The sequence below is a fragment of the Elaeis guineensis genome, chromosome 11 (genome assembly GCF_000442705.2).
Source record: "Elaeis guineensis isolate ETL-2024a chromosome 11, EG11, whole genome shotgun sequence".
NCBI classification, from domain to species: Eukaryota; Viridiplantae; Streptophyta; class Magnoliopsida; order Arecales; family Arecaceae; genus Elaeis; species Elaeis guineensis.
The window spans coordinates 113,223,337-113,295,425 of record NC_026003.2 but is presented as its reverse complement, the minus strand read 5'-3'; the positions used below and the strand labels follow the sequence as shown (position 1 = coordinate 113,295,425).

The 72,089-nt window shown below is 40.1% G+C and overlaps 2 protein-coding genes, 1 non-coding gene and 1 pseudogene across 4 annotated transcripts; 2 read left to right on the top strand and 2 right to left on the bottom strand.

The window, feature by feature from the left end:
- The first annotated feature begins 17,982 nt into the window (after nucleotides 1–17,982).
- On the top strand, nucleotides 17,983–33,600 carry LOC105054106 (uncharacterized). Its single transcript, XR_002165701.3, has 5 exons — nucleotides 17,983–18,300; nucleotides 21,334–21,539; nucleotides 21,753–21,851; nucleotides 24,465–24,538; nucleotides 33,103–33,600. It is a non-coding gene; the product is annotated as an uncharacterized protein (transcript).
- Nucleotides 28,835–32,361, top strand: LOC114914616 (uncharacterized; annotated as a pseudogene).
- A 1,137-nt stretch (nucleotides 33,601–34,737) lies between the features above and the next one.
- LOC105054105 (ycf20-like protein) lies at nucleotides 34,738–39,473 on the bottom strand. 2 transcript variants are annotated; one of them, XM_010935534.3, is made up of 3 exons: nucleotides 39,323–39,473; nucleotides 39,023–39,220; nucleotides 34,738–35,295 (listed from the first exon to the last, which is right to left on the bottom strand). In XM_010935534.3, exons 2-3 carry the CDS (start codon nucleotides 39,199–39,201, stop codon nucleotides 34,851–34,853), a joined length of 624 nt encoding a protein of 207 aa, XP_010933836.1. In that variant the 5' UTR covers nucleotides 39,202–39,220; nucleotides 39,323–39,473; the 3' UTR covers nucleotides 34,738–34,850. The 2 variants fall into 2 exon arrangements, with proteins under 2 accessions (XP_010933836.1, XP_029123074.1); XM_029267241.2 differs by having other exon boundaries at nucleotides 39,023–39,442.
- A 3,286-nt stretch (nucleotides 39,474–42,759) lies between these two features.
- Nucleotides 42,760–45,423, bottom strand: LOC105054107 (pentatricopeptide repeat-containing protein At1g20230-like). The gene has a single exon (XM_010935536.4). It carries the CDS (start codon nucleotides 45,421–45,423, stop codon nucleotides 42,760–42,762), a length of 2,664 nt encoding a protein of 887 aa, XP_010933838.1.
- Nucleotides 45,424–72,089: the final 26,666 nt, after the last annotated feature.

Below are 72,089 nucleotides of genomic sequence, written 5' to 3'. Positions count from 1 at the left end.
GTGATATATGAAAACCCATTACCATCAAGTCAAAAAAACAAAGAAATGGAAACCAACAGCCTTAAAGACAAAATTTTTGCTTGATGCTTCTATTTTAGGAAATTAATGCTTGACAATTAATATCAAACAAACAAAACATCAAAAAAAAAAGGTATGAGCAACAATACGAAGATAAATCATACAATGCACACATATTTGTTCATGGCACAGTTCTCCTGGTTTGATTGCTTTCACACTTTTGACGATAAGAGTCTCTTAGCACACCTTAACCATATATGATGGTGGATTTACTAAAGTAGTCAAGATAATAGGCCCATATGTAGAAAACCAAATTTACAGTATTCTTTTTTTTAGAACACAGACATCATGAGAATATGGAGCCCTATTATACATTGTGGAACCATATTGGCTAAAAGTTTAAGAAAATATGGCTAAAACTTCTTCCTATGTACTGCATCTTTAAAAGCAAGTCTTTGACAAATTTCATAGCATAAAGACCCAAAACCTCGAGCACATTGGGAAGTATAACTTCAAATATGGTAACATTAATCAGGAAGATATTAGAAAGCATTACAAGGATCGAAATGTACATTGAAAGCATGAAATTTAAAAAGATATTGGTGGCTATTGCATTTGAATTTTGGTGGATATGTTAATTAAGTTTGAGCACTTGATTACCTTTATGTTAAAACCTTACCTTTTTTCTTATTTCAAAAGCAATGCTTAAACTTCTTGTTGTGTTCATTATTATTAAGTTATTTTATAGATGTTGAGAACCTGTATATTTCATGTCATGTCCAGTTTGGTGAGCTATTTCATGTCATGTCCAGTTTGGTGAGCAGCGTGGCAGCTTCCTAGTGAGCATTGCATTAATTATCTCCAACCATGCATGATATATAATTGCTTAGGTTTTGCATGGAATTATAAGTTTCCGTCTTTAGCCAGTTAAGTCTTCCCACGATCTCTTTCCAAGGATGGGATCTTTTGGAACTAAATTCTTCTGCATTGAGAAAGAACGTTCAAGTAGTTCGGATCGCTTTACCCTACAAGATAAGCAATGTAGCCCGACTCAGATGGACCCCCTACCAGCCTACGTACGTACTCTAAAGTTGTGATGTCAAACCAAAAGCCTCTCTATTTAAGGTGCAACTCTTCAAACATCCCTGCCCGAGTTCTCCCTTTCTCTAACCAAAAAAATAAAACACAAAACACACACACACACACACACACACAGAAAGAGAGAGAGAGAGAGAGAGAGAGAGAGCTCCCTTTGGATGAATTCACATACTCTACAGGTTGCACGCCATTGTAATTAGATGAATAATCCCGTATAAATTATGTTTCTAGATCTCAAGAAAACGTAAAATAGTATTTGTGCAGGTGTCATAGATTTTAAGTTTACTGTCAACTGGTAACCTCTCTCTCTCGCGCGCGCCAAAATGACTGCTTAGCAAAAGTGTATATGTGAACCATCTTAGTTGCTGGGGATCCACAGCCACTATCCTAAAATTAAGGGGTCCCTAGTCACTCTCTCCGGCCACAAACCTAAAGTTCCAGAGCTAGCTACCCATCTCCTCGTGTGTGTGTGTGTGTGTGTGTGTGAATTGTCGTAAGCTGTAGGGTATCCAAGGTCCACCACCATAAAGCTCAGGGATCGTTCATCATACCCCATAATGGATGTCCAGGACAATTGTACACACCCACTTCCCTTGAAACCCAAGAGATATGACCCCTCCTCGAATAAAGAAACAATCCCCACATACAGTGTAGGAATCTTGACCAAAAAAAAAAACCATTTACCCTTGCTCTCACCCTCACGGACTCAAAAAGAATTTATCAAAAGAAATCCTTCCAATCCACGGTGGTCCATCACCCAATGTTGGCTGCCCCAAGCTCACTTGGCAGCCCTACACACCCCCACCCCCAAGCTCCACAAAGACTGGTCTTTCCTTTATTTATGACCCTGCGGTACCACACCAAGTGATTATTATGTTCTTTGCTAATCCAATCATATTTGCTCGCATATGTTTGAGAGCCTACCGAAGGAATATTTCTAGGGCTCTTCCTCCCTTGTTTCTATGCCTGCCCTTATAATCACTTCGTGGATGTGGCCTTGGGAAGCCCTCAAGCCTCCCCACCACCGTCTCGTAGGTTGGTAAAGCGCAGAGAGAAATTAAGAGAGAGGGGGCAGCGGGGTCCACCACTTGCTGCTACAAAAACACAAAGGCCTTCCCATTATTCTTCGCATCAAGGGCTATAATTTTGTCTCCTCGAGCTTTTAGATGTGTTCCCCTCCATCATGGCCGTTCGCAGCGAGGTCAATGGCATCAAAAGGTGCTTCTTTTCCTCGAGTTTTCATTGCATTTCTTTGCGGAAAGAGAGCTGGCAAAAAGACGGGCAGCGAGTTAACATCAACTCAACCGAACAAACCATGTGAGTCCAATAGAAAGCGAAATGATGTAGCGACCAACCATCTCCTCTCTACGTGGAAAAAGTCATCATTCTGTGCATGAGTATTTCCCTTTAAAAAAAAAAAAACCCAGAGTTTGTACTTGTTAGAAGTATCTACAGAAAAAGTTATGGATATTTAAAATTAGGTGCTCTCTCTGAAGGAGTAGGACTGGCTTCTGAATGATTTTTTGTGTAGAAAAAAAGAATGCTTTACATGGACCAACCGAAAAATTGCCATGCACAGTTCCAAGATTAAATTGTTCAGGGTTCGGATTCCTGATAACAAATTAGGCTAGATAGCTACTCCCTTCGTATCTAATTAAGTTCTCTTCAAGGTAACATGATTGTTTAAACTTAAGTTTATGCATTAATATTAATGTGGTCCTAATGTAAGTGAATATGTTAGATGACTTTTATTGCTACAACAAGGACTTTGAGCCCCCTTTCTCCCCCATATAATCATGTTTCAGTGCATCATGATTACCATCTTTGTACGTGGAGGTTATTGGACCACCATGCTCATAATGATTACCATAAATGGTTGCGAAAATATTAGAAAACTTGTCTCTTTTCATTCTGCGTAGAAATCCAATTATTCTCAGTAGATTTGAAAGACCCACAAGATAATCTCATGTTATAAGTAGTAATCTACTTTCTTATCCTAGATGATTAACGTTTAAAAAATAAATTTATTAGAAATATTCTAATAGATAATGGAAGCCTAGTATACATGGTCATGCAAGACTGCAGGCGACTCCATCAAATTTATGCTATTTAGTCAAAATATCATGGATTAGCTCCATAGATACAAGTGTAGACCAATGCAATAAGAGTAGCTTTTGGCCAGCTTACAAGCTATATGTCCAACATATATATATTCACTACATTCTTAATGAGTGAGGGCTTGCAATAGCTATATTTGCACATATTGTATTATGTTTCCATCATTTATGTAATTAGTCATGTTAAAGTTAAACCAAGGGTATATAGAGATATTAAGCACAACTTCTAAAAGAATAATATGGAGTGTACGTGCTTTGTCTCAATTTCGATATAAAGATCATTAATCCAACAGCGATGATGTGCTTTTCATTCTGCCTTATTGAAATATTTGAACTATATGTATTCAAGAAGTGGCAGCACCCAATCAACATAATCTAAATAACTACCAAAAAAATATAATCTAGATAAAATCGCAAATATCATAAAACATTTTCTTTGACGGGAAACCCCAAATCTCTCCCTTCTTTTTGTTTCTAATAAGCTTATGACAATGTAAATAGCCTAGAACTGCTCTATAGCCTATTTAGGTAGCACACAGAAGACCAACATGACTATAGTTCGGGATTTAATTAGTTGCATAACTAGTATACTTTATATAAGAAGCATACTTCAACATTGATGATCTAGGGTTAGACTCAATGAGATCAGAAGAACACCATGTCAATATGGGAGCATTAATCACTACGACTTGTATCTGATATGAGTAGAGGTAAGATGACAGCAATCTCATTAATGTTGCATGCGTGCACATGTAACTGAGTTCTTTTTTTTTTTTTTTTAACCTCCGCATCTCATCCTCGTACATGTATAATGAAAGCAGTACGTAGTCATTACATGCCAATCCTAATCCCAATATTTTATTAAGCTGGACTTCCATCATGCCTTTGATGTTGTGAGCGCCACTATGTGCTCTAACCTTTCGGAAGAATAGATTTCAGCATTTACCCACTTATCATTTATTCCAGCTTAATGCTTGTAGATCTTAAAGAGAATGTTTCTCATGTCTTTAAGGAAGCCAATCAAGGTACCAACCGGCCGTCATAAAATGGCACTTTGTCAACACAAACATTAAATGTTGTACTCTCGACGATTAATAAAGCCCACACCTGTGAATTTGATAGCAATAAATAAACAAATAAATGTAAATAGAGAAACAATAGAAGTGTGCACCCCCCCCACCCCTCAGTTTAATTTGATGCAACATATATTAGTTGCACATTTATCCTTTATAACAGACAAAAATTCCTCCTGTAGATAAGAGATTGGAGCTAGCCTCACACAGGAGGTACATGATGCCCTTCCACTCAATACCCCAGCCACACATTCCCCTCAAACCGAGCTAACTGAAGGTCAAACTCAATTGTATGCTTCTGTTTGCAAGCAAACAAAGGGACTTGTCCTATCCACGCATCCACCAAGCCATTAACCCCATCGAGAAACCAGCTTCCCTGGCTATAGAATTCACAAGCTAAGAGACAAATGCGTGGCATCGGAATCTTTCACCATATCTATGAAACTCGTTTCCGAAACTGTTACATGCCCCCTTTTCAACTATGGAGACTGCTTTCGCTTTTGTTAGTATGGTATCACTCTCACAGTTAGAGAAGGTTGGAGAGGTCGCTATCCTGGACGTGGGGTGGCAGTGCACGTCCCACTGCCGTAGAGATTACGAAATGCCCACTACTACTAGTCCTTCACAGATCGACAGTTTCTCTAGATTTGGATCTAAGATTGGCATTGGACGATGGTAACAACGGACACAAGCGTTTGGCTGGGGGCGTGGATCCAAAGAGGTAAGTTTGGGGTCCATTGGGTGCGAGTTGCCCGGCCGACTAGTGCACATATGGGATCGTTAGGCGGATGGTGATGGTCTGAGTGGCCCGGGACCATGCACGCAGAGTGGGGGTACACATTGTTTGGGCAATTAATTCCAAGGATCTGGTGGTCCAATGGGGACTTGATTGCTAGGACCACAACTTGTAGGTTTGTAGCTTAGATGGTAATGTTAGGAGTGTGAGGACCAAAGTTTGTCTGGCATGGGTTTAGGGTTGGATCTAGTGACAAGTCAATTATTCAGTGGATCTGAATTGAAATTTGGATGTTGCAAGTCGGTCGGGATATTGTTAGATTTTTCTTTTCTTTTCTTTTCTTTTTGGCTAGGTCGTGAGCAATCTATTTGCTAGGATTATAAGTCTAGCTTTGTTAAAATCACGACCGACTTGCTTTGACCCTTCAGTAGATCTCAAGCATGGGAATGGTAAGTCTCAAGTAATTTACCGACTTATATTGTGGGTGCCAAATGGTCCCATTAGTAAAATCATCGGACCATAATATCCAGTAATCCACTTATATTTGGGATCTTATTAAGCCAAAGATCAATCGGGCAGATATCTATGTTATGTTCCAAGACTGCTTGCAGCTAGGTCGGGAATTACCTCCCTTTTTTCTTATAAAATGTTTACCAACTCATATGGGACGCAGATTGGTTTTTCTCTTGTAAACCAAGCCTGTTTTTTTAAAATGACAAATGCTGCATTTAGAAGAAGTCTGTCTACTTAATTAAGATCAAAACCATATACGTTGAGAAATAGCTCTCAATATTTTCTTCACTCCTTTTAAACCCAGGCTTTGAAACCTAAATCCAACTCAGATTCCACACTTTTCATCCAAAAAAAAAAAGTGCTTGTGGAACGATGCCAACCTCCATGATGGATTAAATCCTAGTTGTTGACGGTTGACTGTAGCGTGTTTGCTGTCCAATCCTCTACTACGTATGTCATAAGTTCTTGCTTTCCAATCATCTAAGGTATGCTATATGGATACCTCAACTCCTGCAGCTAGTCACCTTTCGTTCTAAAGCAATAAGTTATATTTTTCAAACAGGTATTTTGAAATATCATTTAAGACTTGTTTATTACCTCGTATCCCTTTGCTTACAAACAAAGATTCCGGGCTTTAAAGTCTTGGAATATTATTGTTATCCCCAAGATTTCGTCTCGTTTCTATCTAAAAAAGAGTAATAGTAACAAATAGGAGATTGCGGAAATCCCACCTGGATTCTCTTTACTTAATTTGGTCTGCTGTCATTTGTTAAGGGGAGACATGATTCCTTAAACACCATTAATTACCCAATCACGTGTGACCCACCACCAGAAAAGCGACAAAAGCCGATGGATCACAATCATAACCCCACCTCGAAAACATTAAAGAAATCGATATAAACACTCCCTTCATCAGTAATTCCACTGCCGAAGAAGAGACGTTATCTTATCTGAGAGATGTTACGTCAAGGAGAGTATGCTTATCAACTTCCATCCTAACCTGAGATTAAATACCGCCACCAAGGAGAAAAATCCGAGATTATTAAAATACGCCGAAACAGGCAGAGAATGTCGGCCCATGGGAACCGGCCCGCCCGAAAAAAGCGCACGACATCGAACCGAGAGCCGGAGGCCCGCCACGTGTCGTGTCGGGCGTCGATGACGCGGAGGCCATCCATTGGCGGTCCCCGCGTGGGCCCGGTGACGGGCACCCGACTGACACGTGCCGGTGGCCTGCCGGCCCGCCGGGGGGCACGGCGGCCGGGCCGGGTCGGCGCTTTCGGCCGGGCCGGGGGTCGGGGACTGCGCCGAGGTGGAGGGGGAGATTATTGCGGTCCGGTGGATGATGTTATGGTAACGTAAGCAGCAAGCCATTAAAGTGGAAAGGTGTGGTCGGATCCGCCTCTCCGTCTGTCTCTCTGTCTCCTTGCTTGCTTTTCTTCTTTTTTTAATCCCTCCTTTTTTGTCCTTTTGCTTTGCAGCTTTTCTTTTTTAATTGTTCCAACAATCTACACTGCACTAGAGGTACTGTTCTGAGGCATCAAGGCTTTTTTTTTTTTTTTTTAATTATCTTGTTTTTCTTTAGCAGTATTATATGTACATATATACCTGTCATGTGTCATCACCGCTTTTTTTTTTTTGGAGTAATACTTAAGCTTTTTTTTTTTTTGGAGTAATATTTAAATATTGTTATGAGAAAGGATTTAAATAACACATTGTCCTGTTATAATGGCCCACATGGAAACCATTAGCACCGTTATTATCTTAAAAGCGCATTTTAAAAATTTTTAGTGTCAAAACAATCACCGAAACAATGGCTGTTATAATGGTAGTATTATGATACCTAATGATGTATAGTAATAAAATAATGATCTGTTACATAAAATGATATATATTTTTGAGACTTTACGATTTTGAAGGATAAAATAATGTTGCCGTAAGGTTTTAAAAGTGATATCGGTGCTGAATCAAGCTGGAGAGCTGAGAATTGCACTGATATAAATCGCAAGTGAAACCTACAAAAAAAATCCTAAAATTATGAGGTGCCTTCCGATTTAGGACCCTCCGATGCTTAAGTCAGTCAGAGTTTTGAGAACAGATAGTAAAAATGAAGAAGTAGAAAGAAAGAAGTAAGAGTTTGTGAGTGAAGAGAAATAGAATGAACTTTTTAAGTGGAGAAAACTCTAGTTCTTCAGTGAAAATTTTAGCAGAGTCTTATCTCTAAGAGTTCAGACTTGGCTTAGACTTAACTTGACTTTACTTTACTTACCTTTCGGAGAGCACATTGTCTCTTTTTATAGAGGGAGCTTGTTTAGGTTTTAAGGAAGGCTGTTAGGTCGTTAGAGATCTGTTAAGCCATTAAGTTGTTGTAACAAAATAGCCAGCTGTACAGAGATCGTAGGATGGTTGTCCACATGGCAAATAAGCTGGAATATAATTGAAAGGCAGTTACGACTGAGCTGGATGACAGCTATCAGATAACCGTCTGTACTTCTAATGGTACATTGATAATAGACCGATGTGGAATAATTGGTATAAGTAAATATCTGAACTGGATGTCTTACTTTGAGTGTCAGTAATCAGGTCGGTCAGAAACCGACGTGAGTGTCCTACTTACTAATAATTCTGGACTAAGCCGACTTAGCAGATAACACTGAAGAGTCAGATCGGCTAATAACCAATGTGATATAAGAGGACTTTTATCATAGATAACAATCTGTAGCCACGTGTCCAAATGATGATGAGATCGAACTCCTGATGAGGTTGGCCTCTTGATGATGTTGGCCTTCAGCTCTCTGATGAGGTCGGCCTCCTGATGAGGTCAGCTTCCAGATGATCTCAGCCTTTCAATGAAGTCGGCTTTCTAATGACTTCAGTCTTCTAATGAGGTCAGCTTTCTAACGAGATTGGCCTTATAATGAGTTCAGCCTCCTGATGAGGTCGACAATCAAAGCTTACATCGATATATTTGTCAACTTGAGAGCTCCTGAGCATGAGTCCCGAGGATATTGACTGAGGTGGTAAGATCCCACAATATTTATCCCCCACTTTTGAGTTTGAAAAGGTCACTTCGGATGAAAAAAGTAGTTCAAAAAAATTTCTCAACTTGTCCGAGGTGACGAATCTGTGCCATTTGGTTTTTTAAGTGAACAGCTCGAATCCTTTCACTAGAGCTCGAAGTGGGCAGGTAAGATTTTCTGTATATCTGATAGGATTTCAATTTTTGGTGCCTCATTTTCTTCCTTTTCAAAGACATATTGTCTGAGAATTTGATTCGAAACTTGTCAAGTTGATATTTTATGAGGTCCAATCCGGATATCGGATATTTTATTTTTGATCTTGGTCCTTTTAGGACTTTGGTCTAATCGAAACTTTAGATCTTTGTGAGGTCTAATCCAGAGATCGAATATCTCATTTTTGATTTTGGTCCTTTCAGAACTTTGGTCCAATCAGAACTTCGGATCTTTGTGAGGTCCAATCTGAAGATCGAATATCTCATTTTTTATCTTAATTTTTTTGGGACTTAAGCTTGATCTAAAGATCGACTTTTTATCTTGATCCTTTTGGGACTTAAGCTCGATCTAGAGATCAATTTTTCTTCTTAGCTCTTTGGGACTTAAGCTCGATCCGGAGATCGACTTTTCATCTTGGTCCATCCAGATTTAAGCTTGATCCGGAGATCGATTTTTCTTCTTGACCCTTTAAGACTTAAGCTCGATTCGGAGATCGAAATTTTTTTTTTGATCCTTTGGGGCTTAAGCTCAATCCGGAGATTAACTTTTCATGTAAACTATTTGGGGCTTAAGCTCGATTCAATGATCGACTTTTCTTCTTGGCCTTTTGGGGCTTAAGCTCGATTCGGAGATCAACTTTTTATCTTGGCCCTTTGAAACTTAAGCTCAATTCAGAGATCGACTTTTCTTCTTGGCTCTTTAGGACTTAAGCTCGATCTGGAGATCAACTTTTCATCTTAGTCCGTCCAGACTTAAGCTCGATCTGGAAATCAACTTTTTTTCTTAACCTTTTGGGGCTTAAGCTCGATCCGAAAATCAATTTTTCATCTTGATCCGTCCGGACTTAAGCTCGATTCGAAGATCGATTTTTTTCTTGATTATTCGGGACTTAAGCTCGATCCGAAGATCAATTTTTTATTTTGGCCCTTTGGGGCTTAAGCTCGATCAAGAGATCGATTTTTCTTCTTGATCCATCCGGACTTAAGCTCGATCTGTAGATTAATTTTTTAAATGAGGACAGCCTTTTAATGAGCTCGACCTCCTCATGATCTCGATCTCCTGATGAGGTCAATTTTCTGATGGTTTTAACCTCCTGATGAGAACAGCTTTCTGATGAGTTCGACTTTCTTATGAGCCCTTCTGATAAACTCTACTTTTTAGTGAGGTTGGCCTCTTGATGAGGTCGGCCTTTTGATGATCTTAACATCCTGATGAGGATAGCTTTCTGATGAGCTTGGCTTTCTTATGAGGTCTTCTGATGAGCTCTACTTTTTGGTGAGGTCAGCCTCCTGATAAGGTCGGCCTTTTGTTCTGCTTAGTTTTTCAGGTGAATCGCTGCATCCCTTTAAAAAAGTTTTCAATATAAATTGCTAATGTGTATTTGCCGATGACTTCTACTTTGAATCATGTCAAAGATTTTTAGGTGACCATGGCTGTAGCAAGCTGGAAGATAGCTATCAGATAACTATCTGTATTTTGAGATCATATCGATTCTGGATCAATATCCCATACAGAAGGTCAGTAGATAGCTGAACTGATCATAATACCTCATCAAGAGTCAATTCAGATTAACTCAGATCAATGTTTAGTTGAACTGAGTTGAACCAAGTTAGTATTCAATCGATATGATCTAAAAGTGGACTTTGATCAATATAATTATCAGATAATTCTCTCTGATATTATCATGTGCCAGGGATGGCTTTCTAAGAGATCGGTTCTCTCCACTTCAGATCCTGTCTGGGATGACTTCAGATCTCATAGATAATTTTTGGACGACCTCGGATCCTATCAAGATCAGTTTCTATATATATATATATATATATATATATATATATATATATGTTGGTCTGTCTGACCTCACATAATCTGATCTGGGTTTAACTGTTCTATATAGGATTTAGATAATTATATTTATAATGAACTGTTATGGTCAAGGGGTTAGATAGCTCGGATGATTAGGTTAACTCTGCTCCTATGTATATGAGATATTGTCCGTTTTGGCTCATGACCATCTTTGGGCTTCAGTGGACCTTAGGCTTCAGTAAGTCTTGGTCATTTGGAGCTCCATGATTTTACTTTTTGTGGAGAGAGAGAACATTTCAATCCATATTAGTCATACTTTCTCTTAACTTACAACTGATATGGGACTAAAGATGTCATCTCTTTATAACATGAACATTATCTGACCTCGATTGGGTCAATCATGAAGCCGATGTAGCTTAATATAATAAGTAAAATTTAAAATACTAAAAATGATATAACTTTAAGAATTAGATCGATTAATTGAGAATAAACCAATCTTAATAAATTGAATGTGATAGAGATTTAAGAAATACCTTTGTCCGATGTCATTATGGGCAGATTGGGTCACCCATATGTCAGATAAGTTTCATCTAGAGATATTTCATCTCTTTTCCTTTCAAGGGTATGTTATTTTAAAACATCAAATCAGAACTTGAGTTTTCTTAAACAAATATCTCATTTGGACAGACTTTTTTATCCTTGTTTGATCAGATTTCATGACCTCATTCGGATAAAAAATGCTTCAACTTATTGTAGAGATTTGATCTTCTGTGGATAAGAATTAAGATATTGAAGAAAACTTTACTGAAGGCTCATTGTCAGTGCACTGTCTTTTTTGAGAAGAACTTTCATCTGTCCTCTTATTTCCACCAAGATTTGACATTATGTTGATGATCTCAGTAATAGGCGGATTGTGATGGATTGGTTGTTGATTGTATTGAGATAGAGTTTCTTGAGGAATATTGAAGTGGAGGTGAAACTACTTCTAACATGCCTCCAGAGAAAGACGGTGAAGGCATAGAGTTGTTTTGTACTTTCTAATTCATTATTTTTCCACAAAGCTTTTGTGGGACTAAGAAAGTCGTCTGTGCCTTTTCAGAGAAGAACTCTTAGCCGCCCTCCAATTTTCACCATGATCTCTTGTTACTGTTCTGTGGTATATTGGAGCTGTACCACAGAAGTGAAAGCTTGAACTTGCTGAACTAGGAAGTTGAATTGCTGAGGATAACAGTCATTGATGGTTGAGTGACTTCCTGAGCATCTCTAGAAGAGGATGAGGCAGGTAGAGGATGAATTGGAGCTTTCTTATTCATCATTTTTTACAAAAAATTATCAGATTTTCTTCTAGTACCAATCTATTGCTGCAAGGCTCTGAGGTGAGGTCGGTGCTAAATTGAACTAGAGAGTTACATCGACGTGAATCACGAGCAAAATCTACAAAAAAAATTTCAAAATCATGGGGTGTCTTTCGATTTAGGAGCCTCCAATGTTTAAGTCAGTCGGAGCCTTGAGAACAGATAGTAAAAATGGAGAAGTAGAAAGCAAGAAGTGAGAGTTTGTAAGTAGAGAAAAGTAGAATGAACTCTTTAAGTAGAGAGAACTCTAGTTCCTCAGTGAAAATTTTGGTAGAGTCTTGTCTCTATGAGCAGACTTAACTTGGACTTGACTTGACCTTACTTTACTTACCTTTCAAGAGCACATTGTCTCTTTTTACAAAGAGAGCTTGCTTAGGCCTTAAGGAAAGGCTATTAGGCTATTGAAGATTTGTTAGGTTGTTAGGCCATTAGAGATTTATTAGACCATTAGAGATCTGTTAGGCTGTTGGGTTGTTGTAATATAATAGCCAGTTGTACAGAGATTGTGGGGCAGCTACCCACACAGTAAATAAGTTGGAATATAATTGAAAGGTAGTTACGACTGAGCTGGATGACAGCTGTCAGATAATCGTCCGTGCTTCTGATGGCACATTGGTAATAGACTGATGTGGAATAACTAGTATAAATAAATATCTGAATTGGGTGCTATGCCTTAAGTGTGGGTAATCAGGTTGGTCAGAAACTGACGTGAGTGTCTTTTTTACTAGTAGCTCTGGACTAAGCCAACTTAGTGGATAATAATGAAGAGTCAAGTCGGCTAGTGGCTGATGTGACCTGAGAGAATTTTATCATAGATAACAATCAGTAGCCGCATGTGCAGATGATGATGGGATCGAACTTATAATGCTATCAGCCTTCAAATGAGGTCTCGTTAGAGATATGTTAGGCTATTGGAGATCTCCAACGGCCAAACAGCCTTTCCTTAAGGCCTAAGCAAGTTTCCTCTATAAAAAAAGATAAGGTGCTCTTCGGAAGGTAAGTAAAGTAAAGTCAAGTTCAAACCAAGTATGAACTCATAAAGACAAGACTCTACTAAAATTTTCACTGAGCAACCAGAGTTCTCTCTACTTAAAGAGTTCATTCTACTTCTCTCTACTCACAAACTCTCACTTCTTATTTCTACTTCTCTATTTTCACTACCTGTTCTTAAGGCCCTGGCTGATTTAAGTATCGAAGGATCCTAAACTGGAGGACACCCCATAATTTTAGGGCTTCTTTTGTATGTTTCACTCGCGGTTCACGTCGGTACAACTCTCAACTCTCCAGCTCGGTTCAATACTAACCTCATCTCTGGAGTCTTGTAGCAATAGATTTGTTCAGCTTTCTGATGAGATCAGCCTTCTGATGATGTTGGCCTCCAGATGATCTTAGCTTTTCAATGAGGTCGGCTTTCTGATGATTTCGACCTTTTGATGAGGTCGGCTTTTTAATGAGGTCGGTTTTATAATGAGCTCAGCTTCCTGATGAGATCGACAGTCAAGGCTTATATCAGTAAACTTGTCAACATGAAAGCTCCTGAGCGTGAGTCCCGAGGACATTGGCTGAAGTGGTAAAATTTCACAACAAGTAAATAATGATTGTTATTAATATTATAACGAAGCATGTAACAATAATGAAAAATAATGGTTATTATACTTTTTTCCATATTATTTATTTAAATAATGTAATAGAGGATGGCCAAAACCATTTATAGTGATGGTCATTGCCTTGTCTTAATACTTTGAGTCTAATATTATTAGCTTGAGAATATTATTTCAAAAAAAAAAGAAAAAAGAAAAAAAAGCTTGAGCAGATGACAATTACAAGCATAGAAATCCATATTTGGATAACTTGTTCACGTAATATAGTTGGAGTTCTGTGTTAAAGTCTCTTAAAATATGTGATACAGCATGTGGCATGGAAGGAAAATTCTTGACTTTCTTAAATCATATAATAAATCTGTTGGATTTTGGAACATGATGTGTGGTTCAAGCTTTTTAGATTGCGTTGTATGATCGTGTCACTTGAGCATCAAATCCTAGAACCAATTCTTCAGCATCTTTTTCTTTCTCTTGATTTGTTGCAAAGCATAGCTAATGTGCATCTTGTTTTAACAACGTGGATTGTAGAAATTACTTTCAAGTTGTGCTTTCTACAGTGCAAGTTCTATTTCATCGCAAATCATTAGGATCCTAATTGAGTAAATTATATGGTGCTTATTTGCTTATTATTGGCTTATTTGCTTGTTGCATGGTCTTTATTATTGTTATCCAGCAAATTATATGGCCTTAAACATTACTTATATATATATACAACTCATCATTGCTAAAAGGCATGTAGGGGCAAAGCTAAATTTTTGCACACAAGGAGGTAAAGTTTTACGAGTTGTCGTACTATATAATGGTTGATGCAATAACACGTTAAATGAATCAGCTTATTTGTTATCACAACCTTTAAAATTATGAAACAAATAATATATAAATATATAAAAACTAATTTATTTTTTTAGAAACAAGTCCAATTTGTCAATATATGAATAATAAAAGAATAATATCTTTTTATACATCAAAAAAATAGTCTCTTCTTTCGGTTGATTTTTGAATGCTCCTTAGGGCCTGCTTGAGAAGAATAGGATTGGCACAAATCCTATAGGATTTAACAATCTCAAAGATAAAAATCCTATTTTGTATCCTAACTATTGTTTAGCTAGATTAATCATGGGATTAAAAATTTATTGGAGGCAGCTAATCCTATTGAAAAAAAATAATCACCTCCACGGGTCTTTTTATTTTTTTTTGAGATCGTCGGGCTCCCTCCTCATCCAAGCATCATGTTCTTTTCTTCTTTTCCATCATTTCTTTTGTCACCCATCTCATGCGCACCCTCTCCCTCCTCCCACTCCTCCGTCCTCTTGCTGCTTTCTTTCATGCTGTCAATATCTTGCTATCCTTATCCTCACCGTCACCATCACCGTCACCATTGTCACTGTCGCCGCCACCATCGTACTCTCTTATTGTACTTGCCTTTGGTGGCCTTTTTGGTCCCATCGCCACCGCAGCAACTCCAGCCAATGCAACCTCCTGAAAGCCAACGATTCGACATCTCGTTTTAAACCCAGGAGGCCCTCTACTCTTTTTTATACATGTTAGATCTCCTATAAATTTTGCTCATCAACTGTTTGATTTTATGCCAAAATAAAGACAGTAAATATTAACCTATGTCATTCCCCTTGGCTCCAAGACATTAACATGTGGCTCTCCTTATTTTCATCTAGCACTATTTTAGGTTAATGTGTTATTGCTTCTATTTCTCAAATTTCTAATACTGTTTTTCTCCTACCATAGTTATTTGTTGTCCCAAAGGATGATTCTTATAATAAAGATTCTGATGAGGTTCATACCAGCAACTATAATTGTTTAATTCTTGACTGTTCTATGGGTGATTTAGTTTATACTCACCATCTGGCAAAACTAAATTTTCTCTTTTAGAGATTAACCTTTTGCCATGGTTGTATAGCTGCATCATCTATTTTACAATCCATCACAATATGCTGCTTAGTTGTCTTGCTGATCCTTTTTGAATTTCTATAGTGTGCCTACAGATGCATTATATTACTGGCTGTATTTCTAGGCTCCTACATTTTTAAGATGTTTCATGTGTCTTTTGATTTGAGCTTCAAATTGCCAAGAAATTCATGCTATTGGCTCTTGAAAACAGTATATCCTTGTCGCTACTTCTTTATTGGCCTATATGATGATTCAATTTTAATACGAATTGATGGGTAGAGACTCAATAAGATCAATGGCTCTTTTACCTATACTGCATATCCAAACATACATCATGCAAGCTACCATACAAAATACACATCCAAACATAGGGTAGGATCATTTACATGAGCTTTTTTTTTTTTTTTTTCCAATAGGATTTTTTATATAATCCTATAGGATTAAGTCCTATATCATATCATGATTTTTATTCTAGATTTAAAAATCTTAAATATCCAAATAGATCCTTAAAAATTGAAAATTCATGTATTAGAGTCTTAGACCATCTTAAACCATATCATATCAAACACTTCTGCGCACCCCCTCCCCCCCATATAACATGGCTCTGCCCATAAAAGCATGTCGAATTGTATGCCTTCCTACGTTACATTATCAGCATCGATCGGCTTAGTTATAAAGACTACCTCTATCCAACCAGCTTGTACCACACCATCACAATTCCTTCCAAGATTTTCCTTATGAAATATTTCATGCAAGATCCAACACGTATTTTTTTTTGCAATAGCTTATGCAGCATGTGTTTGACATCAGTGTGATTTTGGAGTCTGATGATACGTTCAAAAAGCCGAAAGCACAAAGCATGCACTTAAAGATAAGAATTAGGTCATTTTTGATGTTCCAACATGCTTTTTATACGATTGTTGCTTACTCAAAGCAGCCAGCCCACCAAATAATCTAGTCTGAGATCTTTACCTTTAACCCCAGACCCAGTCAATTCCTCGTTTCTCCCATGCTTGCGTAAGAGGCTAGGCTAGCCACCAGGTCAACTTAGACCTACAATATGTACGTTAGGTCCATAGAACCCGTAGTGTCCCAGAACCATAAGCCCTCGATGCCCAAGCCCAAAGCTAAGTCGATTGGGGGCCATCCACTGCATTAAACCACGTAAACGGGCATAACATACCATGCATATCCATTTACACATGTATATTTTGTACCTTGCGGTTATATAGGTTTGACCGATTAAATAACAGACCATGCCAAGTCTGAACTTATCTACAATACTACTATCTCAATCCTCCATGGTGGCTCGGGGGTTCTCCAAGCCTTTTGGGAAAAAAGAAAGGAATTCAAATTGGTAATTAATGGACTCGTCAACCTCCTTCAACACCCCTAGCATGCATTTGCAGCTTGGCAAATCACGTAAAGGATATAAGAGAGAACTCAAAGGACAGAATGTTTTGAAGCTTATCATAGTAGTAGAGAAAGCAATAAGTCTCGTAATCGGTGCGAGTAATGCTAATGTGAAAATAGTTTTCGAAGGAATTGCTCCACAAAATGGTTTTAGAAGAGTTCAGTAGGACGTCTGCTGTCCTAAAATCCGCCGTTGAGGAAGTTCCCAGGCATAATATGGTTCATTAATGCAAAGAGAAAACGTTTGAGACTATGGTTGTTGCAGTTATGGACCGTCTGAGAGAGCATTTCCTATGTGAGGCTGTAGCTCCAAGCTGATCAATTAGCGGAGGGAAACTAGTTCGGCCATAGTAGTTAGTTGAATTCGAAGGCAGAGGGAGAGCATAATCTCCAACTTGCTCTTTTACGACGTCTAGCACGAGTTAGGAAAGTGTTAGACATGTGTATTGGAAGGCGAATAACATTGTCGTTTGGATAGTGAGATATGTAATTGACTATTTTGAAAAGATATTTAATCTGATATATCTATTTTTTTATTTTTTTATAATATATTTTTTTAATTTTTAAATTATATTTATATTATATAAATAATTTATTTTATAAATAAATAAATAAATAAATAAAGCGAAGACACTAAAGCTACACTTGTAATAAGTGAAGGCTCCAATTGAATGTATGGTGGGCTCGATACCATTTGTGGCAGGGATATCAGTATTTTATTCTCTCGTCTGGTTCCATCTCTTTCTTATTTTAAAAAATTTATATTTGAGAAAATAATAGTCATCATAAAATACAACTGAGCGTGGGCTTCACCCCCGCATAAAGTAGTAGTAATACCACTAATGATGATAAGGGATTTTCTTGATTTAAAGGACCGTTCTTTTCAGCCAAACGCTACTCGGCCTGTCAACGGCTTTAAAAGGCCGTCCAAAGCACACTCGCGGGACCCGACCTACCAATAGATTTGGCGGGCCCACCTACCGTTGATTGGACCGCCCAACCGTTCAACGAAACCCGATTGGTCCATTTCCGTAACAGACCAACCGCACTCACACCATCTCTTTTTTTCGTATATAAATAACACGAACTGGATGCCCGTCGAACGGCGAGGCCGTCGATCATGTACCTCATAAAGAAAAACCAGCGGTCCGGCGGTGATGGCAGGACGTTGAGGCCGCCCACCGTTCCGCCCGCAGCGCCGCCGTGCACGGCGGTGGAGCCACGTTGGGGAAGCTGCTGTCCTCCCTCGACCGCCGGAAGCTGTACCGGGACGTCATGCAGGCGCTCCGCTCCGGCCTCCGTGACGCCTCGGCCGATTTCTCCTTCCTGAGGCTCAGAGGCCTCCGGAACCTTCTCAAGTCCCTCCGATCCATCGCCGACTCTGATACCACCATCCTTTTCTTTCGTCACTCCCAATCCATTCCCCAGCTCCAAGGTGCCTTCTTTCATCTGTACATTCCATTCGTTGATCGATCGATATATACGTTATTCGTACGAGCGTAGGGCGTAGATTTCCGGGCGTATGCGATGGTCTTGGATTTTTGGGATTTCCGTAGTTTTGCTGCTGCTTTTGATTTGATGTTTTGTGCTTTTTGAACGTCCCTTGTTTGTAATGGACTCACAAGCTGGGATTGAGAGATTGGTATGAATTAGTGTAGCATCACTCATTAGTTAGAGACTTTTAGGCATTTGCATTGGAATCAGCAGAAATGGCGGGCACAAGCAACTCGCTTAGCTCGTGTTGCCATGAAAAACTTAGAGCAAGATTTAGCCAACAACAGAAGCTAACCTATCTTTTTATGACTTGCATATAATTGCACGATGGCCAGATCAGCTTTTTCAATAGCTGCGTGCAAAGTGCAAATTGCCTGTTATTCCACGATAGGGATGTAGAACTAAACAAAAGGGATATTAAGGATGAAAAAACAATGGTATTTTTTTGGATGGATAATATCAGGTAGTTTTTGGATGGACAATATTTCTTTTTGTCATTCATTCTTTGCATTGAAATAACAGATTCAAATAAAAATATATGATTCAACCTCCGACCCTTTTGAATGTAGCAAATAATGTGTATTCGAATCATAGGAGCTGGTACTTAACAATATGCATATATTTGTGACATTATTATTGTTGTAATCAAAGAAGCAATGCCAAATATACCTCTAGAAAGATCAGAAGTCATTAGAGCTGTAATTGTACATACACATAATGAACTCAAACGTGATGATGGTATGATAATATGTCATGATGACAACTTTTACAATGAAAAATGTTTAGAATTAAAATTGAATTTCTAGTTAGTAACTTCTATTGATTTTCTTATTGATTTTTTTTGTTCTTTTATTCTTCCTTGGTTCAGATTGAAAATAGTAGTTGAGTCAATCCAAAATTTGGGGGGTGGGTTCATGGCCAAGGATCAAGATGTTAAAGTTATTTTGGAATGTATCAGTCATATCCGAAATTGTGTCAATAAAGCATCACTAGGCATTTCTAGATATATTACTCAAAAAATATCGACAGCATACATCCAGTTAATTAGAATTTAGAAAATTTTGTCACTATTGTCACAAGCATACGATTCATGAGAACATAAAGACATAGATGGAATAGGATGTGTGCTTGATCTTTCCAAGGAATAGGAAGAGGAACAACTTCATATATTCAACTTAACATATATAATATAACATTTATATATAATATAACATATATAATATATAAAATATGTATATATAAATACACACATATGATATGCATGATATAAGCGATATGAGTCAATGCCTACTTCAGTCAGATATGAAATTAATAAAGAGATAAATATTTATTTGATACACGTGGTTGGTTTTTAGCTTATCTGTCATGTTTTCATCTTGATTTTTCCAATCTAACATATAATTGCCCTTTTTTTTTGGTTTGTTTTTCCCTAATTGTTCTTAAAGTGCTTTTCCTTTCTTTATCCAACATTCAGCTTTCCACTGATGTTGAAGATCTCCCTAGAAAGTCTTCTTGATTTCAGTTAGATCCATCTCTTGGTTGTTATTTGTGGCATAGCAGCAATATATATCACGAACTAGACTGCCTTATACTCCTTGTCTAAAGATCTTTTACTTAGTGTTAGCACTGAAGATTTAGGACACTGATAGTTGAATCTCAAGTTGTCCTCTCTGGTGGAAATAGATTTAGAGTGATGGATGCTATTATGTAACTATATAAATCATGCTTTGATTATTTTATTCAATCATCAATTGACTTTACTGCTCTGCTTCGCAAACATTATGTGAGAGTAGAACCAGCTTAAGTAATTTGCAGGGACTGCAAAGGCATGAAAAACCAAGTTTAAGGTGTAGAAGTTCCATGACAAGCATTTTGGTTTGGAAAGATGTGTATTGTTCAGTGAGGAACATGAATGCTTTCATTACAAATATAGGAATCTGAAAGTGATGGAAGACCATAAATGAGAAGAAATAGATTCAATTCAAGAATAGTTCTTCAACTTCATGTTGATTTAGATCATCAACATCAACAATTCGGCAACTTCATTTGGCATTCTTACATGTTCATGTTAGTAATGCAAAGTAATAGATAGAGTCGTTCATTGAATATACATATGCACACACACACATGCACACGCACACACACGCACACATGGATGTATAAATTCAAGGAATTGTTATGTACATACGTATGTACATATGTAAAGTCAGTTCACTCCAAGTGTCTGCACAAATTCAAGGAAGCCTATAAAAGTGGTCCAAGAATCAAGCGTATTTTCTCGTGCGCTCCCCTCATTGCAAGTCTATCCTATTCTGGGATTATGTGATATCAGTCCTCCTTTATGCAAGTATTTTTTGTGATCCATTAGCTAGAAACTAGTAAAGATCACTAGATTCTGTATAATTAGGACTAGGCATCCATGCATGCATTTATTCCCATTACAATCACAGGATACTTCATTCTTATTAGTAGAGACAGTCCAAAGCATTTTGGCAAACAGTTTCCAGGTTCTTAACCATACTTGGTTACCCATCTTATTGTCTAAGAAATAGTAGTCCACATAATCTTTTTCTTTTGTTATATTTTGAAGCTAGTATTGTTAGATTATGTGTGCTTTTTTTTGGTTCTATGCAAAGAGACTCAATGAATTTCCAGAAATATCATGCACAAACTCAAGCATTTCTGACTATGTAGTCAGTTTGTTTTTTGATATATCTTAAATCCAAAAAGCTCCTCATTGATTGCCCAAGATGCTACTCAGTTTAACCTATTGTAATTACTACAAGTATGTTCTCTTTCGGATACACTTAATATATTATTACATATTAGTGATGTGGTATGTAGGGTGCTTAGATGATACAGAATACGAAGAGGATGTGATGTTTCTGAATATCCCTATTCATTTACATACAACAAAAGTTACATTTATATTTTAAATCTAAATGACTGATATAGAAACAGATGCTTTCAACAGTGGTTCCAGTTCTGTTTAAGACTAGTTTACGACAATTAGAAGATTGTCCTATGGTGAATGCGGACCATAGATTTGGGGTGGAGCCTCTGAAGATAAATAGCAATGCTACTGACTCTGAAGTTGCTCTTGCTCTTAGAGTATTCGAAGGATGTTGTCTGCTCCACTTAGGTTGTGCAGCTTTGGCTCACCAGCATAAGGCTATCAAGGTAGATTCTGTGCTTCCGTGGGAAGTATGTTTTTCCATCCCACCTTTATCCATATTCACTAAAAAGATACACTGATTCCTTAAATCATTTTAACCTGTAGTTCTTTGATGGTTTTAGTGCTGTCCTTCCTGACATGGAATCCCCCTTGACAGAGTGAAGGTTTCATCTTTCTATTTTGGATACTTTAGGAGGCTGAAGGTCTTATTAATGCAGGTGCTTATAAAAATATTATCAACCCGAGGAATGCTTGAGCAGGGAGCATGCTTGGATGCACTAATATCATTGTTGTTAGATTCTCCAGCTAACCAGAAGGTATAGTATCCAACATCTCCTTTTTTTAGATATCAGATTGTACAAAAGCATAGATTTAAAAAAAAATTCTAACATGCAAACTTGCCTGCTTCATACTTTATTTTCTGTGGAGTGCCACAGCTACAATTTTGAGCTTGTGATATGATGATCACTGAAGGTTTACATTTCAACATTGGGTTATGTTATGCCTAATGTGTATCCTTGATGAGAACTTAGAGCCTTTTTTTCTTTTTAATGCTAACCACATGCAAACTTGCATCCTTCATACTTTACTTTTTAAGTGGAGAGTGCGCAACTACAATTTTAAGCTTGTGATATGATGATCATTGATGGTTTACTTCAACAATGAGTGATTAGCAGAACTATATTTCATATATTATGCCTAACTTGTATCCTTGATGAGAACTTAAAGCTTATTTATTTATTTTTTACATTTTTTGGATATAAATATTTTCTGAAGTATGACGCTCCATGTTGGTGGGTGTTATACTCGATTCTCTTTGATAGAATTATATTGGGATCAAAATAAATTATTTGAACAGGATTAAACACTCGAAAGCAAAACTTTACGAGTTTCCTCATTAAACATGGTTGAGACAATTTGGCCATTGGTTTGGGTTAAAGCATTTTTCAGGCTGTCTTTAGATTATCTATTTTTCAGGAGATGAATGTGCTCTTGGTAAAATGTGTAACCTTAATACCAAAGAGTTAAGGTTACTGGTTTTTACTGGTTTTACGGAGTTAGATTCTGTCTTAACAACAACTTTGTGCCTTTCCATGTTTATAACTATTTCCAACCGCTTTTATACTGTCCACATATGTATTTTTGTTACGACTTAGTGATTCTCTCAATTCAATTTTTTTCCTATTGGTCCGTATTTTTCTGGATTGTGCAATGATCATATCATGCCCCAAGGTTGTCAGTAGAATACATGGACCATGCATTAATACTGGCTTGTGTTCATATGCATCAGATGGCACTGGCTAGTGCTACCATATTTTGCAATACTCTGTTTTGGACATGTCTGGGTTTGCAAATGGTCAGGTCATAGTATTTGCAAAACTATCGTAATCAATTATTTATTTGAGTGGGCTTCATTTCTTTTTTTGCTTCCCCAAAGCTCCACAATCTATTGAGAAGCTTGTACTTGTTTTGTTTGATAAATCCAATGTGATGCTGATTTATATTAGTTTGTGGGTTATAACTTGTTTATCCACATCAACACACACAGACTGCTTTAGTATAATTTAAGCCTTTTCAGATTAATTAAAAATATTTTTTGTGTTTAAAACATCTATTAGTCGTGCAGTTCTTTTGGCGAAATTTTCATCTTTCTTGCAGTGCATGACGTGTTTCACTATACAGTATGGTACGCATGTTGTGCAAGGCCTTGATGCCTACATGCACAATATATAATTAGTTTGATCCTTCTTGTGGTGCATGAAGTGCTGGCACCATACAGTATGCTACACATTGTGCAAGGCACTGATGCTTACATGCATAATATATAATTAGTTTGATACTTGTGCTCTGCATTTTGGGACTTGGGAACCTATCTGTCCTTCCCCTTTGATACTGTGAGTCCATTTTTTCTTTGTGGATTGAAAAAATAATCCAATCAAGAGTCCTTTTGGGTTTTCATAATGTGGAAGATAAAGGGGAGCTGTGGAAGGGAGAGCTAAATGGATAGCAGAAATACAGAACCATACTAACATACCTGCAGCATATGAAGTCACTGGGATACAAGAATAAAACAATCACTATTTACTGTATATACACAAACCAGCGGTAGACATGCAATCCTATTCATTGGTTTAATATCAAAAGAAGGCCTTTTGTGGATGTGCACAATGTTTAAAGCTTCCCAAGCCAAGGTTGTATGGTGGAGAACAACATACAGCTAATGGCGGCTTAACCCCCATAATACACAACAAAGAAAGGCATGTTGAGGGCGTGTTCAATGTCTTAATTGTTAAGTGGGACTGTGGAAGAGAAGAAAAGGGTATAAATTCAAGCTTTGCAAATCCAGGTGATTTAGCAAAGAACAACATGCCACTAGTGGGGGTTTAGCCCCATGACATTACTAAGATGCTATCCATTTTCATGTTTTCAGTTCCAACAATCAACTTTATGTGCTATAAATTAAATTTTTCCAAGCATGTCAATTTGAAAGCCTTGTTATTTTGTGTTGTCCAGAACTAAGAATTGCACCCTTCTTTCCTTCTTTGTTGATGATTCCAGTTTCATTTATATGATTTCATGGATTCAAATCCAAAAAAAGAAATTATCCCAAACCCATTTCTCTATTTCACATTTATTTTCTTCCTTGCAACTCATAATTATCCATTGATGCAGACATGTAGTCATTTTTTTAATTATAGCCACCTACTTTTATGCTATAGCACTTGTCCTTCAAATCATGTGAAATCAGAAACTGAATATCATAATTGCTGGCCATACGGCATGAAATGTTTAAGATGCCCTCTGACATGTTTCTTTCTTTGTTCTTGTCTGAACATGTCATGTTAATGGAGATCCCATTTCATATTGTATGACTTCCGATCAGTATTTACAATTGATTCTTCTCTCTTTTCTCCTCCGTCCTACTCTAGGATTTTGAGGCATGCCATGGTATAAAGAAAATTGCAGAGCTCATGAAAGACAAGCAAGGGGATGATAATCTAAGGTTTGTACTCTTGTGCTGACACTGCATCCTAAGTGTTGCCTCCTTACCCTTATTAGTTGATAGCCCCTTTTGGAATGTCTTTTCCTCGTATAAAGGGTTGTAGCTAGATAAAATATGAGCTCCTAGTTGCATAATTTTCTAATATTCTTCTGCAATATTAAGTGGCACATCTCTGTCTGTTAAATAGAAATTGTGAAGTTTTATTTTCAGTGCTCTACAAGAGAATTTGTCATTGTGGATTACTACTTTGCAAGTCCTCTCTGAAGTGATTGGCTACTTAACACTTACTAACAATTGAATACATATCCTTGCCTTCTAGAATCCATAGATGATATGTTGAGTTTCTGACCAATGATAAGCAATTTATGCTTTCCTTTCCGCCCCAATTTTGTCTCTATCTACATAAATGCTTTGTGCAAATTAAATTATCTGGATACGTGTTATTTATATCATTGGCAGCTTTGAATGCTGTCCTTTACTTAAATCTCCTGCTTGTTACAAATTCTTTCTGTCATTGGTAGGGTCTCAGCTAAAATAGCCACTAAAATTCAATATAATTATGATTACATAACTTCGTAGGTCTAGTTGCCTGAATTTTGTTAGTCTCCATCTACTTGAAGTGTAAAACTAAGATTTCTGGTTTGCCAACGAACTGCTCTGCTTGATTCTGAATTTATAATGTCCCATGATGAACGCTCATGGGATTTTGGAAGTCAATGTTAGCTTGTTTCAAATGTTAGCTGATGTTAAAGCACTCTTTGATGTGGAAAAAGGAAATCACTATTGTAGATTGGCTCATTAGAAAAATCATCCAGCAAATTTCAAGCATACTTCTATGTCAATTTAGTTCATTTGAAGGCACAAAAGAGACCTTGACATGTTATGCCTTAACGTTCGAGTCCATGCATGACTCAAAATTATCTCCCTCATGTCCTTAATAACCGCTTGGCAATGCACTCCACAGCATTTGTTATCACCTCATGTTCATTTGTGAATATATTGAATACAAACGGACTCCTACTTATGAAAAACACTGGCTTAAAATTTGAGACTGAGCAATTTATCTTGATATAAATGTTTTACATTCTTAAAATGAAAAGATTGCCTAGGTAAGTTGGATTCCACTGAATGATCTAACAAAGATGCATATCCTGTCATCAAGCACCACTTACGGTCAGATCAGCACGGCGCATGCTTCCCATTTAGCATCAGTTTTTATAGGGGGGTAAATATATCATCAAGCTAAGGACCAGACCAAGGATGGGGAGCATGTGGTTACCAGATTAGTATCTCTTAACTAAGATAACAATGTGATCTGCTTGAAGTAAAGGTGGCCAACAAATCTGGCAGATTTATTTACTCTAAGGCCTTCCTGGGGTCCCATTGGATGCTTTGTAGAATAAATTTTGGTTGAGATAAATAAATTCATGCAATTATCAAGAAGTTCCAACAATATTTTGAAAATTTGAAGAAAACTCGATAAGGGTGGCAATCACGGTTTTTGGAACCGTTCCGAACCGAACCGACGGCCAAACGATCTAGCTCGGCTGTGAAAACTGGCATAGAAAAAAATAAAAAAAATTAGTGAACCGTTCGGTTTGGACTCGAATCGGGTGGTATGGGGATCGAACTGGGCGGTTTGGCCTTGTTTCGGACTAAACGGATTAGTTCGGCTGTTTTAAGAGAGGGAAGGGTTTGAGAGGAAGCCGAAAGGCTTTCTCTCTGTTATTTTGTCGCAGCGGAGATATCTTTCGTCTCTTTTTCATTTTAAGAACGGCTGAAAAATATGCGATCAAATTTGATTAAAGGTATGCATTCGATTCTAGCTCCCATTCTTCACCTTTCCTCCCCTTTTTTTAAATTCGTGAAAAATAAAAAAATAAGAAAAAATTATGTCAATTTTTTTTTGTTTGATTTTAATATATGTTGTAGATCTATGGAAGATCTACATAATGACATTAAAATCATTAATTTTAGTTAAGTATATAATTTTTAGAATTAAAAATATATTTTTAAAATAAAAAATATTTAAAAAATAAAATACGAAAAAGAACTGTAAAATCAGATTATGAATGAGGACCTTACAAGCTATTTTCGACATAAATTTGATATCGATTGATCAATATTTTGATGCATCTTGCGCATAGTATTCTAGACCTAAATTTCAAAAAAAAATATTTTATCGCTCTCTACGGATTAAGAAATTTATATGTACCATAAATAGTGGGATCCTACATGGGTCTAGGATCCATTTTTTTCATAATTTTATATTTTTTTAATAATTATTTTTTAAAAAATAATAAAAATAATTAAATAATTTAAAAAATATTAAAAAATTAGATAAATAAAATCTATTATTTTTACTTAGTTATTAAAGTAACGTGCTTGTCAATTCTTAAGAATGGATCCATCGCGGAAGAAGAAGGATCCTGAGCGTGACATTGGTTGGGAGCATGGATAGGGGTGGCAATCAGATCGGATCAGGTCATAAACGGATCGGGTCAATGCAGGTCGGATCAGAAAATCATCAGTTCAAATCCGATCTATTTATTAAACAGATCAAAAATTCAAATCTGAATCCGACTTGTTTATTAAACAGGTAACCTAATCCGACCCATTTAACCCATTTATTAAATAGATCAAATTAAGTTAAACGGGTTAAACAGGTTAAACGGATTAAACAGATTAAACAGATCGGGTTAACTGGATCAGAAACAGGTTAAACAGATTTTAAACAGGTTAAACGGATCTTAAATGGATTAAACAGGTTAAACAGGTCGGATTAAATAGGTCAAAAATAGGTTAAATAGGTTTAACAGGTTAAATGAGTTATCTGACTCAACCTGACCTGAATATTAAACAGGTTAAACAGATTAAACGGATCAGATATCTAAAATCCAAATCTGACTCAATTATTAAATGGATTAAATGGATCGATCCATTTATGATCCAAACTCGTTTAACCTAAATCCAAACCTATTTATGGTGGGTCGAACACGGGTCGGGTTGGCGGGTCGGATTATATTTTGCCAGTCCTAAGCATGGGGAGATACTCTCAGGTCAGCATCATTGGAGATATAAATGTAGCATAGAATTCAAAAGAGGAGGGGTTACACGATTGAAGCAATATTTGGCTGACGGTTATCCGGATATAGCTATGTGTTGTAAGTATCCACAAGAGGTCCGTCAGCTCATGAAGAAGCACTTCGCTGATTTTAAAGCGACGAAGGAAAGAAATTTGAAGAAGAAGATAGAGGTGGACCGTCGAGTAGCCGAGTTACCTTCTTATCACTCTAGAGAGTCAGAAGAAGGACAATGATATGTTCCATCAGATGAGCAGGCATAGATCGATGCTGCTATTCAGACAAATTTGAATGATCAATGGCAGCAAAAGAAGCTAGCCAGACATAGAGCTCGATTTGGGCTGTCAGTTTATGAGGACAGATCAGGCTCAGGGAGCAGTGCAGCTGGATCTGAGTCAGCACATATTAGGAGGACATTCTCAATTAGAGAGCCTGCTAGTAGAGGCACCAGTCGTCTTGCATCTATGTTGGGAGGATTTGATAGTAGAAAGAAATCCTCCAGAAAGATTCCAGAAGGAGCTACTATTCATGATTTAGATCCACATACCTTTTTTAGCAGAGACTCTAAGCAACAGAGGATTGATACTATGTTGAGGAAAGATAAGAAGAGGGATATGTGGAAAGCTATTGGATCGTGATTTCACTTCAGTTACATCCCAGCGAATGCAGCAGACAATCCGTATTATCGCGCTGCCATTTCATCTATACAAGCTGTCGGTCCAAGTGCTGATCCTCCAGGATCAAGAGATATCCATGGTGAGCTTCTTGATAGCAATAAAGAGGATTTAGAGAAGTGGATTTCCTCCTTTCAGAGCAAGTGGTCTGAGTATGGATTGACTGTGATATGTGATGGTTGGACTGATCCTACTAGACGAAGCATCATCAACTTCTTGACATATTATGATGGAAGAATATTTTTCCATAAGTTTGTTGATGCTTCTGTTGAGGTGCACGACGCTAGCTACATTCTTAGATTGATGGAGAAGGTGATTGATCAGGTAGGAAAGCGGAATGTCATGTAGGTTGTCATAGATAATGGATCACAGTATAAGGTTGCAAGAGAGTTGTTGATGGAGCAGCGACCACATATTTTCTGGATCCTGTGTGCTACATATTGTATTGATCTGATGTTAATGGATATTGAAAAGATTCGTAGGGTGCAGAAGGTAGTAAAGTCAGCATGAAGCATCACCAGCTTCATTTATAACCATACATGGATCCTATCATTGATGCAGCACTTGATAGCCTCATAGATAAGAAAGTACAGTTGTGTCAGATGTTTGTTAGTACTGATTGGCAGGAGAGTAGATATGCTAGGGTAGGCACTGTGAAGAGCCTGGTAATGAGACAGTCATTCTGACAGCAGGCTGAGAGGATAGTGGCGGCTATCAAGCTGCTGTATGAAGTGCTCCGGACTGTGGATGGTGAGTGATACCCGCAGATGGGCTTCCTATATCATATGATGGAGAGGGTGAAGGAACAAATCAAGGTGGCAGATTCAAAACATGCAAATGAGTACATCAGGATCATCGACAATCGATGGGGCTATCAGATGGGTAGGGAGTTGCACTTAGCAGGTAAGCAGCAAATCAAGAACTTTTTGAAAATTTATATAAATAAACTTAATCAATTATGATAATCTATGTGCAGCTTATTATCTGAACCCGAGATTTCAGTACTCCATACCTGGGATTGGCATGGATGAAGAGCTTTTATCCATTCTACGACATGTCATAGACAAGATGAAGCCTGATGCAGACATCGCGGCTATGTGTCTTGAGCAAGTAAGTTAAGTTCAGTGATGTTTATTAGCTTAGCGATGTCTTCAACAAGTAAGACATTATAACAAATGATTTTTTTACAGACGAAAATATTTAGGGAGGGCACAGATTCATTTGGAACTAATGTAGCGGTCAGGAGCAAATCAAATATGAATCCAGATATATGTCAATGTTTACTTTTATATTCAATCTTATTTTTGATTTCACCAATTTTCAATGATTTTGCAGCTGAATAATGGGTGCATTTTGGTGGATCAGCACAATATTTGAGGGATCTTGCCATTAAGATCCTATCCCAGAAGGTTTCATCGAGTAGATGTGAGCGCAACTGGTCGATCTTTGTCCTTATCCACAGCAAGCAAAAGAATCGTCTAAAACAGAAAAGCCTCAACGATCTTGTGTATGTGCACTACAATCTAAGGTTGTGGCTCAAATTCATTCAAGAGGAAGTTCAGCTGAAGTACTCCGATCCGACTTGCAGTGATTTTGTTGCTGAAGATGAAGCTGAAGATCCGATGACCGGATGGGTTATGAGTTAGCAGAAAGATCCAGAGTTTGATCAGCCAGGATCGCCTCCACGACCAGCCAGTTTTGTTACTAGCGAGGCTGGGGTGGATGCGAGAGATGGGCAAGCAGGAACATTCCACCTAGACTTGCAGTCGATTCGCCACAGCATTCGGTTCACTCAGAGTCAGAGACAAGATGGAGTAGTGATGATAGTTTTTCGACTGGTCATGGATTTGATGATGGTGGAGGGACTGAAAGATAGGAGATGCAGCCAGTTGGTGGTGTTCGATTCACTGATGAGTCTCAGTTTACGCACGCTATGCAGGATAGGGATCACGGTGCATGCGCTGGTAAAGCCCGCGATGATACGATTTCATACAGATGACGGACTTCGCGAGGTCGTTCAGGACATGATGCAGCTGCAGATAACCTCGCACGTGGAGTAGGATCCATAGATGTATCAGGTTCATCTTCGTATTCTGGATCCTCCTATCCGCAACCACAGCCATCCTATGATCCTTATGGATATGGATATAGATATGGTGCATCGCAGACATCCTCTAGTGGCTACTATCCTATGTAATTCGGAATATTTTATGGATCGAATTTTGCTGTTGATATATTTGGATGAGCCCATTCATAGTCATACTATCAGTCCGAGGATACCACTCAGAGCTGGGACCTTAGTGACACTTCGAGATTGAGTTATGATCTAGTACGCCTACCTCCTGGAATGAGTGCAGCAGATTATCATGCTATGTGGCTAGAAGGATGGTCTAATATTCCTCTTGAATATATAAATGATCCTGATATTTATGCACATCGACAGTCGATCAGATTCTGATGATCGGTATATATTTAATATTTTTAGATTTTTTAATTGATTTAAGCATTTTAGGATCCAATGATATTTGATTTATATATTAATTTAAGTATTTTTTCAGTGATACAAACATTAGTTTGAATACAAGCATTAGAATTATGGAAGTACCTCAGATTTTGTAGTTCGGATATCGCTAGTTAAAAAGTGATCAAAGAATTGCAAGATTATAGATATACTTAATAAAATTGAAAGAGAAAAAAGGCTGCTAACTTGTCAGGACTGTCAATTCAAACATCTAGTTTCTCCTTTGAATTATTTATTACTTCGTAAAAAGGTGGCATTTTTTTTTGGATACTCATTCTTCCTAAAAACACAATTTGGGATCAAAGAATAGTTTTATTAATCAAAATTTCTCAAAAAACAAAAAAAATCATTAAATACTCCTTAAAATAAAATAAAAAAATCAAAAAAAAAAAATGGCGTGTCGGTTTGACCGGCATGCTTGCCGTACTATGTGTTGGTACGGTACTGAACCGATACCGTACCGTATCGGTACCATACCGTACCGGCCGGCGATCAGAACGGCGTCCGGTTTCGGTTCAGAAAATCTTGGTGGCAATATAAATTTTTTTGTGTTTTTGGTTACTCAAATTTAAATTGATAAATAGAAAATAAAACAGCATGTGCCAAATGATGTGATGAATAAGATGCTACTTTTATCACATAAGAATCCTTAAGCATGCTATGCCTGGGCTTGTGCATATAATATGCAAACAAACTTGTCTAACCCCTTTATTGGTCCAAATGGTTTTGGGCAGACCTAAAGTTCACACTGATCCCTACTGAGCTGAGCATCTTGATGAATAAGATGCTACTTTTATCACATAAGAATCCTTAAGCATGCTGCGCCTGGGCTTGTGCATATAGTATTCAAACAGACTTGTCTAAGCCCTTTATTGGTCCAAATGGTTTTGGGCAGACCCAAAGTTCAACCTGATCCCTATTGAGCTGAGCATCTTGACCATTATGCTCTTGTTAGGTTGATTATGCTGTCTTGGAAGATAAGCATTGCTATGGGTCATCTACCTGTGCTATTCAATGCTTGTATCTGTAGTACAGATGATGAACTTCTTTCTTTTATTTAATGTTTAGGGTTAGGTGGGGATAAAAAAGAGAAGATAAAAGAAAACAATGAATAAAGAGGATTTTAGTCCATATTTCAGACCCATAATGCTCGTTTGCAGTGTTTTAAAACTCAGCCTGTCAAGGAACTGAATAGCTTTAAGACTCAATGCACACATCTAGATGTATTGTGTTATAAAATTAGTAAAAACCAAATTTAGGATGTGGTATATCGGACAATTAAAAAATTTTAAAAAATAAATTAGAAGTAGTTGGAGGAAATAAAAGGAAATTTGAACAAATAACTGTATATTTATTTGAAGACCTAAATTATCGTAACATGATTATTGGTGAAATTACAATATTTCTTGTAAATTGTGAAAAAAATGCAAATTGATCATCTAATAATTTAAAATTATGCAATGAGCGACACTCCTTAATTTGAAATAATCTTCATTAAGTTCGAAATAAACAACTAATCAAGAATCTGTGGACATTGTAACTTGTGGCTAGGTAGGGACTTTGCACATATGTGAAAAAGACTGCAAAGGTCATAATCCCTTTGCTTGTGACATGCCTTATACTGCAACCCAGCATCCCCATATGACAGGACAAAGCCGACCCGCCTGGTCTGGCAGATTGATTGGGCATCCCCTAGGCAGTTGACCACTTGAGCTGGATATTAGTAGGGGGAGGAGGAGGGGTGGTTATGGAACCACCTAAGCTTAGGGGACCCAGGTGCACTTGGAAATTGTTCTTCTTGTTTAGAGTGCTGGTCCTTGTAGAATCTAACTCTGTTGAAAGAATCAATGAGCAATCTTGCCCCAGGAATCAAATTATGGGAATGGAAAACTGAAAGACATCGTGGGAATCAAACTGAATAACTAATGGCAAGTTATATTTGCACTGGACACTACTTAGGCAATCACATCATTCCCTTTCAGTCAAAAAGAAACATACACATCATTCCAAGACTCACATGCTTTCAATGGAGGTTGCCAGGTAATAGTCTTGGTCGAAGTCCTGTCTGCTGTAATGCATCCAAAGCATCCATGACTTACAGCATCTTATGTCCCTCAGAAAACCAAAGTTTTAATAGCTTTATACATTATCCTAAATTTAATCAACTAATTGCAATGTGGAATAGCCTCACTGACTTTTTTAAGCTGGGAGCCTGAGAATATCTATGGTTGTTTATTTATTCCATGTTTCTGTAGTGTCTGCCAATGCTTTTTGTTCTTTGGTCAGGTTAAAATGTGGGGAGTTCTTGCTGTTACTTACCGGGCATGTACATGGAAGAAGGGAACCCACCCCTTTGGCAACCATACTAGAAGAAATAAACGAAATTTTAGGTGAAAAATGTACATCTTTTATATGGGCAGCTAGCCAGTTTGGCTCAACCCTAGACCGAGATAAAAGACAAACTGCTCTGTGCACCCAAGCGCACCAAGTTCTAGAGTTGTTGGAGCTGTACCAATGAAGATGTCATGTCATACATCAGCCTTTTGTTGTAAACAGACCGACAGTTTCTACTTTCTAACAGCTACAATTTTTAGTTTTCTTACCTTATATCCACGGCTCATGAAAATTTAATCAGCATCAAGCTGCGCATCTTCACTAATTTGCACTAAAAAATTTTGGTAAAAACTTTTGGTAAGGATGTGCTTCTGGGCTGAGTAGCTGATTACTTATATGTAGTTGTACAGAAATTTAACCATATCAAATATCGATAAGATTATTCTTTTATGAAGTGGTCCTCGATTATGATATAATTTATTGATGCATCTATTGACTACATTTCACCATGGCATTTGCATTGTTCATTTGTGTCAGAATGGGAAAACTGGAGAGGTCTTTTAGTCAAGTCATGTGAAAGAGTTTTGGTTGGACTTGATAATTTCTTTTCACCTTGTCTCTATATTGATCGTCCAAAGAAGAAAAAGAAGAATTTCCTGTTAAATCACTGTCAATTCTTATATTCTCTTCATTCAACGTGTCATGAATTATACATTCTCTTTCTTGTGAGGTCCATCGATGTTTCTTGGATTTATATGCATCATGGACTCTACCTATGCCTTGTTCTAGCTCCATGATCCCGCACAGAATGCAAAGACCAGTCTCCCCTCCGTTCTGATGAGTGAACGTCCAAGCCAAATTCCCATTCATCACTTAAGCGTTGGGGATCCATGATACTGGAGTTCAGCTCTTCATGGACACACTGGAGTTCAGCTCTTGGGGATCCATGATACTGTGTGCGCAGCGAAATTGGAGTGGATTTGTTTGGGTCTGGTGAAGGCTTGGGATTTTGTTGCAAGGAATTTGGGTGGTAAGAATGGGCTAGCTTCTTGCACAGCCCTGTCCTTGATTTCAGATGCTCATGTTTTGTCTACCCTTTCCTTGACTAATCACCTGATGTCAACCCCCTTTAGATTCTCCATGTCTTTAGTTTTTGGTTCATGTTTAGGGTCCTTCTAGATAATCAAGACTTGATTATGTGAAGGAGCAAAGCACGGTTATATATCAAAGGATCCTACAAGTTGGAAAGGCCTAAAAAACATCAACAAAATCAAGGCCGAAGAATTTGAAAAAAAAAAATAGCTATCTTAAGAAATGCAGATCTTAACAGAACCTAGGAAAATTTAGTTATGCAGATTCAATTAGGATGTGGCTCGATGGTGCCTGGTTATGGAATTATCATGAGTATAACACAAAAAAATACCAATGTGAACAAAGCATTGAATACCACAAAGGAAAACAACAATAAGTGCAGGTTTAGGACAGTATGTGCATAAGGTGAGAAGATATCTCGTGTCCTTTAAGGAAATGAAAATGGGAAAAAAGGACATATCCTGCAAATTTTTTGATCAATCAGCAACCATGCAATTGAATCACAGATGAAATAGCATCCATGCACTTGATCTCGATGAATCACCATGATCATGGTGCAGTCTAGGAAAATATGTGATTTATTAAGCCAGATTGAATTCCTAAGTCCCTCAGCTTCCTAATTTGAAAGCATCAACAAAGAGACCCAAGCATACACCAGCTTTCCAGTAGTTCACCATCACCACCAATGACTGCAATCTCCCAATGGGCATAGTGAATGGTTTTCTGTACATAAGCATGCCGATACCCTCTATAGCAGCCACCACAACACCGGCAACCAAGACATCCCAGTCACCAGTCTGCCCTAGGATAGTTGCCAGGGCATTGGCTGTATAAAAACCCAAGAGGAGGAGAAATATTTTCATGGGGAAATTCTTTCTGGTAGCATTCAGCTTCTCCAGAAGCTGTCTCGCCGCAGCACGGACTATTGTGCCCAATCTTGTCCTGCCAAGCCCTGCATTGTCCCCTTCAGGGCTATCTTGATCATCAGTGCTAGGAGATCCACCAGTGTCCAAGGCAAAAGCTAGCCTCGATCTATTGCTTCTCATCTGCCGGCTACAAAAGACCAATAAGGTAAAGCCTGTCAACATGACATTCAGTTTCACAGGGTTTGTGTCTACATTCCAAACATCATTAAATATTATCCTTCAAAGAAAAGAAAGATGACAAAAACTTACATAAGGATCAAGCAAATTAAACCATCACACTTGTACTGTTTCTTCACTTACTAATGCACGACTTTAAAAAAAATAAAAATAAAAAAAAAAGAGCTTGCATGAAATTGATGAAAGGGTCCCAAAAGATGGCATAAATTTATAAACCAACAGAACTTCCTTTAAGATGAGGGCGACACCAGCTCATGACAAAACTTACCATTGATGTTTATTTTGAAAAATAAGAAGCTGTTCAGTGATTAATAAAAAGCTAATAAGGATATAAACATCAACAATAATAGTAATCATCCTCTACAAAGCTGTTAATTTACAAAAGCTGCTAGCTTTATGTAGTCATATATAGTCATGGGAAAATTAATACTGCATGCCAAAGTTTCTTCCAGCCAGATTGATTTCCACTATTGATGGCTAGTGTCTCGTGATGAATCTATTAATATTAATCACTACATGCATTGACAAGTTCAGTTGGAAAGCAACTCCGAACATAAACACAATGGCCATGTCATCAATCTGGGGTCACGTTATGCACTGGGCTCTACCAAAGTTTTATAACTTCATTTAGCCATAACCACCTCAAGTCACTTCCCACAAGATCTATCCATGTTTTCTCAGGTCTTTAACCCTCTTTTCAGACACCTGATACACATCCAGCCTTCCCCTCTACAAGAGTTTGAAACTCCTCCCAGGCATGATCGCACAGTTCCTATTGGATCTCAATTCCATGATCCATTAGCTGACATTTCTGCAACTCTAAATGATAGAATTCACTTCTTAAGTACCATTTTATTTTTATGTACACCACAAAGGTACATCACATACATTGAGATAATGAAGTAGGCCAAATTAAAGCATATATTCTGCTATTGTTTTTACCCTATCTATTTCCCCTTTCTCTGACAAAGTTGTCCATAAAGAAATACACATACTGGAGTTTTCTTGGCTATATGTATATTAAATCCTAGACCAGCTATGTGTTTCACATGCTATTTTAGTTCAAGTAATATCTGGATCCACATTCTCTGACCATCTCCAGGACAATTTTAGCAATCAGCCCTAATCAAGTTAAAGTGATACATCAAATAATGGTAAATCACCAACTTTCAATTTATGTAAACTTTGTGGTCCATTACAAAAATCAAATAGGAGTGCAGACATAACTGAAATGATTGATCATTGCATAATAATGCAAAATATGGAAGTTTACACACAACATTCTAAGCCCAACAACTTCAAATGGCTTTTTGAAGAATCTCCCTCTAAAAGGACAAATCGAATGAAGCAGATGTTTGAGTTTGGACTTGTGATGTACAAATAAATAATGAATACGCCTATAGACTTTTCCAGAACTTTATACCAAAACTGAAATTCAAATATTCATCTAGAAAGGAGGCCAACAAGAAAATCCCAAAATAAAGTAGTGAAAGTGCAGTGCACATTACTCCTTGCTCTGCAAAGAATCATCCTCTTAATAATGTTTTAAGCTTGTCAAAGAACATCATGACCATGGAAGGTTATTGTGGTTCATTTTCCAGCCTAAATGATCTAGAAAAAGATGTCATTTTGTTCTCAGCAATAAACATGAGTTACAAGGCCTATTCCTGCTCTTTCAACTAAATCTATTAGTTTCCATTCTCCATGTCCAATTTATTAGTTTCAATTCTCCAGGTCCTCTTAAGTCAAATGTTCGATACATCAAACATTATCAAATCTGCTTCTGCCAGTCTAATGTAAGCCTTCAACCTTTTCTCTTATGTACCATATATGCAGTTTATACTATGTGGTATACAACCTCTGCAAGAGCATGTAATGTTAGTCACATAAGGTGTAGATTACTGCTATTAGTGAGCTAGATATACAAGAGCGAGTATTAAACGAATTTGTGGTTAGTGATAGGTAATCAATGGGGATACTTTTCTTTCTAGCCAATCTTTTTAGCCACAAACACTGATAAATTATGCGAACATTTCCTCCAGATAGTGTTTGCTACTTGGCAAGACACAAAATCCTTAATACATGACATTCATCATTTTTAATGCTTAACCATCAACATTTTCAAGATTAAAGCATATAGCCTTCAGAATAACGCGTTAGTGGAATGTACAGGGTGATTGCAGGATTGGTGATATGGGCTTGCACATATGTGATGGTGGACCTCAAGGGGCTAGGAAAACCTATGGTCAGGTTCAAGTTGATCACTTGCTATCCAGTTTCAGAGAACATGACAAAGTGGGATGCCTACTTGACCTGCCTTAAGGTTTAAAGAATAGTGTAAGATGTTAGGGAACATGTCCCTGTAACCTGAGGTCAAAGGTTAAGGTTCGTGTGGACTTAAACTACGACTTTAGCTTTATATTTGGCTTCTGCATACATGTTCTAAAGCAATATATCTTTTAAAATGGTGAATGAATTTTAATTAAATCTAACAAGTAATACACGATAGCGGGGAAAAATGAGGTGCATCGGTGTGAATATTCAAACTACGGCTCTTAGTATTATCTTTTGATTTGATAACACATCAAAGAATTGGACTAATATTAAATATGAACCAATAACTGTTTGAATAAGGGCATGTTACAATTAATCTAGCAGTTGACTAGACACATATAACCATTTATAGAGAAAAGAAAAGAACATAAAGAAATGAAGAATAAAAGGATGCAGAAATAACAGGGTTAAAGGAAATAAATTGTACCAGGCTCTAGCTTCTTCCGTTCAATGAAAATCGACTCAAAAAGCAACATCTTTAACAGAAATGACTACAACTTAAATTAAAAAGGAAAGAAATGATACTTTCATATAAGTGCCCACACACGGACCAAAAGTTTGACACTTAGAACAGCTGACAACTAAGTCCCCAAGATGTACAGGGAAGTGGCTTTTGGCATACACCAAATAACAATGCCAAGTAACGGTGGGAACTGATGTAGAACATGACGTTCCATTTTTGATGAGCTGAGGAATGTCTTACATATGTCAAGAGTCCAAAGGGCCAGAACCTCTAAAATCCTCAAATTGTGGTGTCCAACCCACACTGTTTCATACTCAAGCCTTCTAAGGGCCTCAATCACTAGAGCAAGCAGCTATAGACCATTACAAACTACTATTATTTCTAAAACAATGGATGACCTACTAGAAAAATTTATGAAGAGTTACTGGGAAAATATCAGTAAGGTGAAACCAATTAGTCCCTTCCGATATGTTCAACATTTCGTCGATCATTTGGTCTACACCCCCAGACTATAGTAGCAATACTAGCAAAACAAAGAGGCAAACTAGCGAAAACATAATCTTGCATCATATGAAAAGGAAGAGAGAAAATGAGGTGCTCAATATGTGAATCCTATGAAAATAAAAAAGCTATTTTTATCAAATCGGGAACTAATGGACGTCATGTGAGGGTCATCACAAGGAGCTTGCATCTGATTCCTACTAATTTAAAGAGGTAGCTCCCTAACAAACGCTGTTCCATATTTCTGAATCTATATTGCCGTTCCATATTTCTGCATCAATGATCTTATAATAGAAATTCTACAATTTTCTTTTTTTATTCAAATAGACACCCCATAACACGTCACGAATCTAATATCTACGAACGTCAAGAAACAAACCTTATTTCATGAAACGGTTTAGGCCTGGCACCAAACTCCACAACCCGTCTACCAAGATGAGTTCCAAGGCTCCAGCAATCGATCGCTCCACAACTAATCACAGAAGAATGATGCCTTCCCAGGCACTCTCGATTCATCGCTGGCGAGCCCCGCTGCACCACGACCGTCGCCATTGTCATTTCTCAATCACATAATAATCTACACCAAAAGAGAATGCATCAAGAATGGAGATTTGGGACCCGGATTGGAGAGGGAGACTCTTGCAGTAGAGATGGAAGAGGCTTGGGGAGATGAACGGACTCGAGGCTCTCGCAGTCTCGCATAGTATTTGGATTTTGGAAACCCTCGGTTCCTGCCTTGAGGGACTTGGGACAGTCCGCAGCCATGCGATTTAAGCGGCTCAGGTGTTCGACCGGTGGTGCCAAAACGGAATTGGCTCGACTTGCGGTGCATTGCGGCTAATCGGACTCGTCGAGCCCGCTCTGTCTGAAGTTTGAATGTTTAGAACGACGAGAACCGCAAGAAGCTAGGCAGTATATTTGTCTTTAGCATTTATTTGGTTGCAAGAAAAAAAAACCTGAAACATATATTTTTTTTATTGAGAAAACTAGTTTTGTCTATCTCTTTGTTTCAAGAGAAAATTGATTAATTTGAAAAATTCACAACTAGATGACCAAGAAATATTTCTTTCCCCAACTAAAAATTACTTATTAAAAGCTTTAATTACTTTAAAAATCTTAGATTTTTTTGATAGTTTTCATTTTTATTCTGAATTTCAATTCGTTGCAATCAGGTTCTTAAATATCTATAATGTTGTAATTTCTGCTCTGAGTGCTATTTTTATCTGATGATCATGACAGAAATGTTATATGCTATCATGTGACACAGTGGAAGTTGATGTGGCATAAAATTAACTGACGTGGGATCTTAAACTTCTTCTTCTTTCCCATTTTTTCCTTTTAGCTATGTTTTTACTTTCTATTTCAATATTTTTCCTCCGTCATTTTGGATCATGACCCATCTGAGAAGACGAAGATGGGAGAACAAAGCATGGAGGATTAGGATTGGTTGTTCTCATCTTCTTCTTGACTTCTTTTAAAATTTAGATTTTTCAAGATTAGTTTGTGAGTTTATAAGATTACTTACAAGTCAAACGAACCAATAATTCGAATTATTACAAACCCAAAAGCCCTATCAATTACATAATTTTTCAACCACATGTAAATAATTAAAAAAGAGATAACTAAGATCTTTGCAGTCTCAAAGTTTAAATTTTTCAATACTTAATAAAAAGAATGATGATGGAAGCAGTCTTGGTGGTGGTTATGGCCTCTATAGAGAAGGATTTAGAGATGATGATGGTATAGATGGAGGTGCCAATGGTGGTTTAGGAGGTGGTGGAGTTTTAGAAGAGATAGTGATGAAGAAAAAGTAATGATATTGAAAATAGAAATCCTAGCTCAAAGAAAAAAATGGAAAAGCGTTTAGGATTCCACATCAGTTTCTATTACGCATCACATGATAGCACTTGATATTTTTATTATGGTTGTCAAACAAAAATAGTACTAAAAAAAAATTTATAATATTATAAAAACTTAAAGACTTGATTGCAACGAACCGAAGTTCATGATAAAAATAAAAATTTTTAAAAAATCTAAAATTTTTAAAATAATTAAATTTTTATTAAAAGATCGGTCCACAATGCCATTCTTATTATAATCTTGATTATATTATAACAGAGAGGCAATCATATGGATCTTGATTAGTTTAATATATATATATATATATATATATATATATATATTTTTGAGCTCAAGTGGGGCTATAATTCTGTCGTTGCCTACCCTACCCTATGCTAACCCACTGAGCTCTCAAAACTACTCAAAGCAGCGGTTGATGCCGACTTTTTGTTTAAAGGATGAGAGATAATACTATCTTAGCAAGATTTTGATATTAGTTTAGTTTTTATAAATTAAAAAAAATTAATAAAAAAATATCTAAGTGAGTTTAAACTTAAAAGTAGCTATTCATAAATTTTTTTTTATTTGAAAGATAACTTAAAAGTAATTATCCAAATAAGATAAAATGACCCAATTGCCCTTGCTGTTATAAAGCAACACTATACTATTATAAAATAATATTATACTATTATAAAATAATACTGTACTATAATAAAAATAACACTACACTATTATAAAGTAATACTACACTATTATAAAATAACACTATATTGTTGTAAAATAATACTATAATAAAAAAATACTATACTATGATAATATAATACTATCTTATTGTAAAGAAATACTATATTAATATAATATAATAAAGTAATACTGTATTATTATAAAAAATACTATATTAATATAATGTAATACTATCTTATTGTAAAGGAATACCGCAGTATTTTAAAGAGTATAAGAATATTAGAATAATTTTAGTCAAAATGGATAGTTGCTTTTAACTTATGTTTGAAATGGATAGATACTTTTATATAAAATTTATTTGAGAAGTTACTTTTCAGATAAAAATAGAGCTAAAAATTTATCTCTAATTTTTTATATAAGTTATAACCCTCCCATTGTCTACCTTACCCTATGCTAACCTACTAAGCTCTCAAAACTAGAGTTTTGCTAAATAGGGTCAAAGCAACAGCTGACGCTGACTTTTTGTTCAAAGGACGAGAGATGATACTATCTGAGCAAGATTTTAGTGTTAGTTTAGCTCTTTTTTCCCCTTTCTCTGGGTATAATTGATGAGCCATATGAAATGGAAAAGGAGAAATAAAACTCTTTTATTTAGGGTGGTAATGCTCTACAAATTTGACATTTATTTTATTTTGTTTTATAGTTAGAATTGCTATACCTCACACAAAATGTCTGTAATTAAAAGAAAATCAAGGAAACATATTATCATCCCAATCGGCAAAGGAGGGAGCTTCAAATATTCTTTCTAAAAAGGGTAGAAGGTCTTGCTTCTAAAAATAAAAAGTTTAAAAGTCTGGCTCAATTACTCTTATTGGTTGTGTACCACCTCGTTTTTTTTTCCCTTTTATGGATGACATTTTTGGAAAAATTGAATCGGTAAGAAAGTTAGGTAAAAAAATGCGGAACTGTATGTATTAGTTCAAATAAAAAAAATCAATATGTATTAAAAACTGATGATATCCTAGACATCCAGCAAATATTTCTTAATTAATCTCATGCATGGCACAAGGCAGGTTCTTCTTCAAAAGACCACTGACATGAAACATGATGAGCCAACGTTAGCCAGGGTTCATATTGCCTTTTGCAACACATTAATCTGTAATCTGCAACACAATGTAAATGAATTAATGGAACTTTTGTTTTGTTTTATGCACCACAACCTACAGAATCCAGAGCCTATTTCTGGATTTCATTAATTTCTGGACTACTGGCAGTTCGTATTGTACAGATGAGAATTTAATCCACCTTGAATTGAACCTGCTTGCATCAGAGATTTCATCATAGTTGCTGATCAAATTTTATCTTGCCCAGGTTTGCTGCCCTAATGTTTGCACACTGACCATGCGTCTGCACAACCCTATCAAAACCTCCTCAGCAAGTCAATCCTGATGAGCAGACCAAAGCCTGAGAGCCTTCAAGACCAGTGCTTCGGAATGCTTCAGGCTGCAAACATGACTTGAAGTTCACCAAACTCTGGTGTAGAAGGCGGTAGGTTCCATCGATACCACCAATGCAAGCAGCAGGGAGAAGCACTCATGCTAATTCTTGCAATAAGTCAGACTGATGAGCTATCAAACCATTTCCATATTTTCTCATATGCCAGTTCAACCTTTCTGCAGTAGCATAGATTTCATCTGTTTGTTTGTGAGATCTATCACCTGCGAGAAACACATGAACTTGATCTCTGACCTCAATCCAACTACAACCAGGGTTTTTATGCATCCCCTTCTCCTTAATTATCTGTCTTGTTCTAACTAAACCATCTTGTCTCCCTGCAGAGGCGTACAAGTTTGCCAAAAGAACATAATTACCAACATTACCTTCTTCCATTTCAATAAGTCTGTTTGCAGCAATCTCTCCCAACTCTACATTGCAGTTAATGACACAACCACCAAGCAGTGCACCCCACAACACAGCATCAGGCTCCATGGGCATACTTTTAATTAGCTCATATGCTTCCCTAAGCTGCCCGGCACGACTAAAAAGATCAACCATACATGTGTAGTGTCTCATATTAGGCTTTATATCATAGCTTGTCATCAGATGGAAGTACATTCGGCCTTCCTCAACAGTTCCCCCATGACCACATAAACATAGAACAGACAGGAAGGTGATCTCATCTGGCCCGATCTTGCCCTCCAGCAATTTGTTGAAGAGTGCAAGGCCTTCCTTTACAAGCCCATGCATCGCATACCCCGCAAGCATAGTATTGTAAGATACCAAATTGTGTTGTGATATTCTATTAAATGCAATGCTTGCAAGCCTTATATTCCCACATTTGGCATACATGTCCACAAGGGCTGCTCCGATATGGACATCAGCCTCATGGTCATATCTAATTGAGTGTGCATGGACCTGCTTCCCTCGCTCAATGGAAACTAATCTTGAGCAAATAGGCAAGATCATCCCAATAGTATAAGTATCAGGCATCAGCTTTGTGGTTTGCATTTCAAGAAACAACTGCAGAGCCAATTCATTGTGTCCATTCTCCATGCAACCTGCAATCAGCCCATTCCAAGTGTAGACATTAGGTTCAAAGCCATCCTCTTTCATCATTAGGAGCAGCTCCTGGGAATGGCTTACTTGATTAGCCCGAGCATAACCAGAGATCAACACATTCCATGTCACTGTATTCCTTTTGCCTATGTCAAAGAAAACCAACTCTGCAGCCACAAGATCTTGGCATCGGCAGTACAAATCAACCAATGCACTAGCCACAAAGGCATTGGAATGAAAACCTCTTTTCAGTGCATATGCATGTATCGCCTTACCCTGTCCAAATGCATGCAAGGCTGCACAAGCTGCGAGAATACTCCCTAAGTTAAAGGAGTCGGCTTCAACCCCTTCCTCCATATGCATGTGTCTAAACATATTAAGAGCTTCCTCGAAGCTCTCATTATCAACTAAACCCGAAATCATTGAGTTCCATGAGATTGCATCCCTCTTTACTCCATCAATCTCCATGCGATCAAACAGCTCCTTGGCCTTCCTTAACTCATTGTTCTCACAGTACCCTACTATCATTGTATTATAAGAGACCAAATTTCTTACTGAGTACCTCAAGAAGAGCTCTAATGCACTGGACATATCGCCACACCTTCTGTAAACATCAATCAATCCATTAACAACAAAAGCATTACCCATGAGCTCATGCCTCATTAAATAACCATGAATTTCCTTGCCAACATCAAGTGCTTCCAATCTTCCACAAGAGGGCAAGACACTAGCCAAAGTCTGCGCATTTGGCTTAACACCAGACTCTATCATTTGAGAAAGCAGCTCAAGAGCATCTTCGTCATAGCCATTCTGAGCAAAGCCTCCAATCGCCCCGCTCCATGAAACAAGATTAGGCTTAAGATTACCCAACGACCACATGCTCTGCAGAAATTCCAACGTCTCAGTTACCATTCCATTGGAAGCACAACCAGCAATCACAGAGTTCCACGAAACACAATCCCTTTCAGGCATTCCCTTCAGAATCTTCACCGCATCATCCATAGCACCACACTTGCCATACATGTCAATAAGAGCATTGCCCACGTATACATTCAAAACGAATCCTTTCTTCAAGACAAAACCATGCAGACCCTTGCCCAAGTCCAGTGCACTCAGCCCGGCACTCGATTTCAAGACCACGGGAAACACGAAGAAATCCAACTCAACTCCCTCAACCAGCAATTCCTTAAATAGAAAAAAGGCTTCCTCAAAGAGCCCATGATCCACATAAACAGTCAGGATGCCAGCCCATGAGTGTATGCTTCTTAGAGGCATTTTCTCAAACAGTTGGAGAGCAGGTTCCACCCCATTGCAGCGGCCGTACAAGATAAGCAACCTTGTCTCAAGGAACTCACGGCAGCCACAGAAGCCTCGCTTGAGGGCATGGGCGTGGATCTGCAGGCCCAGCCGGGGGCAGAAGCAGGAATCAACGGCAAGGGCGTAATCAGCCGAGTCTGGGGAGAAGTCCTCCCAAAGAAGTGCTTGAAAGGTGCCGTGAAGGTGGGGAGATGTTCTGCTTGAGCGCTGGGGGATGGGATTTTTGTTGGGGAGATTTGGTAGTGTGGAGGAGGATTCTATGGTGAGGTGGTGTTTAGACGACAGTGTGTTCGGCTTGTGCTGTCCAATTGATGCGTGAATTGGAGAGGATCGCTGATGGTGAATAAGAGGCGACGCAGTAGCGGGGGCTGCTGTGGCGGCCATCGTGCGGCCTGCCACAACGTGCCAGTAGAGCGGAGCCTTTAAAAAGAACAGCCGTCACAACGGTTCAGAGAAGCCGTTCTCGTTGTCGTGGTTCCACACTGGCCACAATTGGATTAGTGGCTTGGGCCCGTCCTTCCAACGAGAGTTTATTGGTTAGAACCAATTTACCGTATATATCGTGAATCGTTCAATAAAAAATTATTATATTATTTATTATTAAAAATAATTAATTATTATCTAAGTTTAATTGAAAATTTTCATTCCACCTATTATTAGAAAAAAATTTATTATTATCTAAGCTTAGTTGAAAATGTTTGAATGAAAAACATCCAATATTAGCCATGATTAGCTAGCTGATAATTTTTGTAATATTGAATGAAAAAAAAAAATTTATTTTTTTAAAATGATATGATAATTTTTTATTGGATGGTGTAAGATACATGTGATAGAACAATTCTAACCAATAATTCCTCCCTTTCAACAACTTAAAACTTTTAGACTAAATATTTGTATTAGAGTATTGTTGGTTTTGGAGAGAATTGAAAACTCAAAATTCTCTCCAACCAATTCCAACCAAACCTCAATTCTAATTTGTTGGTGCATTAAATTGGTCTCGAGACACGTGACATAATCATATAAGATCAAAAAGACATCAATCTGAAAGTGCCAGATCCCAGCAGACCAATTAACCGGTTAGCAAATTCAGCTCGGACTTTTACTGACATGAACGAAGGAGGCCCTTGCATTCTGTCCGGATGACATCTCAACTAACAAAGAAATGTTCGGATTAGATATTTACCGACTTGAACCTCGATATCTCACTATCCGGGATGAATGTTATGACATCTCTATTTCATCTCAGTCGTCTATCGAGGTAAACTATTATAATGACGGACTTAATTGTTCTACAAACGTCCGAGATGGTTTCCTCAACCAAGCCACAGCTGGCCACGATCTCATATTCAGCTCATATACATAGTTGTGCGCCAGCTCACTTACAGGTGGCTCTCTAACCATCTAACAAACTCTTCTAATGGTCTAACAAACTCTGAAACGGCCCCCTCAGTCCCTCTATAAATAAAGGGTCAGGGATCTTCCATCGGTAAGTTCTGCTCTTTGAAACTAGAGAAGACTCTGTAAGTAAAAAATTAGGCTAAACTCTTGGCTTTCATCCAGTTCTCTTCTAGTTCCATTCAATCTCTCTTGCTCTTTCACTCTTTTTCACCCTTGTTCTCAAGGCTTGAACTGACTTAAGCATCGAAGGGTCCAGAATTGGAGGATCTCTATCCAATTTTTTGACTGATTTTACAGATTGGAGGAGTTTTCGCCAGATCGCAAGAATCGCTCCGACCCTATCTCACTCAAGTCGATCCATTCTACTCTAGATTTCGAGCCTTGCAGCAACAGATTGATGCTAGAAAGAGGGCCCCCCTGATTTCTTTTGTGGAAAAGATGGTTAAAGCATAAGCTCAATATCCCTCTCCCTCCGCTCCAGAAGGAGCACCTGAGGTGCTACCACAATAACCAATTACTGTTGATCCTCAATAATTTAGCTTCCTTGTTCAATAAGTCCAAGCCCTAACAGTAGCTGTTCAACAGTTTCAAAAGAGGGAAGAGCAACCATTGAAAGAAGCTCCTCTCCCAAATGCTTTGTCTCAGTATAGCCCTCAACCAGCCCATTAAGATGAACACCATATTGATGAGACGGACAGCGAATTTGCCTTCAATACTCTGAAAGTTTAAAGAGAGGACGATCTGAAGCACAAGATCCTGGATCTTGAGAGGCATCTGATGGAGCTCCAGATAGGAGGTCGATCTCATAATAAAGATAGCTTTAATCTTCGATCTCCATTCTCTCATGAGATCTTGAATGAACTAGTTTCAAACTGATTCAAGATGCCCGCCATCGAGTCTTTTGATGGCTCTGCTGATCCGATGGATCATATCGAGGGTTATAGGGCCCTCATGGCTTTATAAGGAGCTTCTGATGCCCTATTATGCATTGTTTTTTCCACGACCCTCAAGAAGGTGGCAAGGATTTGATTTTTTGGACTCCCATTTATCTCTTTTTTTGAGTAGCTTGGAAGACTGTTCGTCACTTATTTTGGTATTAACAGACCTCATTTGAGGTATGTGAATAGTCATTTCTGTGTTCAACAGTAGAAAGAAAAAGATCTCTAAAAATACGTAGCTCGTTTCAACATGGCTATCCTAAAAGTAAAAAATTTTAATGAATTAGTTGCCATGTCTACTTTAAAGAGGAGACTCCGAAGCAACTGTCTGATTTTTTCTCTGAATAAGAACTTTTTGGATACCTAAGATAAGATACTTGATCGGGTTCGTAAATACACCCAGACCGAAGAGGAGAAGGCTATCTTAAGGCAGACAAAGAAGGATAAAAAAAAAATGATCGAGGAGAATGATAAGCAGACTGAAAATTCAAATCGATCTCGAAAAAATTTGAAGTCAAAAAACCCACCTCGACGTTTTAATTTTTATGCCCCTCTGTCCGCTCTCCGAACTCAGATTCTAATGAAAATTGAAGGGGAGAGATATTTTCGAAGGCATGTCCCTTGAAAGCCCCTCTAGAGAAGAGAGACAAGCGGAAGTATTGCCATTTTCATAGAGATCATGGCTATGATACCAAGAAATACAGGCAAATGCGGGATGAGATAGAAGCCTTGGTGCATCGAGGTTACTTTGGCAAATGTGTTAGGCCGGCCAAAATTGAAGAACACAGGCCTTCAACTACGAAAACTTCTGATGATCATAACTAACCAATTGCTAGTGTTATCAATATGATATCTGGCATCTTGACTGGCGCTGATGACCTACTCCCCAAGAGGCAAAAAATTGAAAATGTTATTTCTTTTTCTGAAAATGATGTAAAGGAGATCCAAACCCCTCATAATGATGCTGTCGTTGTTTCTATGACAATAGCAAATATGATATAAAAAGAGTTCTTGTTGATAATGAAAGCTCTGTTGATGTATTGTTCTATAATACTTTCTCAAAAATGAATCTGATCGGATAACTCAGGTGGAATGATACTCCCCTAATCGGATTCTCAGAAAATCCGGTGGCAGCTGAGGGAGAGATCACTCTATCGATTATGGTGGGACAAGAACCAAGGCAATCAATGGTGCATCTCATTTTTCTGGTAGTCAGAGTCCCATCTGCTTATAATGCTATCCTCAACTGACCTGATGTTAATGCCCTCAAGGCCATTATCTCTACTTACCATCTATTGGTACATTTTTCGACTAAGGAAGGAGTTGGTGAGATGTGTGGCAACTAGATGATGGTTAGACAGTGTTTTATGATTTTTGCTAAAATAAATCAACCAACGAAAAATGTGCTAGTTGATATGCCAGATGCATTAGATGAGGTCAAAGGAATCCGAGGTGAACCAGCAAAAAAGCTTGAAGCCATTCCTCTAGGAGATGATCCAAAAAAAATGGTCCAGATCGGTGTAAACCTCAAGCCTAATTTAAGAGAGAGAATGATCAAGTTTTTATGAGCAAATACTGACATCTTTGCTTGGTCGACTTTTGATATATCTGGCATCTTCATCGATGTAATTATTCATAAACTAAATGTGGATCCAAATTTCAAGCCAGTTCAATAGAAAAAAAAATTTCACTCTGAAAAGATAAAAAGCTATCGATGAGGAAGTTGACAAGCTTTTAAAAGCATGATTCATCAGAAAAGCTCATTATCCGAAATGGATAGCCAATATTATTATGATCAAGAAAGCTAATAGCAAATGAAGGATATGCATCGACTATAAATATCTCAATAAAGTTTGCCTGAAGGATAATTTTTTTCTGTCAAGAATTGATCAGCTCGTAGATAATACCTTCGATCATAAGCTCTTCAACTTTATGGATGCTTTCTCAAGCTACAATCAGATCCAAATGGTTCCAGAAGAGGAAGAAAATACTATCTTTACCACTGAAAGGGGTTTGTATTGTTACAAAATGATGCCTTTTGATCTTAAGAATATAGGTGCTACATTCCAATGCCTCATCAACAAAGTTTTTAAGCAATAAATTGATCGAAATATGGAGATCTATGTTGATGATATAATAGTAAAGAGCACCGAGAAATATCGGCATATTACCGAGCTGAAGAAAGCATTTAGAGAACTTAGAAGGCACCAAATGAAACTCAATCCTAACGAATGTGCCTTCGGAGTTAGCTCAGATAAATTTCTTGAGCTTCTCATTAATCAAAGAGGAATAGAAGCTAATTCTGAAAAGATTAGATCATTATTAGAAATGAAGTGCTCGGCTTCTATCAAAGAAATTCAGTAGCTCATCGAACGAGTGATAGCCCTCAATCGCTTTATTTTCGGGTCACCTGAAAGATGCCATCCCTTCTTTCAAATATTAAGAAATATCAAAAATTTTAGCTGGACAGAAGAATGTCAGACTACTTTTGAGGATCTTAAGAAATATCTTGGCTCTTCGTCTCTTCTTTCTAAGCCAATCGAAGGTGAAGAACTGTATATTTATATTTTCATCACCTTGTGCAGTCAGCTCAGTTCTTATCTGAAAAAAATAGATATTCAAAGACCTATCTACTATACCAGCAAATTACTGTGAGACGCAGAAACCCGATATAAGAAGATTGAAAAGATGATATATGCTTTGATCATAGCAGTTCGGAGACTTAGGCCTTACTTTCAAGCTCATATTATTACAGTATTGACGGATCAACCACTCAGATCGATATTACAAAGGGTTGATACTTTAGGTCAGATCGTCAAATGGGCCATTGAACTCAGTAAATTTGATGTTCACTGTCGATCTCGAATTATAGTTAAAGGTCAGATACTAGCTGATTTTGTTGCAGAATGCACTATCCTAGATGATAGGTCGGTCCCAATAAGTCTCAAAAGTGGTGATTCATTCTAGATTTTATATGTGGATGGAGCCTCAAATTTTCAAAGAAGTGGCTCCGGTTTGATTTTATCTAGTTATGAAGAGTTCGTGACTGAGTAGGCTCTGAGGTTCAATTTTAATACTTTCAATAGTGGCACTGAATATGAAGCCTTAACAGTGGATCTCAAAATGATAAAATAGCTCAGAGTTAGAAAATTAAAGATTTTTACAAATTTATAACTTATCATCGACCAAGTCTGAGATCAATTTGAAGTTAAGGATTCCACAATAGCCCGTTATTTACAGAATATCAAAAAACTATTCAAAAATTTTAAAGAGCTTGAAGTGCTCTAGATTTTTAGATCAAAAAATATTTGGATTGATGCTTTATCCCACCTCTCCACTTCAGATTTTTTCAAACTGAATCAGAAGGTACTGATTGAATAATTGGATATGTTTAGTATTGAGGTGCTCTCTATATTTCAGGTCGGTCATGAGTTGAGTTGGATTGATCCTCTTGTGGATTATATATCTAAAAAAGTTTTGTCCAATGATCCAACTAAGGCCAGAAGCATTAAAAAATAAACTTCATGGTATGTTCTTCAAGAAGAACGCTTATATAAAAAGTCTTATTCTCCTCCTTTACTTCAATGCTTATCATCATATGAAGTTGACTATGTACTTCGAGAAGTACATGAGGGGATATGTGAAAACCATCTGAGGGGCAGATCACTTGCTTATAAAGTAATCCGACAAGATTACTATTGACCAACTACTCAAAAAGATGCAGCTAATCTTGTCAACAAATACGATCAATGTCAGAGGTACGCTAATATCCAATATCAACCTACTGCTCAGCTTATTTCTATTACCTCCCATTGGCCCTTTGCAATTTGGAGGATGGATATACTGGGACCTTTCTCATTAGCAGCAGGTTCAAGAAAATTTTTGATGGTAGCCATTGATTATTTCACAAAATGGATAAAGGCAGAACCTTTAGCCCAAATGACAAAGAAAAAGATGCAGGATTTTATTTGAAAATCTATAATCTATCAGTTTGGTTTACCTTGAGTCATCATCACTGATAATAATCAGTAATTCGATTACCCCAAATTCAAAGAATTCTACTCTAAGTTTCACATTGACCATCGACTCACTTCTGTTGGACATCCATAGTGAAATAGTGAGGCTAAAGTAACCAATAGAACTATTCTCCAAGATTTGAAGATAAGGCTCACTGATGCGAAAGGATTGTGGGCTGAAAAATTGTAGAGTGTATTGTGGGCATACTGAACCACATATCGAATTCTGATAGGAAAAATTTCTTTCAGGCTTACTTATGAGATTGAAATTGTGATCTCAGTGAATTTTAGCTTATTATCTGATGAGTCAGAAATTTTCATGAGGCAATCAATTCAGACCGATTGATGATCGATCTGAATCTCCTTGATGAAGTGAGAGAACAAGTTCATATCAGAATGGCAATCTATAGGCAGAGAATTGTCAAACATTACAATGTCCATGTAAAATCGAAGCCATTTCAGAAGGACGACCTCATCCTGAGACGAGTTGAAGTCTCAAGGCCTACTGAACAAGGTAAACTAGCTCCCAATTGGGAAGGATCCTATTGGATCACAGAAGTAATTCACCCAGGGGTTTATAGAATTGAAAATTTAGACAGATTGTTATTCTCTGCATTTGAAATTTTAAAAATCTTAAAAAATATTATCAATAAAAATACTCTAACGAGCTCTTTCTCATATGTTGTGTTTTTTCTTTTATCGAAATCCAGATTTCATTCTGATAAAGCCCCAAAGGGCATACATATTAATCTGAATTTTAGTTCGATAAAGCTCCGAAGGGCATACATGTTAATTCAGATTTCAGTCTGATAAAACTCCGAAGGGCATACATATTATTTCGAATTTTAGTCCGATAAAGCTCCAAAGGGCATACATGTTGTTGGGTATAAAATATCCTAAGCCAAAGTTCTCAACGGGATTAACCCTCGCGAGTCTCCTCTGACTCCGGCTGCAGATAGACCTTGTCCGGACTCCTACGGGAGCCGGACTCCGCCCATAACTCCGACCGCAAGCAGACTCCGCCCGGACTCCTACGGGAGCCGGGCTCCGTCCACAACTCCAACTGCTGGTAAGCGCCGCCCGGACTCCTACGGGAGTCGGGCTCCGTCACCAACTTCAACTGCTGGTAAGCTCCGTCCGGACTCCTATGGGAGCCGGACTTCGCACCTGACTTTAATTGCAGGAAGACTCCGCCCGGACTCCTACGGGAGCCGGGCTCCATCCACAACTCCAACTGCTGGTAAGCGCCGCCTGGACTCCTACGGGAGCCGGGCTCCGTCCCCAACTTCAACTGCAAGGAAGACTCCGCCCGGACTCCTACGGGAGCCGGGCTCCGTCCCCAACTTCAACTGCAAGGAAGACTCCACCCGGACTCCTACGGGAGCCGGGCTCCGTCACCAACTTCAACTGCTGGTAAGCTCCGTCCGGACTCCTATGGGAGTCGGACTTCGCACCTGACTTTAATTGCAGAAAGACCTCATCCGGACTCCTACGGGAGCCAGACTCCGCCCACAACTCCAGCTGCCAAGCAAACTCCGCCCGGACTCCTACGGGAGCCGGGCTCCGTCACCAACTTCAACGGCTGGTAAGCTTCGTCCGGACTCCTACGGGAGCCGGATTTTGCCCCTGACTTTAATTGCAGGAAGACTCCGCCCGGACCCCTACGGGAGCCGGGCCTCGTCCCCGACTCCAGCTGCAAATAGACCTCGTCCGGACTCCTACGGGAGCCGGACTCCGCCCACAACTCCAACTGCCAAGCAGACTCCGCCCGGACTCCTACGGGAGCCGGGCTCCGTCCCCAACTTCAACTGCAAGGAAGACTCCGCCCGGACTCCTACGGAGCCGGGCTCCGTCCCCGACTTCGCTTGCAGGTGAACTTCGTCCGGGCTCCTACGAGAGCCGAATCTCACCTCTGACTTTAATTACAGGTAGACCTCGTTCGGACTCCCACGAGAGCCGGACTCCGCCTTCTACCCCGACTGCGGAAAGGCCTCGTCCGAGCTCCTACAGATGCCGGACCTCACTTCCGACTCCAACCGAACTTCGGCCGACAAGTCTGGACCCCCTGGCAGGCCACAGTAACAGACAACACTGCTCCACTCCCTGTGGCGGACCCTACGCAGCTCCATTACTCTCTGGCAGGCCGTACTAACGGCCATGATTCTGCTCCACCCCCTGCAGCGGATCCGGTGCAATTCCACCACTCCCTGACGAGTCACGACAACGGACGCCGCTCCACTCCCCGCAACTGATTCCACGTGGCGAGCTACGGTGATAGCCACGATTCCACTCCACTACCCTTCGTAATAAATTTCTTCTGACTATGGGCGGCCCACTACCAGACGGTTACGAACGTCGCTATCAGTCTGTTGCACCCTCTGCCTATAAAAAGGGGGACCCCAGATACGTTATTCTCTAAGCTCTCATTTTTACCTAGAAACTCTGCTAAAATTTTTGTTCGAGCACTCCATTCTTGTTGAGGCAGAGAACTGACTTGAGCGTCGGTGGATCTTGCCGGAGCAACCCCACCTCCGGTTTAGACTTCTTTTGCAGGTCCTGACGGCGACTGCGACTCCAGCTTCTCCGGCGTAAGCAGATTCTTGCATCAACAGGATTGACGCTAGAGGAAAGGCCTGAACCTTCACAGTACCCTTGTTCTTAAAGGAGCGCTCAACGGAACCGCCTCTGGTTATCTTCTCCGACATCCACTCCTCCTTCCCCCCACTGGATCCGTGCCCGATGTCTTCTCGCGAAGCGTCCACACGGCGACCCACGGCCCCCGCAGCCATGTCTCGGGCCCCGGCCTCACCTCTGGTTTCCCAAGCCCCACATCCTCCGACAATGGTCGTCGGCATGGAGCGGTCGGACGATCAGCCTCCGACGGATTTTGCCAACACCATCCCAGGAGGATCCCGGCAAGAAGCAACCGACGCACTGGCCGTACCCCCCAAGCGACAAAAGATTAAGGAGCCCATAACCTTTACTGAAGAAGACGCTCAGGGAGTTCAATTCCCTCACAACAATGCGGTTGTAGTTTCCTTGAATATAGCAAATTACGACGTCCGTCGCATCGTTGTCGACAATGAAAGTTCGGCCGACATTTTGTTCTACGATGCTTTTTCAAGAATGTCCATCCTTGATGGCCATTTGAGGCCGATTAGCTCACCTCTGGTAGGGTTTACTGGTGATGCTATTCCGACGGAGGGAATAATAACTTTGGTTGTGGCCGCAGGTCGATATCCAAGGCAATCCAGGGCTCTGGTGAATTTCCTGATGGTGAAGGCGCCGTCAGCCTACAACGCAATCCTCAGCCGACCCGACCTCAATGCTCTCCGAGCCATCGTATCAACCTACCATTTGAAGTTGAAATTCTCCACCAGCCAGGAGATCGGAGAGGTCTGAGGAGACCAAGCCCTGGCCAGACACTGCTACAACATAGCCTTGCAAAGAAGTGACCAGTCCGACCCCTGTCCGGTTGACGGGTTGGATGTCCGCGACGACCTCACTGAAGAGAGGGGCGGCCCAATCGAAGATCTGTTGTCGATCCCTCTGAACGACGGGAACGCGGAGCATGTGGCGACGATCGGCTCCAACCTGGGGGAGGAGGTGCGGATGCATCTCATCGATTTTCTACAAAAGAATGCGGACATTTTCGCTTGGGTTCCAGCAGACATGTCGGGGATTGACACGGAAGTCATGGAGCACCGTCTGGCCGTCGATCCAAAGCATCGACCGATGAAAGAAAAAATTCGAGGTCATGCACCAGAGAGGCAGAAGGCAATAGCCGAAGAAGTAGACAAACTCCTTAAGGTCGGATTCATTAGGGAAGTCAATTATCCTGATTGAATTTTGAACGTTGTCCTAGTCAAAAAGGCAAACGGCAAGTGGAGGATGTGCATAGACTTCAAAAAGCTGAATAAGGTCTGCCCGAAGGACAGCTACCCCCTTCCCAGAATCGATCAACTGGTGGACGCGACCTCGGGCCATGAGCTCCTTACCTTTATGGATGCATTCTCCGGCTATAATCAAATCAGGATGGCGCCGGAAGACGAAGAAAAGACCGCTTTCATTACTAACCGTGGCCTTTACTGTTACAGGGTCATGTCTTTCGGCCTCAAAAATACAGGCGCAACCTACCAACGGTTGGTGAACAAAATCTTCAAGGAGCAGATCGGCCGCAACATGGAGGTCTACGTGGATGATATGCTTGTAAAAAGTAAATCTTTCATGAATCACGTCGCCGACCTCGAGGAGACCTTCGACGCTCTCCAAAAATATAGAATGAAGTTGAACCCGACTAAATGCACTTTCGGAGTAGCCTCAGAAAAGTTCCTGGGCTTCATGGTGCCGGGGCGCGGGATTGAAGCCAATCCAGAAAAAATTCGCGCCATCCAGGAGATGGCCACCCCAAAATCGATAAAGGAGGTTCAGCGCCTTACAGGAAGGGTAGCAGCCCTGAATCGCTTTGTCGCAAGGTCGGCCGAACGGTGCTTACCTTTCTTTCAAATCCTCAAGCAGCTGAAGAACTTCTGTTGGACCTCTGAGTGCGAACAGGCGTTCGAAGAACTGAGGAGCTACCTCGGCTCACCCCCACTGCTGGCAAGGCCGGAGCCTGGGGAGGAATTATTTTTATGCCTAGCGGTCTCTCCTATGGCCCTCGCAGCGGTCCTTATCAAAGAAGAAGCAAAAGTCCAACGGCCAATTTACTACGTCAGTCACGTGCTAAGAGATGCCGAGACCAAGTATACTAAATTAGAAAAACTGACTTACGCCCTGTTGATGGCAGCCCGGAAGCTCCGACCTTACTTTCAAGGGCACACCATAACACTGCTCACTGACCAACCGATCAAGGCGATTCTACACTGGACGGATGTCTCCGGGAGAATGGCAAAATGGGCGATCGAGCTCACAGAATTCGACATCAACTATCGACCCAGGCCGGCAGTGAAGGCCCAGATATTGGCGAATTTCATAGTGGAGTGTACTATCCCAGAGGAGGCCGAACCTGAACAAGGCAAAATTGACGGCCTAAAATCCCGACCGAACTCCCCCAAAGAAAAAGTAGATCCCTCTGATTGCTTTTGGGCCCTCTACGTGGACGGTTCTTCCAACATGTCAGATACAGGTGCGGGCCTAATCTTGACCAGTCCGGAGGGAATTGTCGCAGAGTACACTCTGCGCTTCGAGTTCCCCGCAATGAACAATGGAGTGGAATACGAAGCTCTGATCGCAGGATTGAGGATCGCCAAAGAGCTGGGAATAGATCGGCTCTGGGTCCACAGTGACTCTCAACTAATAGTGGGACAAGTCAACGAAAACTATGAGGCGTGGAAGGACAGCATGGCTAAATATCTTGAAAAGGTAAAAGAGCTCGTCCCCGCCTTCGGCAGCTTTGACATCAGGCAGATTCCGAGGTTGGAAAATATCAGGGCCGACCTTCTCTCCAAGCTGGCAACGCTGGCTCCGGCTGAATTACCCAAAGGTGTTCTCTTTGAAGTACTCAAGCGCCCGAGTACGGAAGAATCACGATCCGTTATGAAAATTGACCACAAGCCCAGCTGGATCGACCCACTGATAACATATCTCAGAGACGGGGTTCTCCCCCGGGATGCGAAAGAAGCTCGGAAGCTCCGAAATCAAGCCTCCCGATACATCCTTTATGAGGGCAAATTGTACAAGAGATCATACTCTTTGCCCCTCTTAAAATGTCTCCGACCTTCGGAAGCCGACTACGCCTTGTGGGAAGTGCATGAAGGAATCTGCGGAAACCATTTGGGGGCTAGATCTTTATCCCACAAGTTGCTCCGTCAAGGATATTACTGGCCGACAATGCATCATGATTCGATTGAATATGTCAGAAAGTGTGATCGATGCCAGAGATATGCCAACATCCAGAGACAGCCCGCCACCGAGCTCACACCCTTGAGTGCCCCATGGCCTTTTGCGCAGTGGGGATGGACATCCTTGGCCCCTTTCCCATGACGTCTGGGCAGAGAAAGTTCCTCCTTGTAGCGATCGACTACTTCACCAAATGGGTTGAAGCCGAACCACTAGCAAAAATCACAGAAGCAAAAGTGCAAGATTTCGTCTGGAAGTCGATCGTGTGCAGGTTCGGTCTGCCTAGGACCCTAATCACTGATAATGGACGGCAATTCGTGGGAGCGAAATTCGTCGGATTCTGCGAAGATCTGAACATCTCCCATAACTTCACATCAGTAGCCCATCCTCAGACGAACGGCGAAGCTGAGGTAACTAACAGAATCCTTCTGCAGGGGATTAAGACAAGGCTCGAAAAGGCGAAGGAAACTTGGACGGACGAACTTTATCATGTGTTATGGGTGTATCGAACTACCCAGAGGCTGCCCACAGGGGAGACCCCCTTTGCTTTAGCCTTCGGTACGGAGGCCGTCATCCCAATTGAGCTTAAACTCCCGTCGGCACGAGTCATGGCATTCGACGAACATCAAAATTCGCAAGGTCTTAAAGCCAACCTCGACCTGCTGGAAGAAAGGCGGGAGATAGCTCAGGTTCGAATGGCAGCCTACAGACAGAAAGTCGCTCGCTATTACAACTCCCGGGTCAGGAACAAAGTCTTTAGAGCAGGAGATCTAGTGCTTCGACGAGCCGCTGTCTCTCAACCTCAGGATCGAGGGAAACTCGCCCCAAACTGGGAAAGCCCGTATGAGGTCAAAGAAGTAGTCCAGCCCGAAACTTATTATCTTAAGGAGCTCGGAGGAGCCGACCTCCCGCGACCATGGAGCTCGGAGAACTTACGGATGTACTACCAATAACTTTATTTTAATTAAAAGTTGTATATCTACATGTCTTTGGCACTATCCTACATCTACAGGACAATCCAAACAAATTGTATCAGAAGCAAGAGGTGAACCTCGTCTCGACAAAGTCGAAGGCCCGGTTCCCTTTAGATCGGATGGGGGGAGAGGCCCTGCAACGCCCATATGCGCCCCCACAGCCCTGTTAGAGACAGGAGGAGAACCTTGCCCTAACTTGAGCAAAGTCGAAGGCCCGGTTCCCTTTAGACCGGATGGGGGGAGAGGCCCTGCAACGCCCATATGCGCCCCCACAGCCCTGTTAGGGACAGGAGGAGAACCTCGTCCTAACTTGAGCAAAGTCGAAGGCCCGGTTCCCTTTAGACCGGATGGGGGGAGAGGCCCTGCAACCCCCATATGTGCCCCCATAGCCCTGTTAGGGACAGGAGGAGAACCTCATCCTAACTTGAGCAAAGTCGAAGGTCCGGTTCCCTTTAGACCGGATGGGGGAGAAGCCCTGCAACGCCCATATGCGCCCCCACAGCCCTGTTAGGGACAGGAGGAGAATCTCGTCCTAACTTGAGCAAAGTCGAAGGTCCGGTTCTCTTTAGACCGGATGGGGGAGAGGGACCCAGCGACGCCCATGTGTGCCCCTACAGCCGTGTTAGGGACAAGAGGCGAACCTCGCCCTAACCAGAGCTGAACCTTGTTACGATAGAAACAGGGAAAGAACCTCGCCTCGACATCAATTAAGGTCTGGTCATTCAAGACCAAATGAGAAAAAGGGGGACCTTCCCCAGCGGCCCCTTCGTGATAAAACTCCATTCGGACTCCTGCGGGAGCCGGACTTCGCCCTCGACTCTGATCATAAGAAGACTCCATCCGGACTCCTACGAGAATCGGACTCCATCTCCGACCTCAACCGCAGGCAAGCTCCGTCCGGGCTCTTACGGGAGCCGGACTCCTCCTCCAACTTTGGCTGTAGGCAAACTTCGTCCGGACTCCTACGGGAGCCAAGCTTCGTCTTCGAATTCGAACGCTGGTAAGCTCCGTCCGGACTCCCACGGGAGCCAAATTCTGTCTGACTTCAATTACAGGTGGACCCCGTTCGAACTCCCACGGGAGCCAGACCTCGTCTCGACTTCACCTACGGGAGCCGAACTCCCGCAGCCCCACCAAGAGCGGAGAAAAAAATTCCACTCAAAAAAGAAAAAGGAGAGAGAAGCTAAAAGAAAAAGCGATGAACTACGCCGGCGATGAATGGAAAACAAATAGCGTCTAGGATGCAGAGAACCCCGGCTTTCACGGAAGCTTTCAACACAAACCCAAGATGAGATGACTTCCTCAAGGTGACGAAAGCTCAGACCTCCGTGCTCGAGCCCTGATGGGGACACCAAACCCGAGCGGCCCCAGACGAACCTGCGGCCACGGGCGAAAAAGATGGGTCGATACGTTGACAATCGGATACCTCCGAACAACACAAAGGTCAAAAAGAAGCTCGTAAAACGACAATAGTAAAAGAGGTGAGCCGGCGTTACAACCACCGGTAACCTACGGACGACGTCAAAAAAAAAAAAGAAAAAAAAAGGAGAAGGGAATACAACAATAACAACGGTAAAGAAAAAAGTTCGGCAGACAATGATTCGATGCAAAGTATGGATGAGGTAACAAAATCACCTCCTCATTTTTCGACTAACAAGATGTACGTTACAAGACCCGAAGGGCCAGAAAAGAATACATTGTTACAAAGCTCGAAAACACAGCTCGGAAGGGATACACCGGAGGCCACTTCAAGCTGCAAACTTCTCTTCCCGTTTCTGTCCTTCCCAGCCACATTTTCTAGTGCGTGTGACAAGCCTCTCAGCTCTTGCCCCCCGCCTCGTTCCGCTCCACCTCCAAAATCCCAACCCTAGGGGAAAAAGGATGGGATAGATTTCAAAGGGCAGCAAGGGCAACGGCAGCGGCGATGATGACCTATTTCAAGAAGAACCGGAGTTACCCCGGAGGCAGCAATGGCGTCGGAGATATGCGCCATCATCGAATGCTCCATGACAACTACCATCCTAAGTATTCTGACAAGGTCGGCATGCGCTACTTCCACCGTCTCCGCAACAAGTTTTACTGTCCCACCGTCGGCGCTGACCGCTTCTGGTCTCTCGGCCCCGACGACATCAAGGATCCCGCCATAGCTTGTGACGACAGCTTTGCCCTCTTGACCGGTGTCGCCCTGTCCAGCTACTCCAAAATTCTCAGGCAGAACGCCTTCACCAGTTATCCCCGTTATTAAACCCCTGTTGTTGAAAGAATTCTTCCTCGAGCCCCCTTTAAAGCGACAGGAACCCTCAGCGGTAGCTCGACAACCGGAGAACTCGCAGACTGCTGTTCTCCTCCTTGCACTCTTCCAAGTCCGTGGCATCCTCTTGAGGTTGGCCTCCGGGGTGGAGGCCCTGGCGGGGGAACCCCTTAGAGAGGAATCGGGGGACTGGAGACGGCAAAGACCGGCGCGGAGGATGCTCAGAGTCGGAAGGGGCACCGATGGGGTGGCTGAGTGGCTAAGCTCTCAGGCGAAAGAAAGATGTCGTCCCTTAGGCGAAGTAAAGCCCCTGGAGGAAGGGTGGGGGGTTTAAATAGGCAACGAAGCCTGGCGCAATTATGATGGCAGGTGCCCCTAGGCCAACCAATGCCCACCACGTGTCCCACTCGCCGCGACCTGGGGTTGACCGTTCGCAAACTTTCATGGCACGACGCTTGGGATCACGTCCCGATGGGAGTTTCGAAAAGGCTCTTCGGGTCGTCCTAATCGAAAAAAGGCTCCAGCATGCGCGCATTAAATGCCAGCACATCTGAGGACGGTCGCGCGCGGACGTCAAGGGGAGAACTTTGGCTGCGATGATCTTTCTGTACTTCCTTCATTCGAAATTCGAACTCGAAAGTAGGAGGACTGATGTTAGGTATAAAATACCCTCAGCCGAAGTTCTCAATGGGATTAACCCTCGCGAGTCTCCTCCGACTCCGGCTGCAGACAGACTTTGTTCGGACTCCTATGGGAGCCGGACTCCGCCCACAACTCCGACCGCAAGCAGACTCCGCCCGGACTCCTACGGGAGCCGGGCTCCGTCCACAACTCCAACTGCTGGTAAGCGCTGCTCGGACTCCTACGGGAGCCGGGCTCCGTCACCAACTTCAACTGCTGGTAAGCTCCGTCCGGACTCCTACGGGAGCCGGACTTCGCACCTGACTTTAATTGCAGGAAGACTCCGCCCGGACTCCTACGGGAGCCGGGCTCCGTCCACAACTCCAACTGCTGGTAAGCGCCGCCCGGACTCCTACGGGAGCCGGGCTCTATCCCCAACTGCAACTGCAAGGAAGACTCCGCCCGGACTCCTACGGGAGCCGAGCTCCGTCCTCAACTTCAACTGCAAGGAAGACTCCGCCTAGACTCCTACGGGAGCCGGGCTCCATCACCAACTTCAACTGCTGGTAAGCTCCGTCCGGACTCCTACGGGAGCCAGACTTCGCACCTGACTTTAATTGCAGAAAGACCTCATCCGGACTCCTACGGGAGCCGGACTCTGCCCACAACTCCAACTGCCAAGCAGACTCCGCCCGGACTCCTACGGGAGTCGGGCTCCGTCACCAACTTCAACTACTGGTAAGCTTCGTCCAGACTCCTACGGGAGCCAGATTTCGCCCCTGACTTTAATTGCAAGAAGACTCCGCCCGGACCCCTACGGGAGCCGGGCCTCGTCCCCGACTCCGGCTGCAGACAGACCTCGTCCAGACTCCTACGGGAGCCGGACTCTGCCCACAACTCCAACTGCCAAGCAGACTCCGCCCGACCTCCTACGGGAGTCGGGCTCCGTCCCCAACTTCAACTGCAAGAAAGACTCCGCCCGGACTCCTACGGGAGCCGGGCTCCATCCCCGACTTCGCTTGCAGGTGAACTTCGTCCGAGCTCCTACGAGAGCCGAATCTCGCCTCTGACTTTAATTGCAGGTAGACCTCGTCCGGACTCCCATGAGAGCCAGACTCCGCCTTCTACTCCGACTGTGGGAAGGCCTCGTCCGAGCTCCTACAGGTGCCGGACCTCGCTTCCGACTCCAACCGAACTTCGGCCGACAAGTCTGGACCCCCTGACAGGTCACAGTAACAGACAACACTGCTCCACTCCCTGCGGCGGACCCTACGTAGCTCCATTACTCCCTGGTAGGCCGTACTAACGGCCACGATTCTGCTCCATCCCCTGCAGCGGATCCGGTGCGATTCCACCACTCCCTGATGAGTCACGACAACGGACGCCGCTCCACTCCCCGCAACTGATTCCATGTGGCGAGCTACGGCGATAGTCACGATTCCACTCCACTACCCTTCGTAATAAATTCTTCCTGACTATGGGCGGCCCACTACCAGACGGTTACGAACGTCGCTATCAGTCTGTTGCACCCTCCGCCTATAAAAAGGAGGACCCCAGATACGTTATTCTCTAAGCTCTCATTTTTACCTAGAAACTCTGCTAAAATTTCTGTTCGAGCACTCCATTCTTGTTGAGGCAGAGAACTGACTTGAGCATCGGAGGGTCTTGCCGGAGCAACCCCACCTCCGGTTTAGACTTCTTTTGCAGGTCCCGGCGGCGACCGCGACTCCAGCTTCTCCGGCGTAAGCAGAATTTTGCATCAACACATGTTAATCTGGATCCCGATTCGATAAAGCCTCGAAAGGCATACGTATTAATCTGGATTTCAGTCCGATAAAGCTTCGAAGGGTATACATGTTAATCCAGATTTTAATTCGATAAAGCTCCGAAGGGCATACATATTAATCTGGATTTCAGTTTGGTAAAGCCCCGAAGGGCATACATATTAATCCAAATTTTAGTCTGGTAAAGTTTTGAAGGGCATACATGTTAATCTGGTTTTCAGTCCAATAAAGCCCCAAAGGATATACATATTAATCCGAATTCCAGTCTGATAAAATTTTGAAGGGCATACGTATTAATCTAGATTTTAGTCTGATAAAGCTTCGAAGGGCATACATGTTAATCTGGATTTCAGTCCAGTAAAGCCCCAAAGGGCATATATATTATTCCGAATTTCGATCCGATAAAGCCCCGAAGGGCATACATATTAATACGGATCTCGATCTGATGAAGCTTCGAAGGGCTTGATTCCTCCATCAACCGACAAGTCTTATTTTGAATACAAGATCGAGAGGATCTTACGTCAGTTTCGAATCGATGTGACATTATATTAATCTCTAAAGCGAGATTATCTTTGGAAGATTATCTTTGGGTTCTCTTAAAAATATCAATCTCTGGATCAAAGTTTAAAATTTGATTTGTTTGCGGTCATATGAATAAAGGTACGTCTGAATCTTGATTTTTAGTTGATTGATGATGGGTGAATTTAAAGTTACCATTTTTCAGCCCTGTTGAATTATAAAGATATGTGGTTATTTTATCCTGGCGAGTAATAAAATTTACTTGAATACACAAACAAAATCAAAATGCCTGAAAGACATATTTCTTACATATATGAAAAGAAAGTACAGAAGTAAAAAACCCATATCAGATTTACATGTTCCACAAAAAAGGAAAAAGAAAAAAGAAGAAGACCTATATCAAGTCAGTACATTTCGAGAAGAAAGAAAATTCCTACTAGATAATCACCGATGCATTGGAGCTTTCCTTGATTGGTTCTTTCTTGGTCTACTCTGGCTTCTTAATAATATCAGCGGTAGTAGGCTCTGCGACTGGGGTGGACTCGGGTTTCTTTCCTATCTCGAGGACTTCGATCTCTACTGGAAGCACCACATATATGGGTTTTGCGGTGATGGCTTCAGCTATGTTCATCCAAGTAGGAGACCGACCAGATTCCTTCGCTTATTCCTCTACCGCTTCAGATAGTGACTCAAGATCTCCTTTTACGTCCATCTCGATGGCCACCTTTGGGATGACCTTGGAGATACCTGCCTCAGCATACAATTTTTTGATCAGATTATGGTATTGACTGAAGGCATAATCGTATGTGCCCTCGGAGCTCTCGGATACTTTATCCTCGAACTCCTCGGAGGCTTTGTATAACTCCATCACTTTAGCCATCTTGTCCTGCTCCTTCTTTATTTACCTCTTCAAGGCCTCTATGGCCTTCTCATGAGCCTCATTGGCCTTCTCTGCCTCTCTAAGCCTCGGCTACAGTTCTTTATTCTTCTTGATGATAGTATACAGATCAAAAATTTTCTTCTCTTATTCATTAACCTTTCGCTAAAGATCCAGTAGGTTTTGATTTTTCTTCTTCAGTGCCTTCAGCTTTTCTTCAAGTTGATATTTGAGTCCCGCAGCAAGTTCGGACTCCTTATTTTTCTCGGAGAATGATCAAATTTGCATCCATGACCTCTTTATTCTTCACCAGGTAGGCCATGTTCTCATACATAACTTTAAAGTCGACAGCGACTTGCATGACAAAGGTTTAGGTCGGTTATTCATCGAAGTGAATGAAAGAAAAAAAAAGAAGAAAAGAGAGAGAAGAAAAGAAAAAAGAAACTCATATGCATGAGCTGCTTGAACCCGTAGTAGGCTATCTTCTCGGGTTTATTTTTCTGACGTGCCTTCAAATCGACGGTCGGCATCATTGATTCAAAAAAATCTCGATCTAATCGGGGTCACTCCAGAAGTGACATCTTTGTCATGGCATCCCCCTCGATCGAGCTTGATGGGGCCTTAGAGATTGTGGTCGGCTTATGCCTGATCTCTTTAGAAGGCGATGTAGGTTGGACGTTGTTCTTGATCCTCACCATCATGGGTTGGTGAGGTGGGGATTCCAATGATAGGGCCTGGGGAGAATTTTGTGGTCCTTAAGAGGCTTTGCTTCTCTCCGAGTTGGTCAGAGAAGGGGTCGCTGAAGAGGATCGAGATGCCGCCTGGGCAGAAGGAGGCACCGTATCTTTGACTCTCTTCGATGCAGGGTCGGTAGCAGATGATTTTGGTTGATCTTTCCTCTTCCTCTCCTCCACCTTCGTCAGATTGAATCTCATTTTTGCATTAGACAAGCATTTCAGAATAATGAAGATAGAAAAAAAATGATAAAATTGAAGAGTAAAATACTTCGATCTTATCTCGAGGAGAGTATAGGCTGATACCGACATCATACAATACCTAATCATTTATCAGAGAAGATAACTTGGATATTTTTTTGGTAATCAGGATTGAATGAGTCACCTCATCTTCGGAGAGAATTTCATCATTGAAATTATGTTTAATGTCCAGACACCCCCAGAAAGTCCTAAAATCCCATGGAACAGGAGCCTAGACAAAGAAAAAATGACCTTTCTAGTTGTGAATCGGAGAAGGAAGGCTAGGTCCAAATTTATGACTTTTTCAAGATGAAAAGTACCACCTACCCTTCTCACTCGAATGCCTTTTCAAAAAGATTAAGAAACTAAATAGGAAAATCCTAAGATCTATATGAAGAAAGTTACATATGATTATGAATACTGTAATTATTCTAATTACGTTTGGAGTTATTTGAGTGGGATGAACCCTATAAAAATCAAAGACATTGTTGAAAAAAAGGTGCAGTAAGAACCATAGGCCGGATCAAAGGGACTCATCATAAAAAGCTATGCAATCTTCGGGAGGCTCAGATATCTGACCTTTCAGATCCGGTACTATCATTTCATACTCGTCAGGTATGTTATATTTGTCCCTAAAGGTTATGAGATTCTCCTCAATCAAAATAGATCCCTCTATCTTTAGATTGAGGTAGTCCGTAAGACCATGCATAGGAGATTCTGTGCTGCAGTCCGAACCCTCCTCACTTATAGGACTGGTTTCAGGGTCCTCTCGAAGTAGATTTTCTACCTCAATGGCCAGTAAAGGTTGGGTCGACCTAATCTGTGAGTCACCTACGGTTTCTATCCCTTTTCTATCCATTTTGGATATGTTTCAAAAGAAAAAATATGGAGGAGGAATGAAAAGAATTGAAAGAAAAAAAAAGATTACTCTACGGCTGAAAGAGAGCAAATGAGAGAAGACCAACACCTAAGAGAAACAAATGAAATCCTCTCAAAAGATGAAGAGTGGCATCGAATCTCTTTCTCCTGCTCTGATGAAGCTTCTCGCTGTCTCAGACGACCGCTCAATACAGAGAGACTTCTAGAAATAGTTTGGCAACATAGGAACATTGACTGAGGGGCAAAAATCTTTTATAATCGAATCGATGGCTAGGATTGGCTGATCTTCTCACTGATTTATGAGACTTGGCGTTAATCCGATGCTCGATCAAATGATGGATAAATGCACCTCCTCCCAGATTCAGCCACGACAAACTGATCCGTGCCCAAGCTGATAAGCTAATCAGACATTAATAGGTGGTGCACTCTTATTTAATATTTTCAAACCGCCCATCCAAGCAATGATGGTAGAAGATCTGACAGATCATTTTCTGAAAGGTCAGATCTCTTCATTTCCAACCAAGTAATTAATTTTTATGCTCTCGAGATATGGTGCATTTATTTCAAACAGCGGCGACACCAGTCCGAAAAATTTCAAGATAAAATATAGAGGTAAGATCTCTTGATCGATGAAAATCAAATCAAAAATTTAAGTACGGAGATAAGATCTCCTGATTGATGAAAAATCAAGTCAAAAATCAAATGTGGAGATAAGATTTTCTAACTAGTTAAAGCCGGATAAAAAATTCAAATATGGAGATAAAACCTCCTGATTGATGAAAATCAAATCCAAAATTCAAGTGCGGAGATAAGATCTCTTGATCGGTAAAAAATCGAGCCAAAGATCAAATACGGAGATAAGATCTTCTGATCAATGAAGGTTGATCCGAAAGTAAATTTGGAGATAAAATCTCCTGGTTGGTAAAAGATTAGGCCAAAAATTCTAACTCAAAAATAAGCGGTAAAATTTGATCTCCATGACAAATACCTGCCAAATTGATAAAAATCCAACCTTATTAAGATACTTTTACTTCTTAATCCAATAAAAAAGTTATTATCTCAGACATAGAAAGTGGGGGGCAAAGTATTGGTGCATTAAATCAATCTCGAGATACGTGGCATAATCATATGAGATCAAAGAGACGTCAATCTGAAAGCATTAGGTCCCAGCAGATCAATTGATCGGTTAGCAAATTTAGCTCGAGTTTTTATCGACCTGAATGAAGGAGGCCCTTGCATTCTATCTGGATGACATCTCAGCTAACAAAAAAAATATGCAGATCGAGTATTTATCGATATGAATCTCGATATCTCACTACCCGAGATGAATGTTATGACATCTTTATTTCATCCCGATCGTCTATTGAGATGAACTATTATAATGGCAGACTTAATCATTCTACAAATGTCTGCGATGATTTTTTCAACCAAGTCACAGCTGGCCATGATTTTATGTCCAGCTCATATGCATAGCTATGTGCCAGTTCACTTATAGATGGCTCTCTAACCACCTAACAAACTTCTCTAACGGTCTAACAAACTTTAGAATGACCTTCTCAACTCTTCTATAAATAGAAGGTCAGGGATCCTCCATCGGTAAGTTCTACTCTCTGAAATTAGGAGAGACTTTGTCAGTAGAAAATTAGGTCAGACTCTTGGCTTCCATCCAGTTCTCCTCTAGTTTCACTAAATCTCTTTTGCTCTTCTATTCTTTTCCACCTCTGTTCTCAGGGCTCGAACTGACTTAAGCATCGGAGGGTCAAGAACCGAAGGTCCCCATCCAGTTTCTTAATTGGTTTTATAGATTGGAGGAGTTTTCATCAAATCGCAAGGATCACTCTGGCTTAATCTCATCCAAGTCGATCTACTTTACTTCATATTTCAAGCCCTACAGCAACACAACCAAACTCCATTCCATTATTTAGTTTAGTCCCATATTGGATAGGAGAAAACTTGAGAAGGGATTTATATTGAAAACCCTTCTCTTGGGCTTTGTCAAAATATTTTGAGGTTTTGAGCTAAACTACACTCGTGCGTGGCCCGGCTCGGCACAGGCACGATTGCAGCATGGCGTGGCCTACATTTTATTTTTTTCAATTTTATTTTCTCGCTTTTGACTGTTTCTGGATAAATACAATTAACGTGTTAATGTTAAGCATATTATCCATTGCTGGATTATTTACCGTTGTCTGGTTTTTAGCCCCTATCTTCGAGCTATTGCTTTCTATTGGACTAGTTTTCTTGGGCCTATAAATTGGGCTCGAGTTGGGGAGGCTTTAATAGATGCTTGAGTTTTCTTCTTTCTTCAAAACATCTATTCTGCCATTTACCGTTGTCTGGTTTTTAGCCCCTATCTCCGAGTTGTTGCTTTCTATTGGACTAGTTTTCTTAGGCCTATAAATTGGGCCCGAGTTGGGGAGGCTTTAATAGATGCTTGAGTTTTCTTCTTTCTTCAAAACATCTATTCTGCCAAGTGTTTTAATCTTCTTTTGTTCTTTCATTTGCTGGGTCGAAGCTTTGTTGTCTTCTCCATGGTTGTGCCCGTGGGAGAAGTTGCTCGTTGTATCTTGGGGTGGAGTTTTCAATTTGGATTTTGCATGAGGGTCGGGAATCACCTTAGGATAGTATGCTACATGCTCCGATTTGTAAGTTTAGTTTAGTTTAATATCAACTTGTTACTAAGTTTTAAGTTGTTAGTTCAATTAGATCACAATCAGTCCTTGTGGAAAATAATCTCATTATATATATATATTCTAACACCGTTGTGGCATAGATTCATTAATTTGTAACTATTACTGATTTTGAAATCGATTGACATGCCGACCTAAGTAGTCAATCAAGCTGTCGCTTAAGCAGTCGACCAAACTGCTAACCTACATGGACACTTAGCAACAACAAGCCATGTGTCTCTAGATTAAAGCATACTTAAGATGATTAAAATTTATTAAAAGATACTTATGACCCTGCGTACTTATGAGGTATGTTATGGATGGTTACAGCTCGTCATGCAAGTAGAATAGTTATGGCACAATCTAACTAGCTAACCTTGCAACATGTATGATGTCTGAATGGTTATTATTCAACAAATGATTAAAATGCACACCCGCGTTCCACAACAACCGATATCAACCTCACCTATACAAAGAACATTAGTGGGACCCCTAGACACACCTACAATCTCTCTTACACTCTACCATTCCTACTTTTTCAAGTCTCTACTGTTCCCTAAAGTCCTTGACCAACTTAGGTATCATATGATCTCCCATTAGACAAAATCCAGCGATCTTTGAGTCATGGCTTGTGCTGTCCAATTGAAGCGCGAAGCAGAGGGTATCTCTAATGGTGAATGAGAGGTGATGCAGTAGCAGGGGATGTTGTGATAGATCATGTGGCCTGCAATAAGATGCTGGTGCGGTTGTTTGAACGCTTTTGAGCACCTCAGCTACATTATATAAATCCATTCCTATTATCATATGACTGAAAAAAAGAAGTGTCATGTTGATTTATTAGCTTGGGCTCATCCTCCTCCCAACAACTTGAACTTTTGGATGATAAGAATCCCACTCTAGTAACTCTGATTAAATATATACATTAAGATGCGAATGCTTTTTATTCTACAACAAAGATATACTTTTTCATTCTTTCATGCAGAAATTTCATTTGGAAAAAGAACATATTCCATATTAATATTTTTGGATCTATAATCATGGATTTCGATGCATGAGATCTTGTAGTACTTATTAATGATGTTCTATCAATTAGTATTACATAGAAGAAATCAATTATAGAAACTAGTATAATTAGATCAGCTTTGCATAGACAAACTTGGGATTTGCAATCAAAGATTGACTCACGATCATGAGATCCTTTTCTATCATATAGGAAGGGTCATTACATAAAATGTACTTCTAAATAATTATCTCATGGATCCTATATCTATCTATTTGAAGAAGTAATCATGTAAGAAGGATGTTTCTATTTGTATAAATGGTACTTCAAACTTAGAACGAGTATGAAGAAATTATTCATACTTCTTTATCTTTTGATCGGGACATCTCTAAAATCTTATTCATCATTTCCATTTAAAATGTTATACTTAGTGGTTTTGCTGAGAAATATTTGGGGGAGGATAAAGTGCACCATTAGTTGAACCATGTCCCTTCAGATCTCTCAGAAAGCCTTTAGTGTTGCTAGGGCTATTGTTTCCTTGAGGCATGGTTCGCATGGCATGGATATGTTGATTTGTAACTACTATCAACCTCAAAAATCGACCAAGGTGTTGATCTCGACATCGATTGACCTACCAACCTGAGTCATCAACTCAGTTGCTAACCTGCATAAATGATCAGTTGCAATAAGCCATGTGTACTGGATTAAAGCATATTTAAGATAGTTAAAGCCTATTAAAGAGATAGTTATGGCCCCATACAGTTATGGGACATGATGCGAGATAGTTACAGCTCGTCATACATGTGGAATAGTTGCTACATGATCTAAGTAGTTTAATCTTGTGATATGCGTGATGCATGGGTGGTTATTACTCACCAAGCAGTTAAAATGCAAGCCCACCTTCTATAGTAACCAATATCAACCTTGCCCTATATAAAGGGCACTAGGGGGATTAGTACATCTACACTGTTACACTCCAATATTTTCACTTTTTCAAATTTTCATTATTCTTCAAAATTTTTATCTAACTTAGGTATCAAAAGATCCCATCGGATAAAATTTGATAATCTTCAGTATTGCTCTTTCCTTATTTTTCATATCAGACTCTCAGTAGACCTCGTCATCCTAGCATAGCAACAATTGATCTCATTGTTCGCTAGTTTGTTCGATTTTTTTGACTTGGATTTTGGTAGAACAAAAGTGAAACATATTATCAATCATAATCTTTATTAGCCGTATAGACCTTTATTGGAGGATACTAGGTTTGAGTCACCTAACATAATCAAAGATGGTCAATGATCATTATAATATACTATTTAGTCCTATAATAATATATTATAACATAAATAACAAAAAGTATTATATTGTTTCGAAATAAATTATATTTATAAAATATAATTTTTTTATTGATTTTACTTCAAAATATATCATACAAGAATAAATAATAATATTTTTATCAAATTATTTTGCATGGTTTATTTTTTTATGGTCTACCATAGTTTAAGTGCTACAATAGCTATCATAATAATATCCTAATGATAAAGTCTTTTATACTCCGCAAAATCACGCTATATCCACCATGGTGACTTAGGGGACGACCATAAAGTGTGCACAATATTTACCAAAACTACGTACACCATCATCAAATCCGCACCATTGGTATCCTAAGCTTAGAAGATGTTTGGTTGGAATAATTAAGATCTGAAATGGAAATCAGAATGGATGACTCCCATTCCAACTATTTGGTTAAGAAAAATCTTGTTCCGATTCTTATTTTAGAGAGAAATGGGAATGATCCATTCTTCTCGTAAGTGAATCCAGACTTACTCCAACGGAGTCAATCTCATTCCAGTGGAATGATATTAAAAAAAAAAAATAACGATGACAAGGAGGTGGAGGCGGTGGTGGGATTTGCAATGGGATTGAGGGAGGCATGGAAGCATGGTTGAGGGGTGGAGCCCAGCAAGGACGAGCTCATCGGAGAGAGGCGATCATTGAAGAGGCCGTTGATGGCAACGGCGGCTGTGGCTGTGCTGGCGGTGCTGGAGCCGAGGGGGAGGCCCTTCTCGAGGTGGAGGAAGAGGCCGATGGAGTGGACACCGAGGGCCCGCATGGCGGCTATGCCGGCGATGTTGGGGAACCAGTTGAGAAGGACCTTAACCATGAAAACCCCGCAGTAGATATCGAGCCATTTGGCCATGCTGGAGGCGACTATGGTGAGCGGGGTATTGAGGTACCCACTGGGCCGGTCCTTGAGGGCGGTGAAGAAGAGGGGGCCCATGGTAGAGGCAAGGATCCCCTGGAAGTTCCGG

Bases quoted from the DNA above. Each gene is read 5' to 3' on its own strand.
- LOC105054105 (XM_010935534.3), bottom strand. From the start codon at position 39,201: ATGACAATGGCGACGGTCGTGGTGCAGCGGGGCTCGCCAGCGATGAAT. The intron at 35,296-39,022 runs GTTTGTTTCTTG...GGTCTTTTGTAG, and splicing joins AAACCGTTTCATGAAATAAG to CCGGCAGATGAGAAGCAATA.
- LOC105054107 (XM_010935536.4), bottom strand. From the start codon at position 45,423: ATGGCCGCCACAGCAGCCCCCGCTACTGCGTCGCCTCTTATTCACCAT.